At 41.4% G+C, this 72,089-nt stretch overlaps 1 protein-coding gene across 2 annotated transcripts; it reads left to right on the forward strand.

The window, feature by feature from the left end:
• The first annotated feature begins 11,618 nt into the window (after positions 1-11,618).
• LOC122233022 (spermatogenesis-associated protein 31D4-like) lies at positions 11,619-18,123 on the forward strand. 2 transcript variants are annotated; one of them, XM_042963963.1, is made up of 4 exons: positions 11,619-12,100; positions 12,898-12,943; positions 13,495-13,555; positions 13,839-18,123. In XM_042963963.1, exons 1-4 carry the CDS (start codon positions 11,963-11,965, stop codon positions 18,076-18,078), a joined length of 4,485 nt encoding a protein of 1,494 aa, XP_042819897.1. In that variant the 5' UTR covers positions 11,619-11,962; the 3' UTR covers positions 18,079-18,123. The 2 variants fall into 2 exon arrangements, with proteins under 2 accessions (XP_042819897.1, XP_042819898.1); XM_042963964.1 differs by having other exon boundaries at positions 12,086-12,100; positions 12,898-13,263.
• Positions 18,124-72,089: the final 53,966 nt, after the last annotated feature.

Here is a 72,089-nt window from a genome sequence, read left to right on the forward strand (position 1 = left end):
ATTTAATAATATATTATAATCTTCATCTACTAACAAGTCCACTGTAAGAAATGGTTTTCCATATAACAACTCAAAAGGGCTGAGTCCCAGAGGTTGCTCTGAAGTGGTTCTTGCTCTGAAAAGTCCTATTGGTAAAGGAGTAACCCAATTTTGCTGGGTCTCTAAGCTAAGTTTAGCATGGTGTCGTTTTAAAATATGATTAGCTTTGTCCGCCTTTCCAGAAGATTGTGGATGTCAAGCTGAATTTAGAAAATATTTGATTTTTAAAGCCTGTGCTATTTGTTGGGTTATTTGTGCAGTAAAAGAAGGACCATTGTCACTTTGCAGGGATTATGGAAGGCCAAATCTGGGAATAATTTCTCATAGTGAAACTTTGGTTACTACTTTGGCCTTTCCAGTTTTGCATGGAAAGGCCTCGATCCACCTGGTGAAAGTATCAACAAACACTGATAGGAATTTATAGCCTTTGCAAGGAGGCATTTGTGTGTAATCAAGCTGCCAGTCCTCTCCTGGATATGATCCACACCTTTGGTTTGGTTTAAAAGTGGGGGTGGGTGCAGACTGCACTCTCTGGGTTTACCTGTGCACAAACAACACAGGATTGGCAGACCTGTTTTATCGTAGCTGTTAAATTTTCTCCATCAAACACATTGCTGATTAAACATCTTAGAGCATCTTTGCCCAAATAGGTAGCTTGGTGTAAACCTTATATTACCTTCCATTGATTATTTTTGGGTATAAAGATTTTTCCCCCGCTGTTAACAAACCAGTTCTGTGTATCTTTAGTGTAACCTCATTTCTGGGCTATGAGGATCTCCTGGTCTGAATAGCTTGGAGTTATGGACTCCATTGAGGTTAATACTGGTATTAGATTTAGTGTCTGTTTATTTTGTCCTGCCAATTTGGCTGCACAGTCTGCTAAATTGTTTCCTTTAGATTCTAGGGTCATATCCTTTGATGACCTTTCAGGTGAATCACAGCTACCTCCTTATGTAGGTGTACAGCCTCAAGAAGAGCAAGAATTTCAGGCCCATATTTGATTGGGGAATTATGGCTTGATAACTGTCCCCTTTTCTTCCAAGTTGCTCCATGGTCATTTAACACCAGAAAGGCATATTTGGAGTCAGTAGAAATAGTAATTTTCATACCCTTTGCCAATTGAAGAGCATGAGTAAGTGCTATTTAGTTCAGCCTTTTGAGAAGAAGTGTTGGTTGGAAGGGCTTTTGCCTCAGTGGTCTTAATTAAACTATTGCATATCCAGCTTTTCTTTCTCCTTTATCCATGAAGCAACTACCATCAGTAAACCAACTGTCATCTGCATTTTTAATAGGGGAGTCCTTTAAATCTGGCCTGCTAGAGTAAACAAGACCAATAATTTGTGAGCAATCATGCTCTATCCTGGAAGTATAAATGTCAGGTCCAGGCATAAGGGTAGCTGGGTTTAGAATCTGGCATATCTAAAAGCATAGCTTGGTATTTAGTCAGTTGGCCTCCCATCATGCATTGGTAGCCCTTAGTCTCTAGGACACTCTGGACTCGATGTGGAGTCGTCACTGTCAGGGACTGTCCCATACTAAATTTTGAGGCCTCGTCTACCAGGAGGGCTGTTGCAGCCACTGCTGGAAGACAAGCAGCCACCCTGGGGCTACTTTTCAAGTGACTTTGAAACGGAGTCCACCGCTTCTGTCTCATTTCCTAATTTCCGAGTAAGAACTCCCAAGGCTTGTCCCTGTTTCTCTGGTACGTATAAAGTAAAAGTTTTTTCCAAAACCAGGGCTGATGAAAGCCTAGCCTTTAATGTTTGAAAAGCCAGCTGGTAAGCTTTTGTCCAGAGTAAAGTTTCCTCCATTAAGGGGAAATCCAGGAATCCATATACGGCAAAAACCTGCCATACCTAGGAAAGTACTTTTTTTTTTTTTTTTTTTGGAGTTGGGGGTCCAAGGTGTAATATAGCCTTTTTCCTGTCAAAGGACATGGTATAGTGGTGACCTGGCGTTCGCTCATATCCCAAATATTTTATCTTTTGTTTGGATATTTGCACCATTTTTGGAGAGACACGATACCCTGTCTGCCAAGAAATTAAGTAAAGTTATGGAATTGCTATCAGACATTTCTTTTGTGGGACCACAGATTGAGATATCATCCACATATTGGACTATAGTTCCTTGAGGCAGGGAGATATCATGAAGATCTTTGCTGAGTACAGCCCTGAATAAGTGAGGACTGTCTTGAAATCCCTGAGGCAGGACTGTCCAAGTTAATTGAGCAGCTTGTGGGCTAGAGGGTGAGGCCCACTCAAAGGCAAATAGTGGCTACATTTCCAGACTCAGGAATGCAAAAGAAGGCATCTTTTAAATCCAATATCGTAACCAGTTGGCATCACCGGGGATGTCAAGGTAAGGCTTTAGCTCTCCAAGTATTAAAGAGAATAAGCCACCCTCTTCTTTAGTAAGAGGAAATCTGCTTCCCAGTTTATACATTAAGTCTCATCCAAGTAATGGAGTGAGACAAGACAGAAGAACTAGGAAAACATGAGTAACCGAATGATTTTTATATTTACAGGTGAAAGGCATTGTCTGATGGCACGTTTTAGTTTCCCCTTCTATGCCAACAATTTAATGGTTAGAAAGACAAGTAGGACTGGAATGATGAATAAGAACAGAGTAAGTGGTTCTTGTATCAGTAAGGAAATTGATAAACTTACCTCCCACATCCAGGATAATCTGAGGCTCAGTCATCTTGATGTCAGAGGGAGCTGGACCAGCCTCAGGGACCCATCATGTCAGATTTTCCAGTCTCAGCTCTTGGGCAGGGAAGTGAGTGCCTGACCTCCTCTTTCTCTGGAGACGAGGACAGTCTCTCTTCCACTGTCCTTCCTCTTTACAAGCAGGACATGGTCCAGGAAGAGAGCTCTTGTTGAGAAATTCTTTGTTCCAGTATCCCACTTGGTCACATCTGAAACATGGGGTCTTACCTGATCTTTTATCTGGAGCCCACCCTTGACCTTGCCCGTGGTTAGTCCAGTGTTGTTGGGAGTTCACAATAGTGGCAGCCAATATTTGAGCCTATATCTTACCCTGTAATTTAGCCCTCTTCCTGTTCCTGTCTAACTGCTATATCTCTATTATTAAAAGCTCCTGTAGCCACCTCCAAGAGGTATTGAGTAGGAGTTTGAGGGCCTAAAGCCATTTTAGTTAATTTCTGACAGATATCAGGTGCAGCAGATTGGTTTATGAAATGCAGGTTTAAAATGGTCACTCCCTCAGGTGTAGTTAGGCCCAAATTTGTATAGTCATGGATAGTTTCTACTAATTGACACTGAAATACAATGGGATTTTCATCAACTCCTTGGGTGACCCATTGAATCCTGTCACAGTATACAGGTTTAGGGAACCCCTTTTCCTTTCCTTCTATCAGGTAGATAATCATACAATCTTGTCTTTCCCTTCCATGATTATCCTCCTGGTAGTTCCCGTGGGGTTCAGTGTTTGGAGCAGCAGAGCCCCCCACTGGATAGCGTTCACTATCTCTCATTGCTACTTCATTAGCGAACTCCTAGGCTCATGCCCAAATTTGTTCTTCTTCCTCAGGGGTACAACAATGAGCTAGTATGATATATATATCTTGCCAAGTGAAATCAAACATAATAGATACTTGTTGAAAGTCCTCAATAAGTTGAGAAGGGTTCTCAGAATACTGTCCTAGTTGTTGTTTTATCTGAGCTAGGTCTGTCATGGAGAAGAGCACATGGACTCTAATTGTGCCCATTTCTCCATTAGCGGCCTCCATAAGAGGATGCATTCCAAACTTGGGTGGAACTCCTGGAAGATAGGGGTTTCCTCTCCTAGTATGTCTAGCTGGCCTGGAGGCAGAGCGGTCTTGGGGTCTATAAGGAGAAGGGATAGTAACAGAACAAGCCTCCTCTTTGGACAGGCCAGTGATTGCCCCCGAAGCCAAGGCTTACTAGGAGGAATGGGCCTATTTAGACAATCATTATCCAATATGTCCCAAGTGGGTCTATTAACCTGCTAGGTCATTAGGCACATTCTGCAAGAGGCCCTCAGGTCCAATTCCTCATTTAGAGCCATAAAAGCCTGGACATAGGGGACTTCAGTCCACCTGCCTTGCTTCTTGCAGAAGAGATTCAAACAATAGATCGTATTGAAGCTTAATGTCCCATTAATGGCCACTTTCCTTGTCTCCTAAGGGGTACTGAAGCCATGTCTTTGTTACAGTAGGAGATTAGTTTTTCTTCTTTAGATCTTGTAATCCAAATTGTTTCCAGTGGGCCAAAAGGCATCCGAAGGGAGATTCCTTGGGGACAGAAGAAGAGGCTCCCATGCTTCTCCTTAGGAGAAAAGTAGAGAGAAAAGAGAGAGAAGGTCCATTATCCCTGAGAATGACCCCCAACTCCCAGGTGGCATCCCTTGTGCAGGATATGTCGAAGGTTCCTGGTGTCAAAGTGACGGGAGATGTTTTTTGAAGTTGCTATGACCACCAATCAGCCAACCAAGGACTCCTGAAGGGGGAATGCTACCATCCCCCTGCTTCCCCATTGCATTCTAGATTAGACGGGTGCCTGTTGTAGGGACCAAAATAATGTACCCTGAAAGCAGTGCCCTAAAAGGCCATGCCTTGAAGAATATGCCCTGATGGCCATGCCTTGATTACTTAGTCTTTGATGAGCATGCTGTGGAGGCCATGCTTTAGTTTCTCAAAAAACCTAAGATTTTTAGCCCATGAAAAACACAAGAAAATTTACAGGGTGGGGGAGAGCTACCCCATTTTGTATTTTAAGTAGTTAGTAGAGGATAATGACTGAAAACAGTAAAGATAGGAATCCATCATGATCTAAGTGACATTCCAACACATATAGCATTTACAGCCAACTTCCCTAGAAAACAGTCCCTGACTGGGTTTTAATTCCTGTGAGTAGGACCCCTTGGAAGTCACCCAGGTCACTCCTAGGAGGATACCCCAGGGATAAGTCCTGAGCTTTTCCACCCATTTCCCAAAGGGAGAGTCTTTTCCACCCAGTTCCCAAAGGGAGGAGAATTCCACCGATACCCAAACTGGAGGTCAGGGATCAGGTTCCGCCGACAGCCTTCAGGCATCCACTAAAGAGTAGCCTTGGCCAGGATTCATCAGTTCCTGTTCGGCCTCCGATTGAGGTTTTCCTCAAAAGGAAATTGGGATTGCACGATGCCAATGTTCCCAACTACATTGGGGGATCAGATGGGAGGAGACCAAGGATCCTGTCACCAGAGACTTGAGAAAGGCAGCCTCGCTGTTCGCTGTTAACTGGCTGAAGGGTGCCCGTTATGTGGTTTAAGAGTTTTGTTGAGGAGATAAAGAAAAGAGGGGGTGCTGCCTGCTCTTTCCTTACAGATAGAAGATGTTGATATCCCAGACGAGCCCCCATAGTAAGGTTGCAGGGTTTTTTACCACAGTACCCGGGATTCGTTGTCTTGCCACTTCAAAGAATGAAGAGGTGGACACAAAATGTGTAGCAGGCACAAGTTTATTAGAGTATAAGTTTAGAAAATAAGAATAGTAGGAAAACTCTCTTTATAGCGAGGGGACATTCAAAAGTGAATGCCCGCAGACTATAGGCAAAGATCTTTGTTTTATAAGGGTCTGGTTAGCACCCCTTCCCTTCTCCCTCATTCCTTCTCAGGTTCTACCATTATTGACTGGACAGCTGTAGGTGCTGGGTTGTCCATTCCTGACTGGCTCAACTCCATTGTGTGAGGAGTCAGGCTGGTTATACTGTCCCCTGTATGACGAGTTTTATGGTTTAGCTAGGTATTTTGATTGTCAAATTCCTGACGGGAACCTGAGGGGAAGTAGGTGCGTCTCTTCCATTCTTAACAGGGACCTTAGGCCCGAGGGGGTTTGTTGTAGTCAAACACTTGCAGCATTGTTCCCAAATATGTGTTTTTCCCCATCTAGGGACCTCAGGTCCTAACCCTTCCCTCTCTGCCATCTTATCCTGTTTCCCTATTATAGTGGTGCCCTTCCATTTTGGAATTAAATCCCCTTTTTCTTTTTTTCTTTTTCTTTCTTTCTTTCTTTCTTTCTTTCTTTCTTTCTTCCTCTTCTTTCTCTTTCTTTCTCTTTCTTTCTTTCTTTCTTTCTTTCTTTCTTTTCTCTTTCCTTTTCTCTTTCTTCCTTCCTTCCTCCCTCCCTACTTCCCTTCCTTCCTTCCTTCCTGTCTGTCAGCCTGTCTGTCTGTCTGTCTGCCTGCCTTTTAAATAAACCGGTCTTCTCAGTTCTAGTAACTGTCAGATCAGGTTTAGGGAGGACATGGTCGGCATACTCGTTTAGATATTTATGAATTACCCAGGCCTCAAATGAATAATTGAATAAAGCACTATAGTTTTATCTATTGATAGGTCTACAGTGAGAAAAGTCTTTTATGTACAATTGGTGCAGGAATCCATCCCATTTTCCAGTCACTTAAGTAATCATATGCCCATGGTGTCTTGTTATTATCTGCACAGAATAACAAGCACAAAGATTGGCATATCTGTGCTACTGTCACCATTGCTCTGAAGTTTGCTTCAAGTTGTCTAGTTTAGGCTACGATTTAAAGCAATCAGAACTAGAATTCACATCAATAAAGGTATGTCATTGAAACTTTTTTTTTCTCTCTCAACCCCTCATTTACAGAGATAGCCAAATGAAGACTATTTTGCTTGTAAAACAAGTCTAATTTTGATTTGGTCTTGGGGCTCCTGGGTGGTTCAGTCAGTTCAGCGTCCAACTTGGGCTGGGGTCATGATCTCATGGTTCGTGGGTTAGAGCCCCGCAGAACAGAACCTGGACCCTGCTTCAGGTTCTGTGTCTCCCTTTCTCTGCACCTCCCTCACTTGCACTCTGTCTCTCTACTCTCAAAAATAAATAAAAAAAAAAAAAAGGGATTCGAATGTGGAGGCTAGGTGAATGTGCATGTAATGGTTAGCCTATTAATATGGCTGTATCCAGAGGTTATGCAGTGTAAATTCTTACCAGAGACTCTGTATAAGGACAGGTCAACAAGGAAGAAGGCATGAGAAAATGAGTGAGAGCTGAGGTAAGTATCCATCCCTTTCCAAATTAAGTCCCATGATTAGAGTGGAAATTTTTATTTTTGCCCCCTCTCATGGCATGAGGGAAAGATCTCTCCAAAGTCTCCCTGTGTGCTTCCAGAATGCTGACTCACTACCAGGCTTCACAGTGGAGTATGTTCATTAGACCACAGTTTCTCAAACTTTCTGTGGTGGAGGACCAGTTTGCTTCCTCCCCTGCTCCTCCGTCTACTGTGGGCTGATACTTTCATAAAATACAATGTAAATGAATCACTGAAAAAATGAGACACAAAACAAGACAAACAAAATACAAACCTGAGATTTAAATTACTAGGTTCAAATATTCTGTCAAATTGCAACAGACAAAATACATCAGTGGTAACCTAGTGGGGCAGGAGGAATGAGAAGACTGAAGGATGCATGAAACCTACGGGGAAAAGCTTCTTTTTTGAATAATGAAAAAGTTCTAAAGTTGACTGTGGTGACTGAATGCACAACACTGTGAATACACTAAAAGCCACTGAATTGTACACTTTTAGTGGGTGAATTGTAGGGTATGTGAATTAAGTCTCAATAAAGTGGTCTAAAACAAAAGATTATAGGAGCTTTATTCATACTTGCCAAACCTGGGAAGCAGCCAAGGTGTCCTTCCATAGGTGAGTGGATAAATCAACTCTGGTTTCTCCAGACAGTGGATATTATCCAACCCTAAAAGGGCATGAGCCACTAAGTCATGAAAACACATGGAAGATCCTTAAATGCTTATTACTAAGTGGAAGAAGCCAATCTGAAAAGGCCACACACCTTATGTATAATCATACGATATGAAAGTCTGGAAAAAAAACAACTCTGAAGACAGTAAAAAAACAGTGGGTGCCAGGGATAAGGGGGCAAGATGGGATGAATAGGCAGAGCACAGAGGATTTTAGGGCAGTGCAACTACTCTGTGTGACACTACAGTGGAGGACACATGTCATCACACATGTTCAAGCCCATAGAACGTCCAACACCAAGAGTGAACGCGAATGTAAAGTATGACTTTGAGTGATAATGATGTGTCAGTGTAGGTCCACTGATTGTAATAACTGCCCCATGCTGTTTCTGGATGTTGATAGTGGGGGAAGGCTGTGTGTGTGTGGTAGGGAGGAAGAGGGGCATATGGGAACTCTGTACTTTCTGCCCAATTGTGCTGTGAACCTAAAACTGCTCTACAGAAAGAAAAAGAGAAGGAGGAAACAGAAGAAAGAAGAGGAAGAAGAAGTCCCGAATACCTCACAAGGCTCAGCTCAGTTGGCACCTGTTGTAAAAATTTCTCTGGCCTTCTCTCTTCTTCCTGGGAGAAGAACTGATTACTCTGATTTCTGCGTTTTCATTATGTTCTTATTCCTACTTCCTTTACTGTTTATATCACTTTTCGTAGCCATTTACAGGACTCACTAAACTATGACCTGCCCAAGCGTTGAGGCGATACCATATTTTGTTGATATTTCTACTAGAAATACTACACTGTAGAGTTCAATAAAAGTTTGGTGTGTGATGGAACGAGAGACATTTTATAGCCAGTTAGTATCTTAAATGCAGTTTAAACAGATTTTGCCCGAGACTCTGTTCTATAGGCTTTTTGGAATCCTGACAATAGCCGTTCCCCATGTGGCTCATCCCAGGGACAGTGATGAGGATGGGAAAGAGAGAGCACTGGGGACTGGTCCTAGGAAATGGAAAACATATGAGGATCATTTTTTAAATCTTTTTTAATGTGGGGCACCTGGGTGACTCAGTCGGTTGAGCGTCCGACTTCAGCTCAGGTCGTGATCTCAAGGTTCATGGGTTCGACCCCCACATCAGGCTCTGTGGTGGTAGCTCGGAGCCTGGAGCCTGAATCGGATTCTGTGTCCCTCTCTCTCTGCCGCTCCCCTGCTCACCATCTGTCTCTCTGTCTCACTCTCAAAAATAAATAAAAACATTTGAAATGTTTTTTAATGTTTGTTTTTTGAGAGAGAGAGAGAGAGAGAGGGCATGAGCAGGGGAGAGACAGAGAGAGAGGGAAACACAGAATCCTGGAGACACAGTCCCCAGGAAGATGTCCCAGCTGACATGTGAGAACACCTCACTCTACCAAAAGCCATCTCTGCTACCTCGGGATGGCTGCCTGAACTGCTCCTGTGAGAGCTTTATATTAAGGCTTAAGGGTTAGATGTATGTAAACTCTGTGAGATGTATGGCATGTTAAGATTTGTTACTCATTTATGACTTCCTGAGAGTCGTACATAATCTAGTTCTTGAAAGCAGGTTCTCAGAGGGCAATAGAAGAAACCTATAAAGACTTTGGTACCACGAATGAAAAGGAAAAAGTACCTAAGGGGATGATCGAATAACAACAACAAAAATTTTCTTATAGCATGTAATACACAAAGTAAATATTCGTAGCCACACAACTGCTTTAATTGTAGGACTAGGGTGACTCTTTATTTTAAGAAGTCACTTAATGTTTAAAAGAGGTGTTGAGAACATTGGGGATTTCATTGTCAGGGCTCTGCTATTTTCTAGCTAGGTGATCTTGAGAAGTCATTTACCCTCTCTTAGCTTCAGTTTTGTTCTTTGATAAAAGGGGCAGTAGATACCTGTCCTGCTTACATCACCGGGTGATTGTGAAAACTGCTTGCATCATAGGGTGATTTTGAGGTTGCTGCAAGTAAAATGCTTAAGTGTTGGCAAATGATTTATAATTGATGTTAGCATAGACATTGGCAAATTATTTGTATTTGATGTTAGCTGTGAACCTCCCCTACTAAATATCAGTGGAGGTAATTTCAGTGCTGTCAACAACAACAAAAAACCCCCCCAAAACAGGTGTACCATCAATCCCTCATTCCTTTAAATTTTGAAGGCTCTTTGGGGCGCCTGGGTGGCTCAGTTGGTTAAACGTCCCACTTCAGCTCAGGTCATGATATCACAGTTTCCAGAGGGCCAAAAGGCATCTGAAGGGAGATTCCTTGGGGACGGAAGAAGAAGCTCCTATGCTTCTCTTTAGAGGAAAGGAGAAAAGGGGGAGAAGATCCATTAACCCTGAGAATGACCCCCAACTCCCAGGTGGCATCCCTTGTGCAGGATATGTCAAAGGTTCCTGGTGTCAAAGTGACCGGAGGTGTTTCTTGAAGTTGCTATGACCACCAATCAGCCAACCAAGGACTCCTGAAGGGGGAATGCTACCATCCCCCTGCTTCCCCATTGCATTCTAGATTACAGACAGGTGCCTGTTGCAGGGACCAAAATAATGTATCTTGAAAGCAGTGCCCTAAAAGGCCATGCCTTGAAGAATATGCCCTGATGGCCATGCCTTGATTACCTAGTCTGTGATGAGCATGTTGTGGAGGCCATGCTTTAGTTTCTCGAAAAACCTAAGATTTTTAGCCCATGAAAAACACGAGAAAATTTACGGGGTGGGGGAGAGCTACCCCATTTTGTATTTTAAGTAGTTAGTAGAGGATATTGACTGAAAACAGTAAAGATAGGAATCCATCATGATCTAAGTGACATTCCAACACACATAGCCTTTATAGCCAACTCCATAGAAAACGGTCCCTGACTGGGTTTTAATTCAATCAGGTACTGATTTGGCTGGCTCCCAGTGGAGGTCTCCCAGCCTGAAGCAGCTAGACCAGAGATGTGGAGGGGATCACATTAGACCAATGAGGAGGAAACCTCACATGAGAGTCTTAAGATTGGCAGCTGTCCTGGTTATTTAGGTGGCTGTCCCATGCCCAAGACAGACAACTTTGTATAAAGGACAAGAATAAAGAGAGGGCATCAAGTTTCTGGGTCTTATTACCATTCTAGCCAGGGTACTAACTTCCAGCCAAAAGGCAGGCTTTCTTCTCCCTGTAGAGTAGCCATGGGTTAGAGAATTGCAGCCTGAGAAATTGATATGAAAGTGTTCCAATAAGACCATATTTCTTGAAAAGCCCCTGAAATAAGAGTAAAGGAAGAAAAGAGAGAGTATACTCACTGAATTTGCACTGGCTCAGAGTCCCAATGAAAAGACTCAACGTGCCATGCTGGGGACCAAATGATGAAGTTTTGAGGTGACGGTGGGGGGACGGTCTGGAGCTGATGGCCAAGAAAGAATTCTTGAAGATGTCTTTGGTACAAAAAGGTGGTTTTATTGAAGCACAGGGACAGGACCCATGGGCAGAAAGAGCTGGACTGTAAGTGTTGGGGGATACTTTTATGGAGTAGGGGGAGACAAAGTCAAGAGAGAGTTCCTAAAGGGATTTTCATAGTCTAAAGACTCAGAAAATTGGAGGCCTGGCTATAGTCAGGATAAGGTTGTTTTTCCCTCAGGCAAAGCATTAACATTAAGACAGTAGGGGGTTCCTGGACAATAGGCTGTTGACAGGATTGCCTTTTTCTGGTGAACTGGTGGAGACTCTTTATCAGTTCAGCCATTTGTTTTTTGTCCTTTCTTGGTTTTGAGTAGCCTGGAGTTATCTAAGGAATATCACACATTGTCCACAGTTGGCAGGTAGGGGATTGTGTGCTAGCTTGTGCTTGGCCCCTCAGCCAGCCTCATGCTCCCTCATCAATATGATGAAAAGATGAGGTAGGAAAACAGGATGGCAGGGCAGGGCAGAGGGACCTGCAGGAGGAGAGGTGGAGGGATCTTCTGGACTGGTAGGTGGGGAGGGGCTTGGGGCACACCCTCTCCAATTGTCCCCTCCACCAACCCTCAGAAACCTTTTGTGACTTTTCAGTGCTCTGTGATGTAAGCCTGGAGAGTTATATAGTCAGGCATCGGCACACTCGCAGCTCAGTTACCTATAGGCAGCCTTGCGATTCAGTTACCTATAGGCAGCTTTGTGATTCTCTCATTTCAGAATAGTGCTACTGAACCATGTTGTGCTTTGGCTCAACATGCTTCGAGACTGACCCCAACTTCACCTTCTTGTATGGGTTGGGGTTGCTTCTTCTGTTCCTGTGCTACCTGATGGGGATTCCATTTCCAACTGGGAACACCAAACCCATCCAAAAGGTAAGGAATCCTGGGGGAGTCCTGAACAGACATTCGTATTGTTTCTACTTCTAGTCCCAAATTTTAAAATGAGTTTGGTAGGATTAGACACAACTAAAATGGGAAGTCTAAAAGAAGAGACATTCACTCCTCTAGGAAGAGAGATCTGGCAGGGCTAAGGGTTAAGAAAGTACTAAGGTTTAGTACTTATCTGGCTGTGGTGGCGGGTCTTGGACAAAATCCCAAACATAAGGATTCTGTAGTCTTAGTTTGGGTTTAGAGAGTATGGGATGTGTGTAAGAGAACAAGGTTCCCCAGCACTTGATCATGGGTCACGTTCTCATGTAAGATTTCACTCGACCGAGCCTTCATGTTGGGCTGATCAGGAGAAGAGTGCTAAGCCTCTGAGACACACTGAGCAGAGACTAGGGTCCAAGCTCTGTCCCAGGATACAGGGTCCTACCTGATGGAGCACTGATGTGACTGTTGGTCCTCCGTTTCTGTTTTTTTTCCTTAAGTTAGAAAGTATACACATGCGCACGTGCGCATACACACACACACACACACACACACACAGGGTGGCCCCAGGAGGAGCAGAGAGAGGGAGAGAGAGAATCCCAAGCGGTCTCTGCTCTGACAGCACAGATGGGGACCTTGAATTCACTGGAGACCAGTGACCAGAGATCATGACCTGAGCCGAAATCAAGTGTCAAATGCTTAACTGTCTGAGCCACCCAGGCACCCCAAGAATGTCTCCATTTCTGAGAGCAGAGTGAGAGATGAGTCCCAGGGTCCTCATTCTTTCATTTTCATTCTAGCGTCAGGGCAGAGCCAAGAGGAGGAGGAAAGGCGGTACACCGAAAGGTAAGGTTCTGCTTGTTCCACATGAGCTCTCCAAGGGTGACCCTTCCTGTCCTTTCCATGAGGTTCCAGTTCCATGATTTCTGAGGATGTCAACTACTAGACACAGTGCCCCCCTGAAAATGGAGGCCTCAGAACACTCAGAACTGGAGGCCCTTAGATTCCTTGCTCTGCCCAGCCCTGAGTGTGGAGCCATGGTGGACCTGGGCAATCAATGGTTGTTGCCCAGTGGTGGCCGTGTGAGATGTCAGGAGTCAGAACTTCTGTCTCCTGATTTTGTGCAAGACCTGTGACGTCACGGATACTCAGGATTCCTCCCTGAGGTAAGCACTGACTTCTGTGCTTCACAGAGGTGGTTTGAGCATCACATGATGTAATGTAAATGAAATACTTTAATGCTATACCATGTGTCACATCATTGACCATTTGACCTCATCTACCGATTATTGGGGCATCCAGAATCTAATATCGCAAGGGTGTGTCACAAAGGGACTCCTGTATAATACCTGTGTTTCCACCTTCACTACATATAACCCACTCTCCTGGTTTCCCAGGTTGGAAATGCCTTCAGAGAGAAGAGGAAGAGATAAGGAAGCTGATGTGTAATATAAGGAGGTGACTACTCTTTCCCCTTCTATCCTGATCCCTCCTAGAGCATGATTTATGCAATTGTATGAATTCAGTGCAACCTGCCAGTCATGGGAGGGGGGTAGCCATAGGAATGGGTACGTGAATGAGGGCCCTGGGGTGAAGGTTACTGAGTGTATTATGAAGTCATAAATGTGGGGCATTGTGAAGGAGCAGCAGGCTTCAGGTGGCCCCTCCCTTGGCAGGTCAGCAGGGGCTCCTTCCCTTGTTCTGGCCCTGGCTGCAGCTTTGTACCTCCTGTCTCCTGCAGCCCCCTAGGCCGGCAACGTGATACAATCCACTTTCGTCAACTGTTATGTCCAGACCCCTTCTGTGAGGTGTGTAATAACACAACTGCTGAGATCAATCGGATGCTGTACCCAGAGGCCCTCGAAGATGCTACTCCCTTGGGGTCCACAGCTCCTGTGACTGACTCATTGTTCACTTCATCCCCTGCCTTCTCAGCAGACCCTCCAGGAGACCTAATATCAGCTTCTCTGCCTGAGCCTTCCCTGCCACTTGCCTCCACCTTCCCACCTAACCCAATGACCCCCTTGGCTGACTATGTTCCACTCTCACCACCGGATCACTCTTGGCCACCACAGCCTTGTCCTCCCTTGGAATCTGATTTCCCTGAGGACCATTTCCCACCCCAACCCCTTGCCGTTTCCCCTCTCCCACCGTGTGATGCTCAGACAGTGGACCCTGTTGTTCAACCAGAGGCCAAATTGTCTCTAAATACCATCTTCTCTCTTGACTCCCCCGTTTCCCAAGATGTCAACTCCTTATCGGAGTTGTCCCAGACAAAGAATCCCACTGAGACCTGTGCTTGTCATCATGCACCACCAACCCTGTCTGTTTCACCACCACCAGACAGCACTTTAACTGTGGCTCAATCTAAATCAGTTTCCATCACCTTGAAGCCTGTTCCGGAGAACTCATCTCCAGATGGCCCTGTTGGATTGTCCACTCATATCCCAACAACCACAGGCACTGACCATGCAAGCTCATGTGTCTCAGACTTCTCTTGGTGCAAAACTCATGCCAAAGAGTTCTTCCCTTCTACCTTGGCTCAATGTGATTTCAGCCAAGAGATTCTTGCCCTCCGTTCTGAGGCTTCTTCCAGGGGAGACCCTGTGCCCTACGTTGTAGAGCCTGGCAGCCTGTCTTTCCTCAGCCCTGAAGTCCTGGCACTTCTGGAGAAACAAGTCCAAAAGAGGAGTGATTTCTTGATATGGAAGGGAAAGAAGGGTTCTTTTCCAAAACAACTCAGGCCAGACTACACACTAAATTCTTTGGGAAAAATGTCAGAGTCAGTTGCTGCCCAGCCTGACTTGGCAGCCTCCCTTCCTTTCTGGAACAGCAAAGACAAATCAAAGGAGCTACATGTGCATCAGCAGCCCCCCTATCCTACAACCTTGGTAGAGGTCCATTTACAGCCAACACCTTTGCAGCTCTTCTGGGGTCTCCCAACTCTGGATACTGAGTCTTTGCCCCCTGTTGCCCATGTCTCAGAGGATTGTTCCTCAACCTTTATTTTCAATAGAATCTCTACCTCCACAGACCAGGAATCCCCAGGACTTCCCCCTCCACTTCCTCAGGCCCTGCCTGAGATCCAGCCTCAACCCCAGCCTCAACCCCAGCCCCTACCTCCCACTCAAGTCCAGCCTGAGACCTACCTTCAGTCCCCACTCCCAATCCTGCCATCTAGTCCTCTACCCCAGATTAAGAGCTGTGGAGTGTGTTTTCATAGACCCCAGAATGAGTTGGAGTCTCTCATCCCCTCTGAAATTCAAGACCTAGAATGGAATGTTTTGCAGAAGCAACAGGCAAGTTTGTGGGGTTTACCCGCTGTGGTTCAAAGATCCCATGAGGCCTTTTGTCCTTCGGCTCCTAACTTGTCTAACCGCCGGGCCTTCCAGGCCCATGGTGCAGTCTCTATCCTTCCTGGACAGTTTCCTCTCAGTGATGAGCTTCGTAAGAAACTAGAGCATCACCTCCGAAAGAGGCTCATCCAGCACCGGTGGGGCCTTCCCCGCAGGATCCATGAGTCTCTATCACTGATGAGGCCTCCGAAGAATTTTTCAAACATACCTGAGGTGGGGCACTATCGTAGACTCCAACAGACCTCTAAGAGTCAGAGTAGCAACACTCTAAATGTTGGGTTGAGCCAACCTGAAAGCTTCCATGAGGGGGACTCAGAAATGCTTCAGCTAGAGGACCCCTTTGGGAAGGATCTGGGAAACAACCCAGAGAATGGGCCAAAAGATCATCTGTTGAGTGACCCAGAGAGCTCTTCAGATAAGGATATGGGGTATGATGCTGAGGAAGAACTTATGAGCCCACCCGAGAATACATCAAGGGCATCTGTGGAGAGACTAGGCCAAAGGCAACTTGAAAATGTCCTCAGAATACATCTGAGCAAAAAGTTGGAGGAAATCAATGAGGGTCAGCTCCCCGGGACCGTGCATAGTTCATGGCATACTATGAATCAGACATTGCTTCATCCTGAGAAATCCCACACTGAAATACAACAGAGAGTTCTGCCACCATCAGTGGGTGGGGAATATTGCCTGAATACCTCCCGGGAGCTTTCCTTCATTGAATCCAATGCACAGCAGATGCCGGAGTCCCATATTAAACAATGCCATCATAGAATGGTAGAGGGCCTTCCCCCTAAGGACCTTGAATCCATAGCTATCTTTAAATTGAAAGAGGCCCCATCCCAGTCCTTATCCCATTCGAACCTGGCCTGCTCAACCAACCTGATTTCTGGGTCCAACTCAAAATCTGGGGACTTCAAGTCCCTTAGAGGAAGCTCTAAATCTCTCCATGGAGACAAAGTGGGAACAGCAAATTCAGCCCCCATCCTGGGTCATTCTTTCCCTGCCACCTCAACTGTGGGCAAGGAAGGACAGGGAATCCCAGCAAAATCACCGCATCCTATCAACCATGGGCTTGCAGAGGAAGTTCAGGAAATGAAGGATGGCAGACAGACTCTTCAACCTATCAGACAGAGCAGCATAGGCAAAGCAAGCCAGACACAGACTGTACCAGCCAACAGATGGCCCTCAAAGCAGCCCGCAAGGCAAGCTGGCACCAGGCATGAGACAAAGGATAAGACCGTAAATCCCAGCGATAGAGTCAAGATGCAACAGGACAAAATGGTGGTGAATCCAGAACCTGTTTCTGTGCCCAAAGTGTCCAGGGAGTCATTCAGGGTTGAGGAGCCAGATGGGCGTCAATCAAAACCTAGAGATATCTTGACAACCAGCCAGCCAGGAAGCCCCCAAATGATAAATGTGAATGCAAATGAGGACAAACGTACTGTGACCATTAAAAGCCACCCACCAAACATATCAATTCCCCAGGATCCTAATTTAACAGAACAGCTGTATAAGGAATTAAAGCTTAAATTGGAGCAAAGACAGCAGAGGTGGGCCCAGAGCAAAGACAACGACCTGCCCCCCTCGACTTCCAAGGCCTCTCTGACTCATGACCAGGAGGACTCCAGTGGGGACATGGGAGCTTCCCAGGTGCTTCACGTCCGTGTGCAGGACACAGGAATTAGCACGGAACAGCAGCAGGATACTTGGGTCCCTAAGCATGTCTTAAGGAAGCACCAGCACAAGAATCTCCCACCAGCTACAGAGACAGTGAGCCCTCCGTGTTCCAAAGCACAAGAGTTTGGTGGAGGGGATGCAGGGTTGGGGACATCCCAGCCTATAAGGAAGAGTTGCCCTCCCCGGGACGTGGCACTGGTGGAGAAGCCTGGGAGCCAATCCTCCCGCACCCTATCACAGAAAGGTCAGCCTCCCCGTGAAAGCCTTTTTAGAAAAAAAGTGAAGGCTATTTTACAATGGCTTAATCCTGGCAGAAAGTGCAAAAGACAAGAAAACTCCCAGGAAAAGGGCATCCTGCCATGTGTGCAAAGCAGAGGCATGGTTCAAGGTAGAGCTGCCTTTACTGGGAGGACCGAAGCTCAGAAACTCAGGAAAGATGGTGGGAAGTTCTTAGAAGAGAAGATGGGGCACCGGCATGCTACAGATAGCGCCTGTCCTCAACAGCCCCTTCTGTCCTCAGCCAAGTTTGGGAAAACTCGGAAGGAAGCACAAGTGCAGGCCCAGGCACAGCCTGCCCAGGGGCCTCCTCTCAGCTACAGGGCTCCCTCCTGTAAAGAGAGAAATACCAAGTCCTGTCACCAACAAGCTGTCTTTGTGGGCCACAGCCATTGTCCAAGTATTACACAGATCAGGGACAAGGGCAGACACCGGCAGGAAGCTGTGGCACTTAAGGGCCAGCTGCTGTGTCAGAACCATCGCCTGTCTGTGCCCCACAGGGAGCCTGTGCCCCACCCACACTGCACCTGCAGGCATCAAGCTGGCCAGGGGTTCCAGCCACTCTCACCACTGCTAAAGGCACGGTATTTGGAGATCTGTGTCTATCATTTAGACAGAAAACCCTTGTCCAGAATTTCAAGAGGGGGAAATTTCGCAGCCCGAATCCCATAAAATAATCCCTTTGATTCTCCCCAATAAACATTCCTCTAACAGTGATGTCTGTTCTGTGTACTGTGTTGGTTCAAGGTGACCAGTCCCCCTTTTGAGGGGGATCTCTTGGGGGACCATGTAGTCCAAGCCCATTTCCTCTCTGATGAAATTTGAGGAGATGGGCTCTGTTCTCCTGCCTCTTAGCAGCTCTCTCCTTTACCCTCTTTGAACGCTTTATACCTTTTAGAGTAAGTCTTCTCTATCTGAGGAGGATCAAAGACAGGTATAGTTTTCAGAACATAATGCTGCTAGTGTTACAGTGGCTACAGTGGCTACAGTGGCTTCCAGTTACCAGAGGATCCCACAGGTGGGTGAACTCTGAATGGGAGTGTCTGGGCTGGTTGGGGTAGGGTCGAGGAACCGCATACATGCTGCTTAAGCATCTGTCGTGTGGGTCATGTTAAACTTGACATGGGGGTTTCCTACTGGAAGCTGTCAAGCTTGGCACCCCCTTTTGGAGACGGGGACCTCAAGTGCCACACTTGATGGCAATATACAAGACCTTGCCTTTAGTGTGGACAGTTCTCCCATTACGATGGAGGTACCACCTTTGATATTCATGGCCTTAGTGGAGCCAAGGTAGATCTCCTCCAGAAGACCTGCAAGTTATGAACCAGAGGTGAGTTCTACACGGTGCACCAGCATACAGATAATTGGGGGCTTTTCCATGGAATGCTGTTTTTTGTTTTTTTGTTTTTTTTTTTGGCCAAGACAGCACACCTACCCACCCTTCCAATAGGACTCTCCCACGCTTACAATAGGATTCTGGAGGGAAGGCGATGCCACATGAGGCTGGAACTCAAAAATGGAGTGAGTGTCCTAGTGAATGTTCAGTGTTAAAAAACCATTGACGCCCTCTTTGAACAAGAAGATACAAATGTGGTATCCTTCTGGTCAAGGGTCATGCCACTGACCCTACAGTATCTGAACATTAAGGTCACAGAAGGAATGCAGAGTCTGATTCTGTGGAGGTCCCAAGAGAGACAATAGGTGAGATGGGGCCCAGGGCAGGCAACATGAAGAGAAAGTACTGGAGGTTGTAACATCTATGTGGATAGATCAGCCAATAACCCAGTGTCCCAGTTTCTACATAATCTCAGAGTCCTTTACTGCCCATCCGGTGCAGTTACTGACACCCTGTAGATCTTAATACTGGGAATACTTCTGCCATCAGGAATATTATAGTCTGACATTCTGTCCTTTTACCTCCTCCTCCTATCCTTCCACCTTATATGCCCCCTGGTACCAACTCCACATCATTCATTTTTCTACTTGTTGTCTATATTCCAAGGCCTTGTCTTCCTGATCATCTATCAGGTAACCAACATTTAAAAAGCTCCAGGGGCACCTGGGTGGCTCAGTCGGTTAAGCGTCCAGCTTCGGCTCAGGTCATGATCTCGTGGTCCGTGAGTTTGAGCCCCACGTGGGGCTCGGTGCTAACAGCCCAGAGCCTGGAGCCTGCTTGGCATTCTGTGTCTCCGTCTCTCTCTCTCTGCGCCTTCGTCAGCTCACACTCTGTGTCTCTCCCTCTCTTCCTGAAAAATAACCATTAAAAAAAATTAAAAAAACAGGGTTGACTGGGTGGCTCAGTCATTTTAGCGGCTGACTCTTGCTCTTCGCTCAGGTCATGATCTCGCACAGGCTCTGCACAGAACCTGCTTGGGATTCTGTCTCTCCTTCTCTGCCTCTCCCCCACTTGTGTTCTCCCCGTGTCTCTCTCGAAATAAATAAACATTAAAAATTTTTAAATAAAAACCTCCAGTACAAATGGGCCCCATCCAATCCCCTTCAGTCCTTCTTGTCTGGCAAATTCTCGTCTCTCTGCTTTTTCTAGAAATACCTTTCTTCAAGTTACTGATCGCTATTGGAAATATCACAATTGAGTCTATTGATGGCACAAGAAATTCAGTCCCAGCACTACTTGCAAATCATTCATTCATCTCACAAATACTTATCCCAGGCTTACATGTAAACAAAAGAATTGGAGCGAGGTCACTATTTCCTTCATCTGTTCTCTTGCCAATTCTACTCAGATCTTTTTTAAATTTCCTTCACTTTCCTCAACTTAGGCCCTCTTCATCTTCCCTGCAGATGTGCTGGACCACAGTTCACAGAGGAGCTAGAAAGCCATGAGATGGGAGCTCTTCATCAGAACACAACACAGTGAAACCTTCCAACAATATTTCCCCATTCTTCTTTCCTTCCCAGTGTCAAAGGAAATACTCTTTATTGAGAGATCCCTGTATTCTAGTCTTGATGGGACTGAGCCTCCCTTGCCAGGTCTCCTCCTGCTCCTTTCCCTCTTTTACTTTTTTCAGCTTTTTTACTACAGAAATGTTTAAACATGCACAAGAGCAGCTAGAACAATAGAACTTCCCACACGCCCCTCACCCAAGTTGCACCATTATCATCTGGCAGGTGTGATTACGATTAAAGTGCAAAAGCCCCTTGTAAGATCTTCCCATCTAGGGGCTCCTCAGTCGGTTAAGCATCTGACTCTTGGTTTAGGATCAGGTAATAATCTCAGGTTCACGAGTTCCAGCCTCACATCAGCCTCACACACTGTGTTGCTGGTGTGGAGCCTGCTTGGGATTCTCTCTGCTCCTCCTCCTCCCTCCCTCTCTGCTCTCCCCCCTCGTGCTCTCTCTCTCTCTCTGTCTCTCAAAATAAACAAACATAAACAAATAAACATCTCGCCATCCATCTCTAAGACATATGCTATGTGCCCATGCCAAAGCTCTCACATTTCTTTGATATTTATCACCTGTGGAACATACTTATTCACAATAGATGTACGCAGCATTGGTGACAAAAAAGCACTGGGCTTATAGGCACTTTGGCAATCACTTCTGCTCTGCCTTGCAGTCAACCCTGAGGAGCCCTTTGAGTGAATTCCTCACCTCCACATGAGAAGTAATCTTACAGAGCAAATTCAGGGCACGATCTCACTGTCCCTTCATCACACAGTAAGTATAACATGCAAAAAGTATAGAAGAACACTATACATGTTGATAAAGACTCAACACTGCTCTATGTGTTTTCAAATATTTAGAAGAAAAACTTTTCCCGCCACTTTTAAAACGAACTATTGTGTTTCAAGTTAAACACAGTAGATCAAACACTCCTCTCTTTCCCCAAAGGCCATTAAAAGTAAAAGATTAGATGAAAAACTGCTCGATGCCATTAGCCATCAGGGAAATGCAAATCAAAACCAGTATTTCACAGCACTTCACACCCACAAGGATGGCTAGAATCAAAAAGATAATCCAAGTGTTGGTGGGACTGTGGAGAATTTAGAACCCCATATGATGCTGGTGGGAATGGAAACTATTGCAGCTGTTTTGGAAAACAGTCTGGCAGTTGCTCAAAATGTTAAACATCCAGTTATCATATAACCCAGCAGATGACTCCTAGGTGTCTACTCGAGAGCACTGAAAACAGAGGTCTAGACAAAAACATGTATACAAATGTTCACAGCTATATTATTCATAACGTCACCAGATGGAAACAACACAAACATGCATCAACTGATAAATGGGTAAATAAAACAGGACATACCCACACGATGTATTTTTTGGCAATAAAAAGACCAATACATGCCACAACATGGATGAACCTTGAAAACATGTTCAGTGAAAGAAGCCAGTCAGAAATGACCACACATGATTCCATTCACATGAAATGTCCAGAATAGGGAAATCGGGAGACAGAAAGTAGATTCAGCCTAGAGCTGGGGCCTGGAGGTGGGGTGGAGGGGGGCTGAGGGGACAGGGGAATGATAGGCAAAAGGTTGCAGGTGGTTTTCTCTGAAGTCATGGAAATGTTTTAGAATTGTGATGCACATGTCTGTGCATATACTGAAAATCATGGACTTATCCACGTCAAATGGGTGAATTATATGGTATGTGAAATATATTTCAATAAAGCTATGGAAAAGAAGTACTTACGGATGACAAAAAAGGGGAGCGGGTAAGGAAAAAGATGTCAACACATTTTTGGAAGATGGGAATCTGGTGGAGGAGCAGTAACTGACTAGCAGAGCAAATGAGCTGCTAGCAAACCAATTCACACCGCAGAACCCAGAAGACAATAACCTGGAAGCACTAGATAAAAAAGACGTTAGGGGTTCCATGTAGTATACATGATGACGTTTTGTTCTTTTTGTTTGTTTTATATTGTGTATAATTTCTAAAATATTGTTTCTTTTTTTGGTTTTGAATGGGGTTGTTCTTTGCCAGTATTTTGTTAAAACCTTGGTGAAATGTTAGCATGCTTCATATTGGCAGACCATCCCAGGGTTCTCGTCTGGGACAGAGCTCGAGACAACTGTTTTAAAGTTGGCATTGCGCACTTCTGGGGTCTGGGTATGGTGGCGGCAGCAGCTTCTGGAATCAAAGCCAGAAATCTCAAAGGTTGGGTTAAATTCATTTTTAAAGTATATATATTTGAAAATAAATTGTGGAGAAGTCGCATAGATGGTACAGCCATATACCCTTTACCCAGATTTACCTACTAACAGTTTGAACTATTTACAATTTCTGTCTGCTTTCCTCCTTTCCCTTCTCTCTCCACACGAACACACAGATACACGTATGAAAAACATACATATGTTCTTGAACGTTTGAGAATATATTTCATGCATCATGTACTTTCGCCCTGAATATTTCATTGTGTAATTCTTTTTTTTTTTTTTTAATTTTAACATTTATTTAGTCCTGAGAGAGAAAGAGTGTGCAAGTAGGGGAAGAGCAGGGAGAGAGGGAGACACAGAATACAAAGCAGGTTCCAGGCTCTGAGCTGTCAGCACAGAGCCCGACATGGGACTCGAATTCACTGCCCGCGAGTTCACTACCTGAGATGAAGTTGGACGATTAGACAACTGAGCCACCCAGGCGCCCCTTCATTGTGTATTTCTTAAGAGGAGTTTCTCTTACAGCACAGTTATCGCAGTGATAACAGTTTAACATTGACATAAAGTTTTTAATTTCGCATTCATATTCCATTTTTGTCACTTCATGTTTTTAAGTTTATTTTGAAGAGAGAGTGCATGTGCATGTGGCAGGGGAGGGGCATAGAGAGCAGGAGAGAGAGGATCCGAAGTAGGACCTGAGACATCCGCGCAGAGCCCCAGGGGGTACTTGATCCCAGAAACTGTGAGATGATGACCTGAGCCTAAATCAAGACTCAGATGCTTAACCCACTGAGCCATTCTGGTGCCCCCAATTTTGTGGATTTAAATCAAGTAACGTCCTTTGTGTAGTTTTTCTTAAACTTCCTTTACAGGATTTACCGTCTAGAATCACATACTACACATAGTTGCTGTGTCTCTCTAGTCCTTTAATCTGGGTCAGTTTCTTAGGCTTTTTTATAATAAGGGCCCATTTTTGAATACTATATCCGATGTGCCATATTTATAACCCCTCCTCACCTAGAAACTTTTTTTTTGGTGGAACTGATCTTGCCGGATGTTAAAGGATATTGTTATAGTTGTGAGTGACTCCTGGGAGCCTTAGGGACCGTCAGGACCACACTTTCTATTAAAAAGCAATACTAGTGATGCAAAGATATGTGCAGGGATTTTCCTTAACAGAGAAACCTCCTGCAGTCAAGGGAAGGTATGTGCCCCAGGCGGGCTGAGCTTGAAGTGCACCTTCCTTCTGGGTAGAGACAATGGTGAAGCTGTGGGTGCAGGAGAAGAGAGGTAAAGGAAGGAGTTACCATTACTGATAAACCCTCCTCATATCAGAGGGAAAGAATTGGGTGTCTGTGGCCAAGACTGATTCATCAGAGACGGAATGCAGGCAAGTCAAATCAGGAGATGATACAGGGCTTAATTTCAACAGTCTGTAATATAAACAATGAAGCTAGTTGTAAGGGGTACAACTATTAAATGACTAGCTAGCAGGTGGAGACGAATACATATACACGATCAACAAGAATGACATTATTGTTAAAAAATGGACGGAGATGTCAATAGGTATTTTGGTGAAACGTTAACAATTATGCTGGGAAAAACTAATGAAACTTTTCATGGAAGAAGTAACCACAGGTGTGATTCAAAATACTCCAAATGGTATTGTTACATATAATTACAATTGTGCTCATGAGACGTTATGCTAAAGAGAAGCCCGCTTCCTAGATTAAGATGAGTTTGGTCCTGTGGGCTGTGATTCAACATTACTGCTCTGTAACAAAGGAATAATTAAAATTGTGGGGAGGGGCGCCTGGGTGGCTCAGGCCAACCAGTTGGTCCGACTCTTGATTTCAGCACAGGTCATGCTCTTGTGGCTCATGAGATCGAGGCCCCCATCAGGCTGGAGCCTGCTTGGGATTCTCTCTCTTCTTCTCTACCCTTCCCCTGCTCATGCTCACAAGCCCTCTGTCACTCAAAATAAAGTTTAAAAAATAAAAAAAAATACAAATGTTGAGGGGAGAGGTGGCATTAGGCAGAGAGAAGAGGGAGCCTCAGGGTGAGACACCGTATGGGTAGAAGAGACCCTCTAGGGCATGAATAGCCTAAGAGGGGTATGGGGAAATAAAAGAATTACTAAAGGATTTTAAGTTGTTTGCCACAGGTCCATGGGGCGCCATGCCCCCGTGTCCCTCTTTGCCATGCTTTCTGTTCTTTGGTAGAGGCTACTCTGCTCTCTTATGCTCTTTGGTGAGTGTGGATTCTTTTGAGGAAATATGGGGGGTAGGGCTGCCTCTCAGTGTATTTCTCAGTTCATAAAAGTAAAAATGCACTACTGGAGAAAACTGCAGCTGAAGGCAGAGTAGATGTTGGGAATGTAGATCTCTGGGCATAGCAAACCTTCGGCGACAATGTGGGGTCCCAAAGGAGATCACCAAGCAGTAAAAAGGGTCTCAGGTAATATCAGGGAAACAGGTGGAATATGATGATGTCACTGAGGTAAATATATGAAATGGTGAATAGGTGGAGTTGGAAGGTAAGTTAAGGCATCTAAGAGATCATGGAAGGATGGACAGATTTGCTGGGTGTCAGGGGCTAAGACGCTTCTCAGTTTTCCTTGTTCTGCCCATCCCTGACCACAAAGCAGTGATGGACCTGGTCAATGGGTGCTGCCCAAGGTGGCCGTGTGACTGTCAAGAGTCAGAACTTCTGTCTCCTGACTTTGTGAAAGACTGGAGACATCATTCCTATTCAGATTCCTCTTGAAAGTAATCATTGACCTATGTCCCTCATAGAGTTTTTTTCAAGATCACGTGGGATAGTATATATGAAAGTCCTTTGTGAACGCTATAACAACACACCTATGTGAGTCTTGTTATTATCATTGACTATGTGATCTTATATCCTCATTCTTGGGGCTCTCCAAATCCAATCTACCAAGGGTATCTCTTAAAGGACACTGTACTCGGCCTCTCATAATATCTCTTGCTTCGACCTTCACCAATCTCCTGGTTTCCCAGGTTGGAGAACTTGCCAGAACGAAGTTGAGGAGATAAGAAAGGTGATTTCTCTTCTGTAAAGGTGACTAAACATTACCTTCTTTCCTGACACCCCCGCCCCACCTTTTTTAGCAGAGTCTATGAATTTCTAGGGCTTCAGGGAAGCCTGGGGCTGACATGGGATAGAAAATCCTCAGAGTCAGAATGGGAAAGCCTTCGGGATGGGGGGTGGCACTACTTTTGCCAGAACTGCCAGAGCCACATATGTTTGTTTTGGCCGTGGCTGCAGCTTTGTACCTCCTGTCTCCTGCAGCCCCCTGTGCCGGCATCATGATACCATGCACTTTCGTCAACTGTTATGTCCAGACCCCTTCTGTGAGGTGTGTAATAGTACAACTGCTGAGGTCAATCAGCTGCTGTTCCTGGAGGTCCTGGAAGACGCTACTCTCTCTGTGATCCCCTTGGCTGCCACAGCCCCTGTGACAGACTCATCATTCTGTCCATCCCCTGTCTTCACAGCAGTCCCTCCAGGAGACCTAAAACCAGCCCTTTTGCCTGAGCCGTCCCCACCACCCCCTCCCTTTTCTCACCGAAGGTTTTCTTATCCTCATGACCAGGTCACTCTCTGCCACCAGAGTCTTTTCCTCCTTTGAGTTCCAGATTCCCATGGGCCATTCTACACCCCAACCCACTGCCTTTACCCCTCTCCTACTACAGGACATTCAGAAAGGGGGTCCTATTGCCCAAGCCGAGTCCACTTTACCTCTGAATACCATCTTTTTTCTTGACCCCACCTTTTTCCAAGACATCAACCTCTTACCACGTCTGTCCCAGACAAAGAATCCCACTGATTCATTTCTTCGTCATCATGCACACCAGCCCTGTCTGTTTCACCACCACCAGACTGCACTTTAACTGCGACTCAATCTAAATTGATTTCAATCTCCTTGAAGCCTGTTTCAGAGAACTCATCTCCAGACAGCCCTGGTGGATGGTCCACTTGTACCCCAACAATCAGAGGTAGTGGTCATTTAAGCTCGTCAATTTCCGGATTCTCCTGTTGGCAGGCTCATGCACAGAACATTTCCCCCCCCCCGCATTATCACACTCTAATTTTCAGCAAGAGCGAGATTACTTCCATCTACCAGATACCCATCTCTGGGGAGACCCTGCTAACAGGCACAAGGAGGCCAGTGGAGTTTCTTTCCTTGACCTTAACATACAGGCAGTCTTAGAGAGACAAATGAAAAAGAGAATGCCTTTCCAGATTTTGGAGAAGAAAGAAAAAGAAGAGGGACCATTTTCAAAACACACGTGGCCAGAATACCAAAGGACATCTTCAGTGAAATCACTGCAGCCCTTCGATGTACAGGTCACCACAGCCCCCAAAACTGGCTGGAATGTTGAAGGCAAACCAGAGCACCTGCGCATTTGTCAGCAGCTCCTCGATCTCAAGTGTTTGGGGGAAAACTTGTATCAGAAATATAGCCAGCTCGTCTGGGGTCTTCCCTCCTTGCATAGTGAGTCCTTAGTAGTCACTCTCCTGGTTTCTACTAGTACTTCCCCACTAGGGTCTCACTTTGTCTTATTCAACGGATGCCGTAATGCTTCCGCAGTCAAAATGCAGGATCAAGAAGTTCTACTCCACCCTCATTCCCATCGCCTTCCTCTCCCCGGTTTATATTCCCGACCCTGGCCTCAAAACTTGTCCCAATCCCAGCCGCTACCTTTCACTCAGGTGAACCCCCAGGCCCACCTTCAACCTCGCCTACCAATCACACCATAGTCTTCTTCACCCCAGAATAGGGACTGTGGAGTGTTTTTCCAAGGATCCAAGAATGAGTCAGACTCTCCTATCTTGACTGAAAACCAGCATGTGCCATGGCACATGTTGAAGAAGCACCAGGAAAGTTTGTGGGGTTTAGTCCCTGGGTTCCCAAGATCTCCTGAAGCCATTTGTCCTCAAGCCCCCAACTTTCCATTGGTTAGCCGGTCATCCCATGCCGGTATACCAGGCTCCATCATTCCTGGCCATTTCCATATTACCTGTGAACCCCAGGAGAGATTGGAGTTTCACGGTCCAAGGAAGGTAATCCCATGCTGGTGCCTGCATGCCTGTAGAAATCTAGAGTCTCTAGCACTGATGGAGTCTCAGTGTACATGAACAGAAATGTCTCAGCAAAAAAGCAGACATGTTTGCTCAAAATTCTCTGAGCTCCAGGGCCACAGTAGCAAGGATCTAGCAAAGACTGAATCGAGTTTCCCAGGAAGTTTCCATGAGAGGGTCCCAACAGAGTTCCAGCTAAGGATGAACATGATGAGGATCTTGGGTAAATCTAGAGAAGAGCCCAGAAGGCAGCCCACAAAGGGTCTCAGAATGTTACCTAGCGAAGGGTCTTAGGGCTTCTTTGGAGGCAAAAGTAACTGTGTGTGTCATTCAAGGAGTCACTCAGGGAATGAATTGCTAAATGTCTCAAGGAGGGACACAGACCAGAACCAAATGAAATCTGACCTTACACTACATTTGAACAAGAAATTTTGGTAGATTACTGCGGGTAGGATTCCTACAGGTGTGTGTTGTTCATGGCTGGCTGATGACAATGCACTGCCTTTGTGTGGGAGTTCCCAGACTAAAATGGAAACCACAAATCAAAAAAGACAATGGTGGGTAGGGTTTGCTGCCAGATTACCATTCTGGAGCCTTCCTTTCTCGATCCCGATACCCGACGGCTGCTAGAGGCCCATATTGTAAGATTTCGGATGAGTCAGAGGTGGGGTCTACTGCTCAGGGTCCTTGAATCCATAAAATTCTGTATGTTGAGAGAAGCCACAACATGGCCTCTTCCCCAATTAGACATTCCCTCCTCAGCCATGCATATTTCTCTGGTGGATTCCAAAGCTGAGTTTTCTAACCCCTGTGAGAGAAGCTCTAAAACTTTTCATGGCAACAGGATGAGAACACCAAATTCAGTCCCCACCCTGGATCATTCTCTCCCTGCCATGTCACCTATGGGCAATGAAGGACAGAGGGCCCTGAAAGCATCACTCTCTGACACCAACCATGAGCTTGCACAGGGTATCCAGACAGCTGCATATGGAAGTCAGACTTTCCAGTCCCTTACACACAGCATCATAGCTCAAGTGAGACCGAGGGCGGCTGTACTAGACAGCAGATGTGGCCCAGAGGTACCCCCAAAGCAAGCTGAAGCTGGATATGAGCCAAAGGATGAGAATGTGAGTCCTGGCGATGGAACTGAAATGGCTCAGGGCAGAGTGATGGTGCAGAAGAATTTAGACCATGTTGCAAAGCACAACTTGTCCAGGGGCGTATTCAACACCGAGGAGCTGTGTACTCTTCAATCCCAATCTTGTGAAGTCTTGACAACCAGTGAGTTGGAAAGCTCCAAAATGACAAATGTCAATTTGAGTAAGGTAGAAGCTGTGCCGACCACTGAACAGCCCTCACCAAAAACACTGGCTCCCCAAGATTCTAAACGATCAGACCTTAAAAGACAGCTCCTTAGTGAGTTAAAGTTGAAACTGTAGAGGGAGGACCACAATCAAGCTCAAGCATGGATGCCACTGGCATGCCCCTTACTTCCGACAGCTTGACGTCCAAGGCCTCACTGACTCAGTCCCAGAGTGACTGTAGTGGGGATATGGGAGCGTCCCAGGTGCCGCATGTCCACTTGGAGGACAACACAGCACGGAGCAGCAGCAGGAGTCCTGGCCCTCTAAGCTGGTCTTAGGTAAGTGCCAGCCTAAGAATTTTCCACAAAGAAAAAGTGCAGAGAAAGTGAGACCTCAGGGTTCCAAAGCAGGAAAATGTAGAAGGGAGGATTCAGGGGTAGGGACATCGGTAGCCAGAAAGAAGAGCCACCGTGTTGAGGACAGAAAATTAGAGAGTGCTTCCTCACCTCTGTCACAGAATGAACAGTTTCTTCCCGAGAGGTACTTCAGAAAAAAGATGAGGCGATGTATCAAGTGGATCAAGGCCATGAAAAAAATCACAAAGCAGGAAAGTTGCCAGCACCGAGACCCAGTTGAAAGTGTGACTGACTGCTCTTGTGAGTGCTGGGCCTCCTGAAGCTCATGAGCTCATGATTGCCACTGGGAAGATCCTAGGCGTGAAGGTGGCAGGTAGGTATGAATCTGAGGCCTCAGAGTTAAGCCAGCAGAAGGAGGAACTCCAGGCCCAGGCAGGGCCCAACAAGAGGTATCCCTCCAACTATCAGGCTTTCTCTGACACACCACATGGCAAACGGGCCAGGATCGAGTTCTGTAGCCAAGAAGCCGTCTCTGCGAACAGAAGTGTCTTACAAGCGTCAGGCAGAACAGACACAGGACCGGAATTCCCCAGAAAGTTGGGGCCTTCAAGAAGCAGCTATTAACTCCAAGCCAACTCGCTTCTTCTCTGTCCTCCAGGGAGCCCGTGCATCACCTAGGCCCCACCTGTGTGCATCAAGTATGCCAGGTCCTTGCAGCCCCCCTCACCGCTGATGAAAGTACTCTGTTCAGACATTTGACTCTTCTATTCAAGCAGAAAATGCTTCTCCAGCACTTTGAGGGAGAAGAAATTTCCCTAAAGAAATCGTTTAGTCCTTGTTGAGAAAGCTCACAGTTTTCACAATAACATATCCTCTGATCAGAACAATCTTTCTTCAGCACAACCAAGAATATTAATCCTCCTCAATAAACGTTTGTTCTAATAGAGAGTGGGGGTGTTTCTGTGTAGTGCACTGGGATTGTGGGGTGGTGGCGTACAGGAGGGGGGACTTATGCTTTGGGAAAGGAAGAAGTGAGTTCAGCTCTTACCGATTTCCTCTTTGGGCTTCTACATCCATACTGGTCCCTTGTAAGAAGCTTGACAGTGGACTTCTCAGTTTTATCCTGGGGCCCTTTATTTGATCCTGCTCAGGTGTCCTGTATTTAAAACAGAATTATTTTCATAAAAAGTACAAAAGGCTTACTCTGAAAACGTTCAGGCCTTCACCAAGTGAGAAAACCCCTTAAAGTCTACACCTTGGCTCCACCTGTTTGTTCATCTGCTCCCAAACTATCCTGACATATATACAGATGTAGGGTGCGATGAGGTACTATGGCATGTAGGCGTCACCTCCCGGAGCCTACTCAGGGCTTATGAGAGCACAGGGATACCATTTTGGCCTAAGAGAACACAAGATCGTCTTTGAGCGTGAAGACAGCACCTCCAGGATGTTGTCAGGGAAGCTGTGCTCCTATATGGCGCCTGCTTTCCCAGACATGCTACATTTTACACCAAAGTGACAGTAATTTAGAGGTGCATTAGTTATGAATTGCTGTGTAATGGATATCCCAAAATTTAGTGGCTTAAAAACACATATTTATCATCTGACAATTTTTGTGGGTCAGAATCTCAGGCTAGGCCTATCTGGATTTTCTGCTTCAGGGTCTCTCAGAAGGCTGTCATTAAGGTGTTAGCTGAGGCTAGGTTCTCATGTGAAGGCGTGACTGGGGAAGGACCCACTTCTGTATTCACTTACAGTTGTTGGCAAGATGCATGCCTCAAAGCCTGTTTGCCTGAGGTCCTCAATACCCTGTTGGCCCTGGGTGGGAGTTCGCTGGTTCCTGGTCATGTGGGTTTCTCTGACACAGCAATTTCCTTCATCAAAACTAGGAGAGAGTGTGCAAATAAGACAGAAGTTATAATCTTTTATAAACTAATAATGGAAGTGGCATCCCATTACCTTTCCTTTATTTTGTTGGAGACAAATCACTAAGGTCAACCAGTGCTCAAGGGGAGGGGTAATTACCCACAATTGTAAACTTCAGGAGGTGGGGATCATTGGAATCTTAGGAGTCTTCCTAAGGCAAGGGTTCCTTCTTGGACACCCTACTCAGTCCACTGAAGCAAAAGGGGCCAAAGGTGCCAACTGGATCCTTCTCCTCATCCATATCCATGTCCTCAAGGTCAAAGCTGTTTAATGGCTACGTGGAATGGCAGCTGGTAACAAAACATCCAAGAGATTGGAGCATCCAAAGAAGGAAGAACAGGTGATACAGAGGTAAAGTTGGTGTGGGGTCATCCTGAAAGTAAAGTAAAATGAACACTTGCAAGCACCTGACTCCCCAGCATTCAGACTTAAGAGGGGAAGAAAGCTTAGGTGCAGTATGGCTCATCCTATCTCTACCACTTTCTCCACTTTGCCCTAGCTCCCAGGCCTTAGGGCTAAGGAAGTAACCTTCAGCTTCTGTAGATATAGACAAACCGAGAGAGGAAGCAAACCCTACAGGCTGCAAGACTCAATTCCTATTATTAATATATTTAGTATAGCACATCTCTGATTTCAAATTTGATTCTTCAACCTAGCACATCAGAGAGAATGAGTCTCCCAATTGATGGGAAAGCTAGCACTGGGATCTAAGAACATCTTGGGATGTAACTCCCATCTTGGGATATCTTCCATGTACCTATGACTTGAGGACTTCTAACCAAAGGAGATGTCTTGGTTTAAAGGGGTTGAGTTAATGGCCTGGGGTCACATGACAAGTCACACCTAGTGTCCATTGCCTCCATTCTGAGAAAATATTGAATGAGTTAACGAGACAGAATTTGCATACTCAGAACATCCAGGACGTCATCTGTCTAAATGATATGGTAGTACCATCCATGAATGATCTTATACTTTTCTTCGGCTTCTAGGATTACTACTGCCCCTTCTTCAGATTCTTGTTCCTATAGGAAAGCAGTACTGTCATAAAAAGCAAGAAATTGTATTTGCTGAAAAATGACTGGACAGATGATCAATTTTTCCAGAAAAAGATGTGCTTTGTGCCTACTCTCAAGTATCGCTGTGTTATGAGAAGCCGGGGGAGTATCATTTACATGATATAGTGTTGCGCCTCAAGAATTTTCACTGACTTATAATGCAGTGGGAATGGGCTACCTGAATTTTTACAACCTTAAATCTAACTCCAAACCTAATGTCAGGGTTGCCAAAATGCATGAATTGATTGGTACGTTGATACGGATTGGCCATGGGGACCCCAGATCCCAGCTTCAGGCACTGGGAACTTTTCTGCTGTCAGGTGCCGCCTAAGGCAATCAAGTTCATAGAGGCAGCCTTCAGAGGGATTAACATTGAGAACTGTGTCCCAATCAGCAGTCGCAGTGAAGGAGCTCAGGCCTCGAGAAGGGGCTCTTCTCTTGAGGCTTTTCCCCTAGGACTTCCATTGGCCCTGCATCAGAAACTAAATCAGGGTATTTTCCTGTGTCCCAAGGGCACATACGGTCTTCATTAGGCAGGCGAAGTGGCAGGTTCAGAGACTTGTGGAGGCTGCCTCCTTCTCTCCCAGGCGACTCAAGGTCTATTCCTTCCTTCATAGGTGGGGTCGGGGAGCAGGGAAAGAACCGATTATTAAAGAAGTGTATCAGTGGGGGCACCTGGGCTGTTGAATTGCTTGAGCATCTGACTTCAGCTCAGGTCATGATCTTATGGTTCGTGAGTTTGAGCCCCGCGTCGGGTCTGTGTGGACAGCTCAGAGCCTGGAGCCTGCCTAGGATTCTGTGTCTCCTTTTCTCTCTGCCCTTCCCTGCTTGGGCTCAGTCTCTCTTTCTCTCACAAATAAATGAACATGAAATAAAAATTAAGTGTAGCAGTGCTTCCCCCTGGGGTGGAGGCTGGGCTGGCAATGACAAGAGTGAGTCATTTTCCTCTGTAGGGATTCTTTCCAAGTTTGGGTAACCTTCATTTGAGGCAGGATAATTGACCAAACTATTGAATGCTTCCTCTCTATTCCCTGTCAGAGGTGACTCCAAAAGGAATAAAAAGTTAACATCCCCTTTAGTCTTACAGGAAGCTCTGGGCTTCTCCTCTCAGGGGTCACAAACAGACTTTATGTTTTCTGACCCCAAAGAGAAGTTGCGAGGCACGTATCGCACAGTCCTCTCAAGACTCTTATAAGTGAGATGAAAATCTGGCCAAGTGTCCTCAGGAGAGAGGAGAGACGGGATGACAGAAGTGCTAGGGTGAAAGGAGAGTTGCTTAAGGTACCAGTGGTCCAGCGACTTGATCATAATGATGTAAAGATGTGTTCCTTACGTAGAGGGTTCTGTGTGGCAGTTCTCTAGCAGACGAGACAATTCTTTCAAAGGATGAAATGATGTTTGCTGAGACGGTGAATCATCAAGCCCCATTATTTGGGAGCTGCCACAAAACACCACATTGCCCGCGCTCGGAATAGAGGCTCTACAACCAGCTGCCTTTCAATGGGCCAAATGAGCTTGGACAATGACCATCCCAGTAGCAACCATGGTGGGCTTAATCACAGAGGCTCTTTGGTATATACTTACTTGCCTGATAGCGAATATTTGCTTGATAGCAAAATCCTCCCCCACCAACCCCACTGACAGTCATGACTAATATAGGATGCCTTCCTTTGACATGGGGGCTTTGAACAAGATTTAATTGAATCCCGAAAAATTAGGCAATGCTTATTGCACTTCAATTTTGCAAAACATGCTTTTATGTGTATTTTCCCATTTAATATTTACGATCCTTCACAGTGGGTTTCTTAATCCCCTCTTGTAGAAGGGCAATCTGGAGGACAGAGAAGGTAATATATATTTAGTGTGCTAGCATGGGAAGAGGGAGCTAGGATGGAGAGTGCCCTTGCACTGTGAGGAATTATTTGGCTGTCAAGGACAGCAAAAACAATGGGACTGACTTCAGAAAGAGAATCTGTTGACTCGGGTACCTGAGAAAATCTAGCAGTAAGGCTGGCGTCAGGCAGGACGGTTCAAGTTGGGGCTCAGTTGATGCCATCAAGGTTCAGTTTGTATCCGTTTCTTGGCACTATATTCTGGACTGACTTTCTGTCTGTCATTTTGTACCTTCACGTGTACTTTTCAAGCACTAAGTAGAGCTGAAAATGGGTTGTCTCTCTCATAGTCCCTGCAAAAGTCCCATTGTGCCTTACTGTCTCCAGCTGGGTCACATGCCGTCCCCGACCAGTCACTGCTGCCCAAAAGCATAAAACCATCTTTTGGCCAAGCCTTGAGTTATACACCCATCTTAAAATAAGACCGTCTGGGAAAGACAACTCCATCTTTACATGGACTGAGACTGAGAATGGGGTTAATTCCCTGGGGGTCAACAGAGGAACTATTTCCAGAAGGTGAGTGAATGCTGGGTGTCAAAACAAAACCAGGTCGGCTACATCCCTCTCTCTCACTGCCCCAGTTCTGCCTTCTTGTCTGGAGTTATGCCACTGACTAATGCTTGGGAGTTGTAGGAAATGCTGATTCTGCACAGATCCTGGGACAGGCCAGAAGTGGGATGGGGCCCAAGACAGGAACTTGAGGTGGTAGCAATCAGTCAGAGGCCCCAACGTCCATGTGGACAGACCATCCCATAATCCGCCCTCTCACTGTCTACCCCTTCTCATCCTAGAGCCCTTTACCTGCATTCCAGTCTAGTTGTGGCCGTAGCCCAGAACTTATCACCGGGAACACTTCTGCCTCCTGAAAAAGCAGTCTGACATTCCACCCGGTTTTCTTCTTTCAGTTTATGCCCTCAGTATGCCAATTCTTCAACCTATTCAGCAGGAACCACACGCCACTTTATACGTCTCCCTGGGCCTCTGACAGCGTTTTTCTTCATTTCTTCCCTCTCCAAGGAAAACTTCGTTAATCCCAAACCTAAAGAGCTCTACTCTCAACAGCTTTCCCCACTTGCCTTTCATCTGTCACCCTTGCCAAAGTCAGTTCTGTCCTTTTTAGACCCGTCTTCCGATAAGGGGCTGACCCCTCTTGGATAAAACCATACAAGAAAGTAACTGATGCCACCATAAATGTTCCATACCAGTGGTCAGCTCCAACACTGCCTGAAGACATTCCATTCCTTCCCTCGCTGTTTACTGTGTACTGGGCTTTCTTCTAAGCATTGGGGGCGCACGGGGAAGGAAACAAAGCTCCCTGTCTTCGTGGAGCTTCTAGGACGGTTCCTCAGTCAATTCTCTTGCCTAAGCGCTCAAAACGGTTTCACTCGCCTACAATTTCGCTACAATCCCCACTCGTCCAGCATGGGTGCTGGATCACCACAGGGAAATGAGAAGTCACCGGATCTTTTCATCGCTAGCAGATATCAAAGAGTAACCAAACCAAAACGTGAATCCCCATCCCTTCTTTCCTCTTTCCTTCCTATTATACTGTGAAGGGTTCCCTGGGGATCTGTCCCCGCTTCCCAATTTAGAACACTTTTCCCACTGTGCTGGAATGTTTGGCTTAGTCATCTGCTTTTCTAGAGGACCGAACCATGCGTACCTCACCACAGTCTGGCTGGCAGACGCAACGGAGCTCGAAAACCTCTGGCGGGAAGTAGGAGCAAAGGGAGGCTTTTCCCAGGGGAGGTCGGTCTGGCCTTGGGCCACGTGCAGAGGCCAGTCACACCCCGGGGCGGCTCCGCCCCCAAAGCGAGCTGCACCCAGAGCGGGGCCGCGTCCCATTAAGGACAGGCGCAGAGGCGTGGCGACGTCCCGGAGAGCCACGCAGCGGGGCGAGTAGGGCCCAGGGAGTCACGCGCAGGGGCGGCTCCGCGCCCTAAGGGAGCGGCACCAAGGGCGGGGCCACGTCCTGCTGGGGACACGCACAGAGGCGTGGCGACGTTCAGGGCTAGCCATATCAGGGGCGAACGGTCCGGGAGCCACCCCCAGGGGCGGCCCCGAGAGGTTGTGGTGTTTGCCCTGGCGATGGCGGCCATGTTGGGCAGTCTAACGGTTGGCCCTCTCACCTCAGACTTCTGGAATCTGTGTCCATCACTTCTGGAAGAGGAGAGTTTTGTTTGCCTCCAAGATAGATTTCGACGAAGGTTTCTGGATGCTGGTCGACCTCGTCTCCTGCGCTGACAGAGGGATCCTTCCCAAAGTCTGCCATTTCCATCCCGGCGGTTGCTCCTTCAGGCCGCGCAACCCCTGACTCCCTCCCACAGGAGGCTGCTGCCTGGGAAAACGTGCTGACGCCCGGGGGTGGGGCTGCGCCTGGGCCGCGAGGCCCCCTTTGCCCAGGTCACTGGATGGGGCTTGCGCGGGTGAACCTAGTGTGGACTGTAGCGGCGATATTGGCTGATGTTAAGACGTCACTTTACACCAGCTGCCTGGTCTTGCCCAAGAAGCCTTTCTCAGACGTCATCTCTAGGTGCAGAGATAAAATATCTCATAGGGGTGGTCCTGAGGCCTGGAATGATCAAATGAAGTTTTGAGTAGTGTTAAGCGCCGATGTTACTGCACGGGTTGGGGGTGCAGATGGTGACCACGTGGGCCTTGCAGCCCCTAGACGCCAGTGCCTTGGAAATGCCTGCACCAGTCAGGAGAGTGAGGCTTCAAGATGCAAGTTCGTACCCTAAATTAGGAATCCTCATTTCTGATTCCCTGCGAAACCGGTAACTGGTAGGATGCTCACAGTCTGCCAGTTGTTTTCAAAGGAGCCACAAGAGCTTTAATTGCTCTTTGGATCTAGCTGTGAGTCTAGTAGGAATGGTTCAGGGGGGAACCCCAGGTATAAGCCAATGGAGGCCTTCTGGACGGAGAGGAAGAGGCAGAACCATTTGTCCCACCTTTCAGGATCCCGGATAGCAGGACGTGAGTCTCTCCAGCAGGCGGATTACATGTTTTTTATTAGGCAGAAACTCTCACGTAATTGCCTTAAATTGCAGGTATTGATATATTTATGCCCCTCTGTGTCCGGTTCTGTGTTAAGAAGCATCACCATGTTTATCGTAGTAGGAGGTGGAAGAGAATTGTATTTGTGACTATTTCCACTACTAGAAAGTGCACTATTAGTGTATTTGAAAGATGTGGAAAATTAGAGGAGAATCCTCATAGAGTCCCACCTTCAAGACAATTACCATTAGCTTTTTCATGCATCTTCTTAGAGGATGCATGCTATGCCTACTTTCAACATTTCTTAGGTAATGTGAACTTAAAGGAAAAACAGTATCATAGACATTTTTGTGCTATTATATGCTTTCATAACATTTTTATGATAATCTAATATATAGTAGAGTAGTATATTCACTTTTTGTTGACATTGGGTGGAGTCTGAATTTTTTGAATTTTAATATTTTGTTAAGTACGTTTGGTCATAATTGTACTTGATTATAAACCGTCCTGTTCCAAATAGAAGAAAGCTTTTCCTAAATGTCTGATTAACCCAGGATTCTGTTCCCAGGAACAAATGCTTTTCCTCTTTCTCCATGCTCCTAGATGAATTATCCACTCAGGTGTTTACGTGTTTCAGCGCTGGATTCTCCTCTGAGATTCTTTTTCTTTTTTAATATGAAATTTATTGTCAGATTGGTTTCCATACAACACCCAGTGCTCATCCCAACAGGTGCCCTCCTCAATACCTCTGAGTTTCAAGGCAACGAAACCACCTGCTTGCTAATACGTCCTCAGTGTAAGATCTTCCAAACTTAACCTGTAGTCTTCCTTTATCGCTAACCTTCCCTTCCCAAGTCTCAGTCTCAGTAGCACCTGAACACCAATCAAGAAACCCAATCAAGAAACACAAGAGCCATTTTACATTCCTCCCTCTCCTTTTTTCCTGTAGCTAGTCAGCTAGTACATGGAGGAACTGAAAAATATGTTGTGCAGAGAAATCCTAGAGCTCTCACAATATACTGTATTCCCCACAAATAGAAGGTAAGACCCTTCAGGTCCTGAGCTATGTTTTATAATTAAATTTTTAATTATATTAGTAATGTATGTTTACATCCCCCGAGTCAAAATTAAACCATTCTTATTAAAGTTAAATACCGCATTCCAAAACAAAATCCAGCATCTCATTCCATATCAATTAATTAATTAATTAATTAATTTTCTTGGTATTTATATCAATATAGATGATCGGTTTCCTACTTGATTTAATTCAGTATGCTACTGTCAATATTTTGGTGCCCAAATTGTCACATTTACTCATTACTTCAGTCTGACATCTGTGTTATTTTGATATCCCAATCAGTTTCTATTTTCTGACACAAAGAGGTCTTTTAGACTCATTGTATGCTTTCCCCTGCATGATCCTGGGTTCAGCCGTTTTTCCAGGTAGCCCTGTTCTCTTATTGGAGAATGGTACTGGGAAGCCGAGGTAATTATGGTAGAAGTATTCATTATTATTAGGATGTTGCTGCTTGCAGGTTCTTTCAGTAAATAGGGCTAGGAAATATGTATATGTAAAATCACACACGCACACACACTCACACATTTAAATATTAGTTTATTTCTCTCTATATCTATATATGTTGAGATTCACGAGTTCACACCAATACCTCCATTTCCTATGTACTACCAGAGGGTTCTTTCTAGTTTTCTACCTTTCCAAGTTTTTATCTTCTTTGTCTAACAATGAGAAATCTGGTTGCATTAATTTTTTAACATATGTACTTGTTCAATCTGTCATCCTGTATGGAAGCAATTTCTCATCACCACCACTGTCTCCTCCAAGTATGGTTATTCTCTTTTACTGCTTAGATATTAACGTGTGTGGCAGCTGTGTCATGTAGACACCAATACGCACCAGGCAACTCTTCTATGCGAAGCCCCTCTGCATACTGCTTGGGTTCTGACTCAGCTCTGGGACACTGCTGACACCTCTCTAACTGCCCTCTTCTAGCCCTTTTGGTATGGATGCCGATTTTGCTTGGTTCACCTATTGGCTCTAAGAGGGGGGAATACTAAGAGCAATACTGTATCTTGCCCCCACCCACCTTTCTTGAGACATAATTGATATGCAAAAAAGTGCATGTACTTAAAAGTGTACACCTTGGTGAGTTTTGAAACTGTCTTTATTTTTTAATGTTTATTTAATTTTTTTTGAGAGAGAGAGAGAGAGAGCCAGCAAGGGGAGGAGAAGGGAGCCAGGGAGATAGAGAATCTGAAGTAGGCTCCAGGCTTTGAGCTGTTAGCACAGAGCCTTTATGTGGGGCTCAAACTCACGAACTGCGAGATCATGACCTGAACCCAAGTGGGATGCTTAACCAACTGAGCCACCCAAGAGCCCTACAACTTGATGAGTTTTGATAGTGAAATCATAAGCAAGCTAACAAACATAGTCCTATCTTCCCATTCATTTTGAGCTTTTAAAATTAAAGTTTTTATTGTGAGACAAAAGCAGATTCACATGCAGTTGTAAGAAATAGAGCTTGCTTCAGATTCTGTCTCACTCTCGCTCTGCCCCTTCCCTCCTTATGCTCTTTCTCTCTCTCTCAAAAATAAATAAACGCTAACAAAAATTAAAATAAAAAAGATATAGAGCTTATGTATACTTTTTCCAGCTGTCTCAATCATAATATCTCATAAAACTATAGCATAATATGACAACTGAGATATTGACATTGATACAGTCAAGGTATAGAATACTCCTATCACTGCAGGTATTCTGCCTGTTGTCATTGTATAGCCATGCTTCCCTCCTGCCCCTACTCTCCTGCATGTGTTTTTCCATTTTTATAGTTAAGCAATTTCAGTAGTATTTTATATATATGGAATCATATTCTATGTAACTTGCTGGAATTTGCCGTTTTTACTCAGCTTAGTTCTCTGGAGATTCATCTAGGCTGTTGTGTGTTTCAGTTCACTTTTTGTTTTTAATTGCTGAGTAGTATTCCATAGCTTGGATGTTCTACAGTCTTTTTAACCATTGGCTGAACAACAGGTGGGGTTTTCCAATTGTGAATAAAAATACTGTGAACATTTGTGTACAGGTTTTTGTGTGAACATAAGTTTTCATTTTTCTGTGATAAATGTACCATAGGATCACCAAATTGCATGTTTAGTTTTTTAAAATACGGAAACTGTGGTTGTTTCTTTTATATTTTCCATCAACAGCATGATGATCTAGTTTGTCCTCATCCTTGCCAGCATTGGTGTTGTCAGTATTTAAAAAAAATTTCTTTAGCCGTTCCAATAAGTGTGTAGCGATATATCATTGTGGTTAGAATTGTACTTCCTGAATGACAAATGATATTAAACATTTTTCTTTGACTTCTTTGCCATCTGTCTTTTGGTGAAAAATGCCTCTTCATGTCTTTCATCCATGTTATAATTGGATTATTTGCTTTTTTTTTTAATTTTTACCAGTGAGTTGCCAGAGTTCTTTACATATTGTTGATACTAACCTTATGTTGGACATGTAGTTTGCAAGTAGTATTTCCTCCCAATCCATGGCTTGTCTTTTCATCCTATTACCAGTGTTTTGCAGAGCAATAGTTTTAACGTTTGATGAAGATCAGTTGATAAACTTTTCCTTTTATGGGTCATTTTTTTGGTGTCACATCTAAAAACTCTGTGCCTTGTTTTAGATCTTGAAGAATTTTTCTTATTTTTTTAAAAGTTTTATGGTATTATGTTTTACATTCAAGTCTATGATCCATTTTGAGTTAATTTTTTAAAAGGCTTCTTTATTTTGAGTGAGAGACTGGGAGCACCTGAGCCAGGGAGGGGCAGAGAGAGAGAGAGAGAGAGAGAGAGAGAGAGAGAGACAGGGAGAGGGAGGGGGAGAGAGAGAGAGAGAGAGAGAGAGAGAGAGAGAGAATCTCAAGCAGTCAGCTGTGCTGTCAGCGCAGAGCCAGAGGCAGAGCTCTATCTCACAAACAGGAAGATCATGACTGAGCTGAAATTAAGAGTTGGATGCTTAGCCAACTGAGTCACCCAGGCACCCTGAATTAATTTTTACATGAGGTATGAGACCTAGGCTGAAGTTTATTTGTTTGGTGTATGGATGTCCACTTGCTCCAGCATTATTTATTGAAAAGCTAGCTTTACTTCGTTGAATTGTTTTTGTACTTTGTCAAAAATTCATTGAACACATTTGTATGGTTGTATTTCTTGGTTCTCTATTCAGTTTCAGTGATGTATGTATCTATCTGTGATAATTATACACATAGTCTTGATTATTGTAGCTGTAATAGGCTAAGTTTTAAAATTGGATAGACTGATTCTTTCTGCTTTATTCATCTTTTTCAAAATTGTGTTAGTTATTCCAGTTCCATTGCCTTTCATTATAAATTGTAGAAAATTGTGTCTATAAAAAAATCTGCTGGGATTTTGATAGCAATTGTGTTGAGTGTATATGTCAATTGAGGGAGAATTCACATCTTTAGTATGTTGAATCTTCCAACCTATGAACATAGTATAGCTATTCATTTATGTTTTCTTGAATTTCTTTCATAAATATTGTGTAGCTCTCAACATCTAAGTTTTGAACATGTTTTGTACACATAAATATTTTTTTAGTGATTATAAATGATAGTGCATTTTAAGCTTTTGTGACTGTGTTCTCATTGATAACATATACAAATAGAATAGATTTTGTATGTTTATTTTATATTCTTTTACCTTGCTGACCTCACATATAAATTCATAGAGATGTTTTTGTAGATTCCTTTAGATTTTTTATGTAGAGAATTATATCATCTACAAATAGAGGCAGTTTTATTTCCATCTTTCTGATCTCTGTGCTTTATTTGCACTGGCCAGAGCTTTGAACACTGAGTTTATTAATAAGAATGGTGAGAGCAGACAGACTTGCCTTGTTTCCGATCTTAGGGTGGTAACATTCAGTTTTTCACCATAAAAGTCATGTTAACTGTAGGTTTTTTGTAGTTGCTCTTTGTCAAGTTGAAGAACTTCCCTCTTTTGCTATTTGCCTGAGAGTTTTTAATCATGAATGGGTGTTGAATTTCATCAAGTGTTTTCTGTATTAATAGATGTGATCCTGTGATTAGTCTTCTTTAGTCTGTTAAATAAGGTGGATTATTCTGATTGATTTTCTAATACTGAACCAGTTTTGAATTCCTGGAATAAATGCTACTTAGTTATGTGTATAATTCCCTTTATGTAGATGTTGAATTCTCTTTGCTAATATTTTGTGAGGGATATTTACATGTGTATTCATGAATGATATTGGTCTGTAGTTTCCTTATTTTTGTACTGACTTTTTCTCATTTCTGTATTGGGGTTGTATTTCATAAAATGAATTGGAACATGTTCCGTCCTCCTCTATTTTCTGGAAGTGATTTTGTGGAAGAAATTTTGTAGAATTGGTGGTATTTCTTCTTTAAACACTTGGTTGAATTTTCCAGTGCAACCATAGGACTCTGGAGATTTTCTTTTTTGGGAGTTTTTAAATTATAAATTTATTTCCTTTACAGTTACAGAGCTATTCAAATTATCTATTTCATATTCGTGTGTTCAGATAGTTTGTGTTTCTTAAGAAACATCCATACTGGTTTTTTTTTTTTTTTGTCTGTTTGGTCACTTACTGAGAGAGGGCTATTGAAATATTTGACTGTAATTGTGGATTTGTCTGTTTCTCCACTAAATGCTATTTTTCCTTCTTGTATTTTGAAACTCTGTTATTAGGGATATCAATGTTTAGGATTCTTGGTTGATTGATTTGACCACTTTTTTATTATAAAATGACCCTCATTCTCTCATGTAATATTATTTTCTCTGTAATTTAGTTTGTCTGATATAATGTAAGTACGTCAGTTTTCTTTTTTCTTTCAATTAACATATCTTCATGTTTGCTGATTCTTTCTTCAGCCTGCAGAAATCTGATGTTAAATTCCTGTAGTGAATTTTCCATTTTTTAAAAATGTATTCCAGCTTCAATATTTATATTTGGTGCCTTTTTATAAGTTCTGTCTGTTTTTTGATATTCTCTTTTGGTTGAAATGTCAATTTCCTGATTTCCTTTAGTTCTTTGTCCATGTTTCCTTTAGCTCTTTGAGTATTTTTAAGATAGTTTTTGTCTAGCAAGTCTAATGACTATACTTCTTAGGATGAGTTTCTGATAAGTTATTTTTTCTCTTTTGAGTGGAGCATACTTTTTTATTTCTTTGCATTCCTCGTAGTTTATTGTTGAAAACTGGGCATTTTGAGTTTTAGGATGTTGTAACTCTGGAGATCATATTCCTACCCACCCCCAGGATTAGTTGTTGCTGACTGTAGGTTGTTGTTTGTTTAGTGACTTTTTGAAACTAGTTTAAAAAGAGTTTATTTAGATATAATTCATGTACCACATAGTTCACCAATTTAAAGTCTATAATTCAATGATTTTTTAATATATTCATAGATATGTGCAGTCATTACACAGTCAATTTTGGTCGACACTATTTTGTTTTGTGTTTTTTAAATTTTTATTTAAATTCCAGTTAGTTAACATACAGTATGATAGTATTTTTAGGTGTTCAGTATAGGGATTCAACACTCCATTTTGGTCTATACCATTTTTATAAAGACTATTTTTTGTTGTGTGTGGTTTTGAAGCCCCTGTTTCTTCAGCTTAGTGCTCAATTAGTTGCTTGTTAGAGACTTTCTTACATGATTGGAGAAAAGAAAAAGAAAAGAAAGAAAAGACTCCAGGTCTTTGCAGATTGGCTCCGTGCTGGAGCACTCACTTCTTGTTTTTGTTGAGCCTAAAGATTAGCTACAGGTGAAACCCTATTGTCTTCCCAGGTATTTTCAGTACATATGGTCTGCTGTGTACAGGTGTGTGGATTTCTCTGGTGTATGGGAGAGCTTTTCAAAGCTTCCTGGAGTCCTGTCATCTACCATTTTGCATCACTTTCCTCATGGTTTATCTTTTTCTTTCTTTTTGAAAATTTAGACAGTTTGTTTCTTTATATTTAAAGTGGGTTTCTTATAGGTAGTGTATAGTTGGGTCTTGCTTTTTAATCCATTTTGACAGTTTGTATCTTTTAATGAATGTTTAAACTATGTGGTAGGTAGAATAATGGCCCCTTATAGATGTTCATGTCCTCATCCTTGGAACCTGTGAATATGGTACCTTACATAGTATAAGGTAATTCAGTTTTCAGATGGAATTTAGGTTGTTTACCGGCTGTCCTTAAAATGGGGAGATCTTGTAATAACATGTGGACTAGTGTAATCATGTGAGCCCTTAATATCTGAGAACTTTTCCCAGCAGAAATCAGAGATTTGAAGACAGAAGGAGAGGCGGGAGAAATTCAAAATGTGAGAGAATCTTTGATCTTCTGTTGGTGGTTTTGAAGATGGAGGAAGGCAACAATGAGCTCAGACAGTTACTAGGAGTTATAACAGCCCTCAGCTGATAGAAAGTGAAAGACTTCATGTCTACAAATTGGAAGGGTCTTAATTCTGCCAACAACTTGAATGAGTAAGGAAATAGATTGAGAGTCTCTACGAAGGGATACATCTAGTAGACATCTTGGCTGTAGCTAGATGAGGCCTGTACCAGAGTTCCATTGTTGAGAACTGTAAGATAATTAATTTGTGTTGTTTCAAGACAGTAAGTTTGTGGTAACTTGTTATGGTAGCAGTGGAAAACTAATACAGCCTGTTTACACTTAATGTGATTATTGATTTACTTGGGTTTAAATATACTTTCTTGGTATTCATTGGCTGTTTGTCCAATGGCTCTTTGTCCCTTGTATTATTTGGAATTCTTTTGCACTTTTCACTCCTCATTTGGCTTGAATGCTTTTTATATCATTTTCTTCCTATTTTGGGGCATATTAGCTCTGTGTTTTTTAGTGGTTAGATTTAGTCTGGAAAAGTTCCTCAGTTGATACTTTCTTTATTTTTGTGAGTCTGAGTTCTGTGGAAATACTCAGGCTAAGAACAGGGTGAGGAAAACAAATAATTTGTTAAGTGATGACCATATGGCTAACATTATACTAAATGATATCAAATACAAAAAAAAAAGTTAACATTTCTATGAACAGGTACCTACGGACAGGGCACACGTAGGAGGCAATTAATAAACAAGACATGTTTTGTATACGTTTGGCATCATGCAAAAATTGTGGTTATGGACCCCTTGAAAATCTATTAAAAAAGTAATACATGGTCACACAAAATTTGTATGCAATTTTGGGGGGTGCAACCAAAAACCCTAAAATAGAGAACAGGATAAAAATTTTGGGTCATCATTTCTTCATTATTTATTCAGAGAAGTCTTAGCTAAGGACATTTGTTACTTTCCTGTTCTTTCATAGCACCATTTATCTCACCTTAGATGTTCATGGTTATAAAAAAAAATTGTTTTTTAATGTTTATTTCTGAGACAGAGAGAGACAGAGCATGAGTGGGGGAGGGGCAGAGAGAGAGGGAGACACAATCAGAAGCAGGCTCCAGGCTCTGAGGTGTCAGCACAGAGCCCAACGCGGGGCTTGAACCCACAAACCGTGAGATTATGACCTGAGCTGAAGTCGGTCGCTCAACCGACTGAGCCAACCAGGCACCCCTAGATGTTCATGGTTATAAATCAGCATTTATTTGTGTGATTATTTGCTGAACATCTGTATCCTTAACTTGAATGTAAGCTCCATGGAGTCCGAAATATCCTTACTCATTTTTTCATTCTTCATGATGAGCACAGTCCCTAGGGCCTAATAATCACATAAACATCTATTGAATAAGTCAACAAATGAACGAGGATATGACATTAAATATAGAAGTTGGAGAATACACCTAGAGTTTTGTGTGCTAGAATTGTCAAAGCAGCACCAGTTCAAACCACATTTGTTGAACACTTATCATAGGTAGGGCCTTGGGCTATGCATGGGGTGGGAGTGCTATCTAGAGCTTGTTTGTGAAAGGTAGGAAGTTTTGATACTCACAGAGGTCACTTGGGAAATAGCAGGCTTAAAGAGTTCTGTGGGTGAGTACAGTGGATGAGAAAACTAGCACCACAGGTAGATAATGAATGGTTGCAGAAAACTTGGTGGGACCAAGTTCTGAACTGTTTTGACCAAGATTTCAGACAGGTTGGATTCTTCATAAGCAGACCTTGTGATGAGGTTTTGTGTGCAAGTGATTTCTTTCTTTTTCTTTTTTCTTTTTAATGTTTATTTTTGGGAGAGAAACAGAGACAGAGAGACAGAGGGTGAGTGGGGGAGGGACGGAGAGAGGGAAACATAGAATCCAAAGGAGGCTCCAGGCTCCAAGCCAGATGAGGGGCTCAAATCAAGGGAACACAAGATCATGACATGAGTTGAAATCAGATGCTTAATGAACTGAGCCACCCAGGCACCCCGCAAGTGATTTCTTAAGGAAGTGCTCCCAGATGAAATGAGTAAGGGAATGAAAGGAAGGAGAAGAAGCCAAGCAAAGGTATGTGTGTTTTTAGGTAAAGTCCCTGTCTCAGTCTGGTCCTGCAAGGGAGGTCCAAAGTGTAAATTATACCCAGAATATGCCTGGATCCATAGACATTTATACTCCCACATTACGTAGGCATTGATTAAGGGCTACCCCCAAGGGATATAAACCCCCAGACCCTTTCTGTTTTCTCTGCAGGAGCAAGGAGGCAGTAGCTCTAGTACACAAGGGGAGTCATCAGAGAGTAGCATATGCTGATGGCAATTAGAAACAAATCACTCTGGGGTACCTGGGTGACTTGGGCAGTGAAGCATCCAGTTCTTGATTTTGGCTCAGGTCATGATATCACCAGTTCTTGAGTCTGAACCCTGCTTCTGGCTCCTCCCGCTGACAGTGCAGAGCCTGCTTGGGATTCTCTCCACCCCTCCGGCACATGCTCTCTCTCTCTCAAAATAAATAAATTAACGTAAAGAAAAAGAAACAAATGACACTGAAGCCATGGGATGGGCACAGCGAAAGGGCAAAGGAACAGGAAGGAATCTGAGCACATTACCTGCAGTGTCTGCCACAGGAGTTTTAGTTTGACTTAATAGGCGGTAGAGAGTCATTGCAGTGGTTCCCAGACGTGGATGTCCATTAGAAACAACTGAGAAACCTTTAAAGAAAATTTAATGACTGGGCTCCGTCTCAGATGAATTAAATCAGAAACTTTTTAGGTAGAACTTGGGCATCAATGCTATTAAAAGCTCCTCCTCTGAGATTGAAGGATTGACTGGAGTATAGGCTCATGGGCAAGGGTGTGGCAGGATATAAGTACTATGTTAGGGAGATAATTGGGCAGCGTTTTAAAGGTGAGATGGAAGGGAGAGAAAAAAAACCCTGGAGACTAGAGTATTGGCAAAAGTTGATGATGTGGACTGCAATGGTGGCAGGAAAAATGGAGACAGGAACAAATTTGAGACATGTCTTAAGGAAAAAACCAGGAAATTTACTAACTGATTGAATGTGAGGGCTTGAAGGGATAGAGGAGTTAAAGGTGGGTTGAATGGAAGTCTGGCTTTGAAGCAGTGTTCATTGAAATATGGTGATGCTCAGACAGTATGGAAAATTGTATCAGTAAAGCCCTTTGACCTTTTCAGATAGAAAAGGGATGATGGTTATTATTAATGAGGAAGCTTGTGTTGGGGCCTAGGTTATTCTTTGGTCACAACTTAGAAATTCCTCTCTTTCAGACTAAAAGTGATTGTTTAAATTGTTTGATCCGTAATATAATAAAACTAAAATATATCTTATGTGGCCTGGGAAATTTGTTCCCATGGAACTTGGAGCTTGGGTATTTGAAAGATGTTCATAATCCTCTATCATGCTGTGTTAGTATCAGTATTCTGGTTGATGGGATTGCCATTCGTTAGTTCTGTTATTATTATTATTATTATTGCTAAATGTATGTTATAGCCATCTATGTTATCTTCTTAGTCATAAATGATAAGCCTGGACGGAACATGTATTACTAGATATATCGGTAACATAATTTTATGTGTTTTTTTTTTTAATGTGGCAAGGTGTGTCTTGTTTGTGGAATAATGGGAACAACTTTTCTCTTTTAACACAGTAATTATCCAAGCAATTGAAGTTTATGTATCTTGCCCTAATTGGGTACTATTTCTTTATATGTACAAGGCAAAAAAATAGTTTGACCAACTTTGCGTAAGGTAAGTAGAAAATTCCATAGGATTGATATACTGATGGACAGTGAGATTCTGTTTCTGAAAATGTTAACTTGGGGATGGTAAGCTGAAAAGGTATGATTGGTTTTTTGGTGGCTAAATGACTACCATGTGAAGATAGCTGCATGCAGAATGTAGGTAGGTAGAGTAATAGAATCATGAAGTGGAGAGAGAAAGATAGCCCTGATAATACTGTTTGAGCCCGTTGACTTTCCTGTGTCAGACGTCATATGTATTCTTGGCTTCCTGATTCAGTAAATCATTAAATTTCCTTTTTGCTAAAACTAGTTTGAACTGGCCTTCACTATTTCAGTCAAAGAGTTTGTCAACAGCTGTTGTTTGGAACCAGTGTTTCTCCTGGAGAATCACAATGCTCCACATGTATTCATGAAATTTTGATCAAGACTGTTTATTTTTGTGTAGCCCTGATAATCAGTCAGAACTTCATTTCACATATATTTTAAATTTGTATTTATTAAAGAAGAAGCCTTATGAAAACATTTCATTAATGAGGCCCAAGTTTATCTCCTTGAATTATATTCTTTATCTAACTATATTTTTTTTGGTGCAAAAATAGAGAATAAGGGGGAAAACATAACGTCAAAAAGATTCTGGAAATATACTTCCTAAATATTCTTTTTTTTTGAGCAAAGGAAATAACTAAATAAAAAAATTCAATGTTTGGGTATATAGACATGAGATTAGAAGCAACATTTTTTTGGATTAGAATTATGTGATACATAAATTTCCATATACAGAAAGTTGCCCATTTACAAATTAGTAAATAGGATTTAATTCAAATAGAGATTCTAAAGACATATATACATTAAAAAATAACAATTGAAAATGCCATAAGAGAAAGTAATAAATACTTATTTTAGAGAATGGAGGAAGCATTCTATCTAGATATATTTCTTTACCACTTAGTATTTTATGAAGCATTCTAAAATATAGCAGTGAACAAGACAGATATACTTTTGCTCTCATGGAGGTTATATTTTAGTGGTATACAGAGAAAACAAAAATTAGCCGTAATCTTACTCTCTGAAAGAAAATGGTTGATATTTTAGTTTATTTTCAACATACATGCTTAAATGGTGTGTGTATAGCACAATTGGAATTATGTTCTATACAGTCTTGGATTCTGCTTTTTTCCCCCTTAGTATTCTATCTTTAATCTTACCTTAAGCTATTTAACATACTTTAAAAACATTATTTTATAATGACTACTATAAGTAAGTCATGTTTATTTACCTTTCTAGAAATCTTTTTTAAAATTCTAACACTGTGATGAGTAGTGTGGTTTGTATATATTTGTCTAGGCCCTGAGTATTTCATTATGATACCTTCTTAGAAATGAACTGAATGGTTAAAAAGACAGGAGTATTTTAGGGGTGCCTGGGTGGCTCAGGCAGTTAGGTGCCTGGCTCTTCGTTTCGGCTCAGGTCATGATCTCGTAGTTTGTGGCTTTGAACCCTGCATGGCTTAGGGCTGACAGTGTGAAGCCTGCTTGGCATTCTCTCTGCCTCTTCCCATTTCTGCTATCTCTCACAAAAATAAATAAACAACAACAACAAAAATGACAGAAGTATTTTAAAGTTTCATTTTAATGTATATCAATTTTTTTCCCCTAGAAAGAGTGTATTCTATTAGATTCCTGCCAAAGAAAAGTTAGAAAATCCTTATCTCATTTCACCTTTGCCATCATTAAATATTGGAGTACATTTTCTTCTAGCATTATTGTATACTTTTGTTTTTGTTTAAGGATGCTATTCTGCAGTATACCTTCTAACTAGTTATTTCAGGCATATAAGAAATGAACTGATTTTTTCTCATGCAATGCCTGTTCTGTATGATTGGTCTGGTTTTGGAGCAGCAACCGAAATCACAAGACACGATGGGTTTCATGCAGCTTTAAGTCAATTTAACATTAGGAAAAATACAGATAGACATGAAAACAGCATGCACAACAACAACATAGAAGAGGTTTTATGATTTTCAGGCACAGCTTCCAATATCCCAGCTACTTCACACTTGATATATTCACAGACATTAGGAGATAAGGCTGTGTGGGCAGTCCATCTCAACTTAGGGAAGCCATCAATTCCAGGGGCCCTTCGAGTTTGTTTTTTTTTTAAGGTTATATATTTATTTTGAGAGAGAGAGCATGCGTGCATGCAGGGTAGGGGCAGAGAGAGAGGGATAGGGAGAATCCCAAGCAGGCTCCATACTGTCAGTGCAGAGCCCAGTGTGGGGCTCGATCCCACCAACTGTGAGATCATGACCTGAGCTGAAATCAAGAGTCAAATGCTTAACTAACTGATCCACCCAGGCACCACCAGGGGCCCTTCAGCTTTTATACAGCTTATTGTGTAGCCTCTTTAGGGATACAGGAGTAGAGCCCATACTCCAGTGAGCTGTGTCTAATCAATATAAATTCTCTACTATTTGATAAATAATTTCAACAGTGAGGTGCAGGTTCTTGGTCCAGTACAAATCCTTAGTGAAGATTTTTATCTTGGAACCACTGTAAATATACTCCTAACAATTTTTTGATTTAGTTATAGCCATCCTGGCGGTTAGGAGGAAGAAACCAGTTGTAAACTCTTTTAATCTTGTATCTAGAATATTATTTGTAATTCTGGCTTTTAGGGTTTATTATCTTGTGTTTGTGAGTGTTATTGGTAAATAGTTATTTCATGTGCAAATTATGAAAGAGGTGTGTATATTGAAGCTATGATCTCTGACACCAGTGTGCCTGCGAGCAAATCCCAACTCTTGCCGTTATTACTTTAATTCTCCATCCTTTACCTGTGAAATGAAGATAACAATGGCATCCATGTAATAGAATTGCTTTATGAATTCAATGAGTTAATGTATGTAAGGCAATTAATTCTGGCACCTAATATTGTATTAGGTGCTATTTTATATTCTGCTTAGTAGTTGTACTTCTTATTTCTCCTTAATGTCTTATTGCAAGGTTAGTTTCCAAAGACTTTAACACTTTGATAATAAGTATATTGCTTGGGTTCTTGTGGAGAACTCTTTAGCGCTCACTGGTAAATAGGTTTATTGTTAAGTTAAAGACATTGTTATCACTACTTATTTTAGCCACGTATTTCTTATATTTGTATATTTGTTAGGTTGGTTTTGGCCACAAGTAACAGATATCAACATATTGACTAAACTGTGTCACCATAAACAAACAAACAAAAAAACACTGCTTTCTATCCATATTATTCACTCCATACTTAGATTGTTTTCCCTCATGGTCTGATGGTGGATTCCACTAATAGCACTGTACACATTAACACTGAGCAAATGAGAAAAGTCAATTTCTTATAAATCTCTTAAGAGTAAGAAATATACTTTCCTAATAAATTTATATTTACCTATCCCTGAATTAATCATTGACTGTAGGAAGAGATTGGCCTAAATTAACCAGGACCTAAATTAGTCAAGAAATAAGATGGAATCAGTGTTGGAAGTCAACCATAATAGTCACTGCCAGGAGACTCCCCAATATGTCTAGTTTTAAAAAAAAAATAGGGCACCTGGGTGGCTCAGTTGGTTAAGTGTCCAACTCTTGACTTTGGCTCAGGTCATGATCTCGTGGTTTCATGGATTCGAGCCCCGCGTGGTGGTCTGTGAGCTGATCTCATGGAGCCTGCTTGGGATTCTCTGTCTCCCTCTCTCTCTGCCCCCCTCCCCCCAACCCCTGTTCATGTTCTTTCTGTCTCCATCAAAAATAAAAATATATATATAACAAAATAAAACAACTGTATATGTATTGACTTTAATCAACTATGCTTCTGCTAAAAGGAACTTAATTTAAAAAAAAACTCAGGATGTCTGGGTGGCTCAGTCGGTTGGGCGGCTGACTTTGGGTCAGGTCATGATCTCACAGCTAGTGAGTTCAAGACCCCCCCATCGGGCTCTGTGCTGACAGCTCAGAGCCTGGATCCTTCTTCGGATTCTGTGTCTCCCTCTCTTTCTGCCCCATCCCTGCGCTCTCTCTCTCTCTCTCTCTCTCCCTCTCTCTCTCTCAAAAATAAACATTAAAAAATTTAAAAAAAAACTCAGTGAGAATTTTGGCACATGTTAATATATTTATTTCCTAATATTAAACCATCCTTAAAGTCTTGGAATGAATCCTACTTGGTCATAGTGGATGGTTCATAAATAATTCAGTTACACTTGTTTTAGTATTTTTTTTTTGTAGGATATATAGTAATAAATGAAATCTGTCAACTTATATGTATGATTGCTATTTATATTATATATTATTATGTTACATTATATTATGTTACATTACGTTATATTTTTAGTAGCCTAATTCACATCCCATATAATCCAACCATTTAAAATGTACATTCTGTAGCTTTTATTAAATTCACAGTTATGCATCCCTTGCCACAATCAATTTTAGTACATTTTCTCATTCTAAAAAGAAACCTCATCTTTAGCTGTCACCCGCCTCCCATTACACTGTGTCTCTTTTCTCCCATTAGTCCCAGGCAACCATCGATATCTTTAACATCTATGTTTAGATTTGCCTGTTCTAGACATTTCATATACATGGAATCATACAGTATGTGGTCCTTTGTGACTGTTTTTTTTTCCCTTAGTATGTTTTGCTATTATTTAAAATTAGTATTTCGTATAATTTTAATGTTAATTTCATAAGATTATTTGGGTCATTTTGCACCTTTAAAAATATTTGCATGTAATTTCTATAACATGGGTGTCATTTGTTCATTAGAAGTTACAAATAATCAATAGTAAAATTATCTGGCCTTCAAGTGATTTTATGTTAGCTTTTCTTTTCTCTCTCTCTCTCTGCAGAGTTCAGGAAGTCCCCAAGGCACCTTCACTTCTGACACCAGCTGCAAGTTTGGTGTCTCCAAGACTGCCTTTTAAAAGTTCATTAGAAGTATTTATGGAATGCCACAAAGCTGTTATACTCACTGTTACAGTTTATTATAGTGAAAAGAAACATTAAAATCAACCAAGGCAAGAGATGCATAAGGCAGGATACAGGAGACCCCATCTACAGAGCTTTTACTGGGGCTTGGTCATGTTGATATGGTTGACTACCTATGTGACTGATCTTAGTCTGTAGCCCTTCCAGAGGTTAAGGTGCTGCCACGTGGCTCAAAGGTGCCCTCACCTCCAACCAAGGTCCCTTCACCTCTAACCATAAATCATATTATTAGCATAGACTATTTGTCATGGCTCATGGTCCTGCTGCTCTCTCTCTCTTTGTTTTTGTATGGATAATGCCCTTGGTGTCAAGTCTATGAGTTCTTTGCCTGCTTTAGATTCCAAAGGTTTTCTTCTATGTTTTTTTCTAAAAGATTTAGAGTTTTACATTTAAGTCTTTGATCCATTTTGAACAAATTTTTATATAAGGTATGAGGATTAGGTTGAGGTTCTTCTTCTTTTTAAATTTATGGATGTCCATTTGCTCTAGCACCATTATGGAAGGACTTCTTTAGCATATTGTTTTTTATACTTTGTCAAAATTGGTTGGACATATTTGTGTGGGTCTGTTTCTGGGTTCTTTATTCTGTTCCATTGATCTATATGTTTGTTTCTCCATTAATGCCACACAATCTTGACTATTATATATATTATTATAGAATTATATTTATGTACCTATACATGCACACATATGCACGTGCATATATAAGTACACAAAAATGAAAACATACATATAAAAATATACTGTATAATAAATTTTGAAATCATGTAGACTTATTCCTACCACTTTATTCTTTTTTTTCAAAATCATTTTAGCTATGCTAATTATTTTATCTTTGTATATTCATTTTAGAATAATATTGTCTACAAGAAATCTTGCTGGGATTTTGATAGGAATTATGTTATGCCAGTGTATCAAGTTGGGGAGAAATTATATCTTTACTGTGATGAGCTTCAAATCTATGAACATGTTATATCTTTTCTTTTATTTAGATATTCTTTGAATTCATCAGTGCTGTGTAGTCCTTAGCATACAAGTCCTATATACTTTTTTAAGCAATTGTAAATAGAATCCTTTTTTTTAATTTTGAGATTCACATGTTCATTGCTAATATGTAAAAATACAAAAAATATTTACTTTGTATCATATGACCTTGTTGAAGTCACTTAATTCTTAGAGGGTTTTTAGGTTCCTTGGGATTTTCTAAGTACACAATTCTGTCATCTGCAAATCAGACAATTTCTTTCTTTTTTAAAAAAAATATTTTTGTAATGTTTATTCATTTTTGAGAGAGAGAGAGAGAGAGAGCACAAGCAGGAGAGGGGCAGAGAAAGAGTGAGACACAGAAACTGAAGCAGGCGCTCAGAGTGATCAGCACAGAGCCTGAAGCAGGGCTCAAACTCACAAACCATGAGATCATGACCTGAGCAGAAGTCAGATGCTTAACCGACTGAGCCACCCAGGTGCCCTGACACTTTCTTTCTTTCTGATCTTCATTCATTAGGTTTGCTTACTGTACTAATTGGACTTTATTTTTATTTTTATTTATTTTATTTTATTTTAATTTTTTAAGATGATATTTATTGTCAAATTGGTTTCCATAAAACACCCAGTGCTCATCCCAACAGGTGCCCTCCTCAATGCCCATTGGAATTTATTTTTAATATTTGAGAGAGTGATGATTGTGGACCCCCTTTGTTCCCAGTCTTAGTTTTTCACCATAGTATCGCATTAGCGCTGGGTTTCTTTGTAGATCCTCTCTCTCAAGTTGAGGAAGTTCCCTTCTTTGTCACTTTTTTTAGACTTAATTCTTTAGACTTTTTAGGCTTTTTTTTTTAAACTTGAAGGATGTTGAATTTTATCAGATGTTTTTTCTGCATTGATATTCTGTGAGTTTCTTTAGCCTCTTAGATTACATTGACAGATCGTCTGTTGATACTTTGTATGTTAAACCACTGATAGTTTTTCTTATTTATTATTGAGCCAGCCTTTCATCCCTTTAATAATTTCAAGTTAGTCATGCTATATAATTCTTTTTATATATTGATGAATTCTATTTGTTAATATTTTGTTAAGGATTTTTACACCTATACTCATGTGAATATTGGTCTGTAGTTTGTATGTGTGTGTGACTTGTCTGTCTGGTTTTCGTATCATGGTAACACTAACTTCAGAAAATGAAGTGTCTCATGACCATGAGATCATGACCTGAGGTGAAATTAAGAGTCAGATACTTAATTGAATGAGGCTTTAAAGATAATTCAAGTTTCTTATTAGTTATGGGGCTATTCATCTAATACTCATATGATGTGAGTTGCAATAATTTGTGATTTTTGAGGAATTGGTCCCTTTCATCTAAATGTGTTGTTTATAGTGTTTTATTATTATCTTTTAAATACCTATAGGGTCTGTACTTATATCATTTGTTTCATTACTGATAACAGAAATTTGTGTCATTTTCCTTTCTTTTTTCTTTATATTTCCTGCTAGAGCATTGCCAATGTTACTGATTTTTCTAAAAAACCAGCTCTTTGTTTCACAGATATTTTCCTTTTTTTTTTCCTTTTTTATTTTATTAATTTCTGCTCATATTTTTATTGTTTTATACCTTATGGTTGCTTTGGGTTTATTTTGTTCTTCTAGGTTCTTGAGTTGGGAACATAAATTATTGGTTGAGGGGCGCCTGGGTGGCGCAGTCGTTTGAGCGTCCGACTTCAGCCAGGTCACGATCTCGCAGTCCGTGAGTTCGAGCCCCGCGTCAGGCTCTGGGCTGATGGCTCGGAGCCTGGAGCCTGTTTCCGATTCTGTGTCTCCCTCTCTCTCTGCCCCTCCCCCGTTCATGCTCTGTCTCTCTCTGTCCCAAAAATAAATAAAAAACGTTGAAAAAAAAAATTAAAAAAAAAAAACTATTGGTTGAGACTTCTTTGTGATGTATGCATTTTGTATACAGAATGCATACAGAATTTGTATAAATTTCCACCTTAGCACTTCTTTTACTATGTCTCACAAATTTTGATATGTTAAGTTTTTATTTTCATCCATTCAACTAATATTTTGTTATTCCCCTGGAGACCTTTTTTTTAACCCACAGTTTATTTCAGAATTGTTTTATTTAGATTAGTTTATTTCAGAATTGTTTTATTTAGATTCCAAGTGTTCGGAGGTTTTCCTATTATCTTTCTTTTATTGATTTCAAGTTTGATTTCATCATTGTCAAAGAAAACACCTATGATTTCTATTATTTTAAATTTGTTATAGTTTATTTTGTTGTCCTGGATATAGTTTATCTTGGTACATGTTCTATGGGCATTTGAAAAGAATGTATATTCTGCTCTGGTTGGGTATAATGTTCTATGAATATTAATCAAGTCCTCTTGGTTGATGGTGTGGTTGAATTCTTCTGTATCCTTGCTCTTTTTCAGTCTAGTTCTATGAATTGTTGAGAGAGGATTTTTGATGTCTTCAACTATAATTGTACATATTTCTACTTCTTTTCAGTTCTAATAGTTTTTACTTTGCATATTTGCAGCTGTATTGTTTGGTATATATATATTTAAGATTGTTAATCTTCTTAGTGGATTGATGCTTATATTATTATATAATGTCCCTCATTCTTTCTGGTAAATTTCTTTGCTCTGTAGTTTATTTTATCTGATTTAATGCAGCCACTTCTGCTTTTTTTGATTAATTGTTGCTTTATATCTTTTTTCAACCCTTTATTTTTAACCTATCTATATTGTTATATTTGAAATGAATTTCTTGCAGATAGCATACAGTTGGGTCACACTTCTTAATCCACTGTCCTATTCTCTGTGTTTTAATAGTGTATTTAGACTATGTATATTAATACAATTTTGATATGCTAGGGCTTAAGTCTGCTATCTTACTTGTTTTCCCTTGTTCCCTCTGTTTTTTCCCCTTTCTTGTCATTTTCTTGCCTTCCTGTGAATCACTGAAAATTTTTTGAGTTATCATAAAATCTCATTTTGATTTATTTATAGTGGTTTTGAGTATATCTCTTATATAGTTTTTTTTCTTTTTTAGGGACTAAATTTAGAAATTTATTATTTTCTTTTTTTTAAATTTTCTTTTGAATTTTTTAAAATTTACATCCAAATTAGCATATAGTGCAACAGTGATTTCAGGAGTAAATTCCTTAGTGCCCCTTATCCATTTAGCCCATCCCCCCTCCCACATCCCCTCCAATAACCCTTAATTTGTTCTCCATATTTACGAGACTCTTCTGTTTTGTCCCCTTTCCTGTTTTTATATTATTTTTGTTTCCCTTCCCTTATGTTAATCTGTTTTGTCTCTTAAAGTCATCATATGAGGGAAATCATATGATTTTTTTTCTTTCTCTGACGGACTAATTTCACATAGCATAATACTCTCCAGTTCCATCCACATAGTTGCAAATGGCAAGATATCATTCTTTTTGATTGCCGAGTAATACTACATTGTGTGTATGTGTATATACACACACACACACACACACACACATAAATATATATATATATATATATATATATATATATATATATATATATATATATACATACACACACACCCACCACATCTTCTTTATCCATTCATCCATCGATGGACATTTGGGCTCTTTCCATATTTTGGCTATTGTTGATAGTGCTGCTATAAACATGGGGGTGTATGTGTCCCTTCGAAACAGCACACCTGTATCCCTTGGATAAATGCCTAGTAGTGCAATTGGTAGGTCGTAGGGTAGTTCTATTTTTAGTTTTTTGAGGAACCTCCATACTGTTTTCCAGAGTGGCTGCACCATCTTGCATTCCCACCAACAATGCAAAAGAGATCCTCTTACTCTGCATCGTCACCAACATCTGTTGTTGCCTGAGTTGTTAATGTTAGCCATTCTGACAGGTGTAAGGTGGTATCTCATTGTGGTTTTGATTTGTATTTCTCTGATGATGAGTGATGTTGAGCATTTTTTCATGTGCTGTTTGGCCATCTGGATGTCTTTTCTTTGGAGAAGTGTCTATTCATGTCTTTTGCCCATTTCTTCACTGGATTATTTGTTTTTTGGGTGTTGAGTTTGATAAGTTCTTTATAGATTTTAGATACTAACCCTTTATCTGATATGTCATTTGCAAATATCTTCTCCCATTCTGTTGGTTGCCTTTTAGTTTTGCTGATTGTTTCCTTCCCTGTGCAGAAGATTTTATTTTGATGAGGCCCCAGTAGTTCATTTTTGCTTTTGTTTCCCTTGCCTCTGGAGACGTGTTGAGTAAGAAGTTGCTGCGGCCAAGATCAAAGAGGTTTTTGCCTGCTTTCTCCTTGAGAATTTTGATGGCTTCCTGTTTTACATTGAGGTCTTTCATCCATTTTGAGTTTATTTTTCTGTATGGTGTAAGAAAGTGGTCCAGGTTCATTCTTCTGCATGTTGCTGTCCAGTTTTCCCAGCACCACTTACTGAAGAGACTGTCTTTATCCCATTGGATATTCTTTCCTGCTTTGTCAAAGATTAGTTGGCCATACGTTTGTAGATCCATTTCTGGGTTCTCTATTGTGTTCCATTGATCTGAATGTCTGTTCTTGTGCCAGTACCATACTGTCTTGATGATTACAGCTTTGTAGTATAGCTTTGGTTTTCTTTTTCAAGATTGCTTTGGCTATTTTGGGTCTTTTCTGGTTCCATAAAAATTTTAGGATTGTTTGTTCTAGCTCTGTGAAGAATGCTGGTGTTATTTTGATAGGGATTGCATTGAATATGTAGATTGCTTTGGGTAGTATCGACATTTTAGCAATATTTTTTCTTCCTATCCAGGAGCATGGAATCTTTTTCCATTTTTTTGTGTCTTCTTCAATTTCTTTCATAAGCTTTCTATAGTTTTCAGTGTATAGATTTTTCACGGTTTGGTTATTTTTATTCCTAGGTATTTTATGGTTTTTGGTGCAATTGTAAATGGGATCGATTCCTTGATTTCTCTTTCTGTTGCTTCATTCTTGGTGTATAGGAATGCAACCGATTTCTGTGTACTGATTTTATATCCTGCAACTTTGCTGAATTCATGAATCAATTCTAGCAGATTTTTGGTGGAGTCTTTAGGGTTTTCCATATAGAATATCATGTCATCTGTGAAGGGTGAAAGTTTGACCTCCTCCTGGTCGATTTGGATGCCTTTTATTTCTTTGTGTTGTCTGACTGCAGAGGCTAAGACTTCCAATACTATGTTGAATAACAGTGGTGAGAGTGGACATCCCTGTCTTGTTCCTGACTTCAGGGGGAAAGCTCTCAGGTTTTCCCCATTGAGGATCATATTAGTGTTGGGTCATTCATATAAGGCTTTTATGATCTCTAGGTGTACTCCTTCTATCCCTACATTCTTGAGGGTTTTTATCAAGCAAGGATGCTGTATTTTGTCGAATGCTTTCTCTGCGTCTGTTGAGAGGATCATATGGTTCTTGTCCTTTCTTTTATTGATGTGATGAATCATGTTAATTGTTTTGCAGATATTGAACCAGCCCTGCATCCCAGGTATAAATCCCACTTGAATAATTTTTTTAAGGTATTGTTGATGCCGGTTGGCTAATATCTTGTTGAGTATTTTTGCATCCATGTTCATCAGGGAAATTGGTCTGTAGTTCTTTTTTAGTGGAGTCTTTGTCTGGTTTTGGAATCAAGGTAATGCTGGCTTCATAGAAAGAGTTTGCAAGTTTTCCTTCCATTTCTATTTTTTGGAACAGTTTCAAGACAATAGGTGTTAACTCTTCCTTAAATGTTTGGTAGAATTCCCCTGGAAAGCCATCTGGCCCTGGACTCTTGGTTTTTGGGAGATTTTTGATTACTACTTTGATTTCTTTACTGGTTATGGGTCTGTTAAAATTTTCTGTTTCTTCCTGTTTCAGGTTTGGTAGTTTATATTTTTTAAGGAATTTGTCCATTTCTTCCAGATTGCCCATTCTATTGGCATATATTACTTGTAATATTCTCTTATTATTGTTTGTTTTTCTGCTGTGTTGATTGTGGTATCTCCTCTTTCATTCTTAATTTTATTCATTTGGGTACTTTACTTTTTCTTTTTGATCAAATTGGCTGGGGGTTTATCAATTTTTTAAATTCTTTCAAAGAACCAGATCCTGGTTTCATTGATCTGTTCTACTGGTTTTTTGGTTTTTTTTGGTTTTGATAGCATTCATTTCTGCTCTTATCTTTATTATTCCCCATCTTCTTCTGGTTTGGGGTTTTATTTGCTGTTCTTTTTCCAGCTCTTTAAGGTGTGAGCTTAGGTTGTGTGTCTGAGACATTTTTTCTTTCTTTAGGAAGGCCTGGATTGCTATATACTTTCCTCTTATGACCACCTTTGCTGTGTCCCAGAGGTTTTGAGCTGTGGTGTTATCATTTTCATTGGCTTCCATTACTTTTTAATTTCCTCCTTAATTTCTTGGTTAGCCCATTCATTCTTTAGTAGGATTTCTTTAGTCTCCAAGTATTTGTTACCTTTCCAAATTTTTTCTGGTGGTTGATTTCCAGTTTCATAGCACTGTGGTCTGAAAGCATGCATGGTAAAATCTCAATCTTTTTGTACTTGAGCTTTTGTACTTGGTGAGGGCTGTGTCCCAGTATGTGGTCTATTCTGGAGAATGTTCCATGTGAACTGGAGAAGAATGTATCTTCCACTGCTTTAGTATGAAATGTTCTGAATATATCTGTTAAGTCCATCTGGTCCAGTGTGTCATTCAAAGCCATAGTTTCCTTGTTGATTTTCTGATTAGATGATCTGTCCATTGTTGTAAGTGGGGTGTTGAAGTCCCTTACTATTATGGTATTATTATCCATGAGTTTCTTTATGTTTGTGGTTAATTGATTTATATATTTGGGTTCCTTCACATTTAGAGCATAAATGTTTATAATTGTTAGGTCTTCTTGGTGGATAGACCCCTTAATTATGACATAATGCCCTTCTTCGTATCTTCTTACAGTCTTTACTTGAATGTCTAGATTTTCTGATATAAGTGTTGGTACTGTGGCTCTCTTTTATTGACCATTAGCATGATAGATGGTTCTCCATCCCCTTAATTTCAATCTGAAGGTGTCTTTAGGTCTAAAGTTGGTCTCTTGTAAACAGCATATGGATGGATCTTGTTTTGTTATCCATTCTGTTACCTTATGTCTTTTGATTGGAGCATTTAATCCATTGACATTTAAAATAGTACTGAAAGATAAGAATGTATTGCCATTATGTTGCTTGTAGAGTTGATGTTTCTGGTGGTGTTCTCTGGTCCTTTCTAGTCTTTGTTGCCTTTTTTTCCCCATCTTTTCTCCCCTCAGAGAATCCTCCTTAAAATTTCTTGCTGGGTGGTTTAGTAGTCACGAACTCCTTTAATTTTTGTTTGTATGGGAAACTCTCTCTCTCTCCTTCTATTTTGAATTACAGCCTTGCTGGATAAAGAATTCTTGGCTGCATATTTTTTCTGATTCAGCTCATTGAATATATCCTGCCACTCCTTTCTGGCCTGCCAAATTTCTGTGGATAGGTCTGCTGGGATCCTGATCTGTCTTCACTTGTAGGTTAAGGACTTTTTTCTCTTACTGCTTTCATGATTCTTTCCTTGCCTTAGTATTTTGAGAATCTATTAAAGCCTTGTCGATGATCAGTTTTCTGTTGATCAGGAATCTAATGGGATTCCTCTGTGCTTCCTGGATTTTGCTATCTGTGTCTTTCCCCAGGTTAGGAAAATTTAGCTATGATTTGCTCACATAACCTTCTACCATTTTCTCTGTCTTCATCTTTTGGGACCCCTATGATTCTGATGTTGTTCCTTTTTAATGAGTCACTGATTTCTATAATTCTTAATCATGCTCTTTTGCGTTAGTCTCCCTCTTTTTTTCCTGCTTCATTATTCTCCATAAGTTTGCCCTCTACATCGCTGATTCACTGCTCTGCCTCATCCATCTTTGCTGCTGTGGCAACCATTCGAGACTGCATCTCAGTTATAGCATTTTTTTATTTCATCCTAACTAGCTTTTACTTCTTTTATCTCTGCAGAAAAGGACTCTAATCTATTTTCAGCCCCAGCTAGTATTCTTATTATCGTGATTCTAAATTCTGGTTCAGACATCTTGCTTGTATCTGTGTTAAGTCCCTGGCTGTCATTACTTCCTGTCTTTCTTTTGGGGTGAATTGCTTTGTTTCATCATTTTGAAGGAAGAGAATGAATCATAAAGTAAAAAAAATAAAATTAAAAATTAAAAACGACAAACACACACACACACACACACACACACACAAATCAAATAAATGATGTTGGATCCTAGGTGTGTTTTGGTCTGGGTGCTGAAAGGGGCTTGATAGATTAGAGACAAAAGGGACAAAGACAAAATAAGGAAAACATTTAAAAATTTGAAATAATGAATGCATGGTATAGAATAAAATGAAATGATGAAAGTAAAATAGAATTTGAAAAATTTATAAAAAAGTAAAAAAATCGTGGAATAAAATTAAAAATATTTTTAATAAAAATTGAAAATAAAAATAAATGTTTCTCTTTCTGTATTCAAGAAAAAGAAAAGAAATGACAAAGAAAAAAAGAAAATTGAATAGTTGGACCAGCAAACTGACTGAAATATGATTAAAAATTACTTCTTTTTCCCCTACAGGTCAAACTATGAAGCACTTTATAGTCTGTAAAATAAGCAGGCGGAGAGACCTGTGGTGTTCCTGAAGAGGGAGATTGGCCCAGTTAGGTGGGGCTTAGCATAATGGTTCTGTTCTCTACAAGATGGCGCTGCTTGCTGCTTAATTACTGGGGTGGATTGTTGTGGCACTTGTAGGTATGTATGCGCATTCATGGGAGGGTTGAAAATGGCGTCACCCAGCTACCCAGTCTCTAGTATTGGAACTCTGTCCTCCCAGATCAGTAATCGCCCACCTGTCCTTTGTGTCCGGCTTCTGTCCGCTCCCTGCTTTTACACTGTCCGTGCTCAAGCTGTCAGGTTGCCAGGCGGCACCTCCCTCTTGAGGTTTATCTCAGATGCGGCTGTGTTTCCCGACCCCTGCCTTCTGAAGGACTGCGGCTTTGACCTGCTCAGACCTCCTTGGGGAGGATCTCACTGAGCAATGGCCAGGTGCTGGCCGCACCCAGGAATGTTTGCAGGACAGTGCTTCTGCTGATGCACAGAGACTGCTGCTGGGTGCCAGCCTGCCCCAGAAAAAGTTCACGTGATCGTGTAGCAGCAGCATTTCAGGGATTATGGAAAATCACAACACACATCTGCCACCATCCTTCACCCTTAACCACCTTGTTCCAGCACCAGCAAATATGGTTGTTCTCTGGGGTCTGCTGGAATCTCTGGGGTCTGATGGAGTGGACACAGAGACTACCAAATGTCCTCCCAGCAGGGGAACCACCTCTCCCCATGTGGCCTGAGGACGAACCCTCCAACCCAGACTTCACTCTGCTCCTTGGGATTTGCCTTTCCCACCAGAGCACCTCCAGGTATCAGGCTGCAGAGATTCAGTCTTTGCTCTCTCCCATTTATAGGGTCTTAATGGAATTTAAACCCTTTCCTTTCACCTTTCTCCCTTTTTTGTTCAATCCCTGTGGCTGTTTCCACTTTTCCATTTTCTTTCCAGGTGCTTTTGTGGGGGTGGGTGTGTGTGCTTTTGCTGTACTCTGCCTCATCTCTGTCCTCTCTCCACAAGCAAAAACAGCTCCCTGACCTCCATGGCTTCTCTCTCCCCAGTTCACCTCTCCGCGTCACATACCTGTTGAGTTCTGTGGTTCAGGTTGTGCAGACTGTTGTGTTAATCTTCAAATCACTTTACTAGGTGTGCAGGATGGTTTAGTGTTCATGTGGCTGTATTTCATGGATGTGAGAGGCAGAGAAGACTTCCATGAAGTTCTTCCATATTGGCCTCTCTGGTAGATAGTCAGTTTTAAATGTTACTATATTTAATCTCTTTTTTTGGTTCCTTATAGGTATTTTAGGAGAAGGGAGTGGCAGCGGCTGAATGCCACTTAGAACTAAAATCTCCCAGACTAAGCTAGTCTTAGAGGAAATTTAAAAGTAAGTTTAAGTGAAAACAAGGTTTTAAAAATGAAGTGAATGATTTAAGTTGCTAAAATAATCTCTTCATTTAAAAATCAGGGACATACAAAAATAATTTTATTGTCTGATTTTTTAAACCTTTTCAAATCTGTGAATCAAGCTCCTCTTGGTATTTGAATAGGTGCCATCTGCTGATCTGTAACAGAGCCAGTTTTTGCATTTGGGCCTAAGTTTAATACTTAATTCCAATAGATGAAACATGCAGGTCATTATAAGCAATGAAACATTTGTAGGTTTTTAATTTAATACTTTCGTAACACTTAATTTATTAGTAGTAATTTATATAGAGTTCTTAAATGTACTTGCTATTAATTTTCTATACTATTATGTCAGTTAAATAAGGAAGTCACTTAAATAAGCTAGAGATAGGTATCAGTTAGTTATACCTGCATTAAAAATTAAAAAAAAATCCCATATTTAGAAGTTCCAAATACCAAACAGAAGCTTAGAACAGCTAAGTATGTAACTCAGCTGAAGGTTTTTACTGATTTGGATTGAGCTTGGTGAAGCTCGTTCATGTGTCTTTGGTCAGCTGTGAACTGGTATGTGACTTTGCTAACCTTGACCTGTTCTCTCATGTCTGGGTCATTAGACTTACCTCTGTTCCATGTGTGCCATTCTCCAGTAGGCTAGCCCAGGCATGTTCTTGTGGTGAAAGGGGTGTGGAAAGCAAGCGCAGAAAATGTACTATATCTTTGGAGACTTAGGTTTGGAACTGTCAAAATATCACTTCCTTTCATAAGTCACAAAGGTTGAGAGAATAGACTCTAGTTATTGATGAACTGCAAAGTAACAACTGAAAGGTTATAGATACAGGGAGGGGTGAATAATCATGGCCACGGGATTCAATCCACTATTTTCGAAACGGATGGAATTGGGATTAGGACCCTGTTTCGTGCCTCCAGACTGGGTTTCTTTTTATGTTACAAACTGTTCTTCCTATTTACCTATATGATAAATTTGAATGTTCATTGGGAAAAAAACATTTGTGACTTAGTGTATGTCTTGGTCCTCAAGTACTGATCTAGAAAGCTGTGATACAGTCGTATTCTTTTTATCTATTGAGTACTAAGACCACAAAATCAGTGTTAGAGGATCTGAAGAAAATAGATTTTATATACTTGGAAATGTCTGGTGTTTTCCAAATGTTATCAGTACAGTGAAACTTTGGAAGGTTAAGAAGAATTTTTCACATTGCTTTACCCATTTATTTCATTTGACTATAAATCTCAAGGAACTAGAGTGATAATATCAGGATTTTATTGCTCTAGTTATGGATGGTCTTAACTTCACGTTGCATCCTATATCCTAAAAAAAAGTTATTACTATTTAGAAGTGATTTTTTTGGAAATCAAGTTACAGGGTCAGATAAAAAACTTCAAGGTGTGTTTTACCTCATGTTGAAATTTATATTACAGCCCACTTACCCTTCATTGTTGCCCTTGCCTTTGTGGACCTGGAGATAGATGAAAAAAATAAAATTGTTATGAAGTTGTGGCAGCTTCAAGCTGTCCTGTTTGTTTGTCCCCAAATCTTTCTATGCCAGTTCCAAATGCCCTCCTGCCAAAATTAAGCTTGGAAAAAAACATATTTCATATATGACATATGTTTGAAATTAGCAGGAAATGCAGCCAAGATTTGGAAATTAACAAGGAAAAAGTTATTTCAGAAAACATTTGGGAATCAAGGAAGAGTGTTTGGCTTAAAACATTAAGACATTTAATTGTTTAGTAAATTAAATATTTTTTCAAAATCTCAGAAGGAAGAACATTAAGATTTTTTTTTTCAGTTATGTATCCACAATTTTTATTTAAAAATTCATTGTCGGGGCACCTGGTTAACTGAATTGGTTAAGTGTCCAACTCTTGGTTTCAGCTCAGGTCCTGATCTCATGGCTTTGTAGGTTTGAGCCCTGCATCAGGCTCTGTGCTGGCAGCAGGGAGCCTGCTTGGGATTCTCTCTGTCTCCCTTCCTCTCCCTCCCCTACTTGCACTGTCTCTGACTCTCTCAAAATAAATTTAAAAAAACTTGAAAAAATTCATTTTCACAAATTAAATGAGTAGTCCTAATGTACAAAGTGTAGCATAACTGATATTCTGATAAAATGTTAAATCTTATGTATGAAATTTTTTGAAATTAAATTTTGTGTTTCATTTTTTCCATATGTGAGAGAGAATTCTATTGATCTGCCACCTGTGAAATAGACAGGGATAGCTGAAGGGATCCAGAACATGAATCAAACTTTCCCTTTTTAATATAGACCACTGTTTAGAACTAACTTCTTGATAAGTACATTGTCATGTCTATGCTAGATAGGGAATTATCTTGTCAGTTTATCTGTGTGGATTAATCTAATTCAAGGCAAGCACTTTCACTAGGCATTATCTATACAAGACAATGAGATGCTGAGGAAGAATAGAGAAGATTTGCAAACTGTGGTCCCTGACCAGAGGAAACTTAAAATCTAGTTGAGAACAGGATTTTTTAAATGGGAGCTATAGGCATACCTCAAAGATATTGTGGGCTCGTTCTAGACCACTGCGAAAAATTGAATATTGCAGTAAAGTGAGTCAAATTATGTTTTTCATTTCCTAGTGCATATAAAAGTTATATTTGCACTATTGTATACTCTATTAACTGTGCAATAACATTATGTCTAAAAGAGCAATGTATGTACCATAATTAAAAAGTATTTGATTGCTAAAAAATGCTAACTATCATCTGAGTTTCAGCAGTTTGTAATCTTTTTGCTGGTGAAAGATCTTGCCTGATATTGATGGCTGTTGACTCATCAGGATAGTGGCGGTTAAAGGTTGGGGTGTCTGTGGCAATTTCTTAAAATAAGGTAATAATGAAGTTTGCTGTATCAATTGTCTTTCAAGAATGACTTCTCTGTAGCATATGATACCGTTTGATAGCTTTTTATCTACAGTAGAACTTGTGTCATAATTGGAATCAATTTTCTTAAACTCTGCCACTGCTTTATCAACTAAATTTATATAATATTCTAAATGTTTTGTTGTCATTTCAACAATATTCATAGCATCTTCAGCAGGAGTAGATTCTAACTCAAAAAAAAACTTTCTTTGCTCATCCATAAGAGGCAACTACTCATCTGTTATAGTTTTATCATGAGGTTCCAGCAATTCAGTCACATCTTCAGTCTGCACTTCTAATTCTAGTTCCCTTGCTCTTTCTACCACACCCACAGTTACTTTTTCCACTTAAGTCATGAACCCCTCAAAGTCATGAGGATTGGAATAAACTTCTTCAAAACTCCTGTCCCTGTTGATATTTTTATTTCTTCCCATGGATCATGAATGATCTCAAGGACATCTAGAATGGTGAATCCTTTCCAGAAGATTTTCAGTTTACTTTGCCCAGATCCGTTGGAGGAATCAGAATCTGTGGCGGCTGTAGCCTAATGAAATGTATTTCTTAAATAATAAGACTTGAAAGTTGAAATTGCTCCTTGATCCACGGGCTACAGAATGATGTGTTAGCACACATGGAAACATTAAGCTTGTTGTATGTATCCATTAGAGTGATGGATGACCAGGTACATTGGTCTTGGGTGACCAGGAACATTGTCAATGAACAGTAATATGAAAGGAATCTTTTTTTTTCTGAGTGGTTCTCGACAATGACCTCAAAATAATGAGTAAACCATGTTGTAAACAGATATCCTGTCATCCAGGCTTTGTTTTTGCATTTATAAAGCATAGGCAGAGTAGACTTAACATAACTCTTAAGGGCCCTGGGATTTTCAGAATGGTAAATGAATGGTGGCTTTAACTGAAAGTCTCCAGCTGCATTAGCTTCGAAAAGGAGAGCCAGTCTGTTCTTTGAGGCTTTGAAGCCGGGCATTGATTTCTCCTCTGTAGCTATGAAAGTCCTACATGGCATCTTCTTCCATTAGAATGCTGTTTCATCTATGTTGTAAATCTGTTGTTTAGTGTAGCCACCTTCATTAATTATCTTAGCTAGATCTTGTGGAAAACTTGTTGCAGCTTCTACATCAGTACTTGCTGCTTTACCTTGCGCTTTTACTTTATGCAGATGGTTTGTCTCTTTAAATCTCATGAATCAACCCCTGCTAGCTTCAGACTTTTCTTCGGCAGCTTCCTCACCCCTATCAGCCTTCATAGAATTGAAGACAATTAGAGCCTTGCTCTGGATTAGACTTTGGCTTAAAGGAATGTTGTGGCTGGTTTGATTTTCTATCCAGGCCACTTAAACTTTCTTCATATCAGCAATAAGGCTGGTGGGGTTTTGTGTGTGTGTGTGTGTGTGTGTGTGTGTGTGTGTTTACCATTTGTGTACTCACTGGAGTAGCACTTCTCATTTCTTCAGGAACTTTTCTTTTGCATTCACAACTTGGCTAACTGGCACAAGAGGCTGAGTCTTTCTAGGCTTTCAACATCTCTTTCTCACTAGGCTTAGTCATTTCTAACTTTTGATGTAAGGTGGATAACATATGGCTCTTCCCTTCGCTTAACACTGATAGGGTTATTGTTCACTTGAACACTTGAACATTGTAGGGTTATGAACTAGTGCAATTTCAATATTGTTGTGTCTTGGGGAATAGGGAGGCCTGAAGAGAGGGAGAGAGATAGAGGAATGACCAGTTGGTGAAGTCAAAACACATACAATTTTGCCATCTCATGGGTACAGTTCATGGTGTCTCAAAATAATTTTAATAGTAACACTAAAGGTAACGGATCACCATAATAAATACAATAATATTGAAAAATTTTGAAGTATTACGAAAATTACCAAAATGTGCCACAGAGACATGAAATGAGCAAATGCTGTTGGCAAACTGGCATTGATAGGCTTGCTCAATGCAGGGTTGCCGCAAACTTTCAATTTGTAAAAAACACAGTATCAGGAAAGTATAATAAAACAAAGTTTGCCTATGTTGTTCTTGACAGGGCCCCATTCATAGGAACTTGGATTTCTTTGGAGTCTTAGAGCAATTTATAAGAAGACAAAGGCTTATCTGGGTTAAGAATCTCACAGTTGATTTTTAATTTCATGATTCTTGACTGGACCCTTGGACATGAAGCCATATGTGTTTTCAGCCTAACTCAAAATTATACATTCTGAATAGGCTTTTATAAATTAGAGGGAAAATCTGTTCTGTCATGGTGTTTTACGGTGTCTTCCTAGTTGTCTCTTCCCATCATTGTAAGGTGGAGTTATCAAGGATCTGTTAGTCTTGTAGTATGATCTTTGCCCTTGAAATAACGATGTTGTTTTTAGAGGTTGCCTATCTCTTCTTTGTGAGTCTTCAGCATCCTGTGACTTTCAGATGGGATTCAACATCAATAGACAAGATAAATCACTAGAATTATGTAGATATTAAATGTTAACAAGAGTATGGGGGGGGGCGGTGCTCCTGGGTAGTTTAGTCAGCTGAGCATCTGACTTCAGCTTAGGTCATGGTCTCATGGTTTGTGGGTTCGAGCCCCACATCGGGCTGTGTGCTGACAACTTGCTCAGAGCCTGGAGCCTGCTTCAGATTCTGTGTCTCCTTCTCTCTCTGCCCCTCCCCAGCTCACGCTCTGTCTCACTCTGTCTCTCAAAAATAAAATAAATGTAAAAAAAATATTTATAAATGTTAACTGGAGGAAAGGTGAACAACGTTCAACCACCAAGAGTTCAAGATATGACTGGGTGGATGGTGTGTTAATAGGTAAGGAAATTCAAGGTACTGAAGTGTATACTATTGCCTAATTTTATAGAAACACAGAATATGTGGCTTTGCCTATCACTTTAGTAATTAGTCCTGTAGAATACCCCCAGTTTTTATTGATGATACCATCAGCAGAAAGCAGTGGGTGGGATTTACAAACTGGAACTATTGTATAACATTCATCAGGTCCCTACTCTCTAAGTTCCTTCATCTGTAAAATAGAGCTAATAAAAATACTTATCTCTCAGCATTCTTTTGAGGACTAAATGCATTGAAAATTATCTTTAAATATAAAGCACTATAGATACATCAGTTGTTTTTTAGTACAAGAAATACCTAGAGAAATATGCAAAAGTAGAAGAGCTCAAAGACCAAACTCAGCAATTTTTCCCTCTAGAATAACTATGGACAATGTATCTTTTTCTTGTAAATACCCTGAATTTCAAACAGCATTCTGTCTTTTAGGAAAATTAATTGAATAATATCAGTAGCTGGAGCCTCTGATGGAAAGTGACAAATGACATGAGAAAACTATAAGCAAAGATTTGAAGAGTTCAGAGAAGCAAGGGATCACTTTTTTCTGAGGCCATTGGGGCAGGTTTCTTTGTGAGGCAGTACCAAGCAATTTAAAGTGGGTTTCTATGTACTGGGTGGATTTTAACAGGTAAAGATGCCAAGAGGAGGTGGGAAGGCATTCCATACAAAAGGAGGAAGCTGAATAGATGATGGTGGTGAGCACAGACTCTTGTAAAAGTCAAAAGAAAGAGAACAATGGTTTGTGATGATAGCAATCCTGAGATTCCTTATTTGGGAATTTTATGGGTGTATTTAGGAGTAGGAAGGAAGGAAAGAATGAAAGTACAAGAGAGGCACATGTGGTAAGAAGTGAGAGGAAAGGGGGGATCATAGGTAAGGGGTGCCAAATAACAAAGCAGAAATTAAAGGAACTTTAAAAAACAAAGTTAAATCTATTTGTCAGGCAGAGAAGAAATTCACTGAGTGGACACAGAGGGGGAAATGTGTTCTAAAGGAAGTTTCAGGTAGTTGTGTTAAAGATTGAAACTAACACTCTTGGGGCACCTAGGTGTCATAGTCGGTTAAGCGTCCAACTTCAACTCAGGTCATGATCTCACTGTTTGTGAGTTCAAGCCCCACATCAGGTTCTGTGCTGACAGCTGGGAACCTGGACCTGCTTCAGATTCTGTGTCTTCCTCCCTCTCTGCCCCTCTCCCACTCGTGCTCACTCTCTTTCTCTTTCCCTCAAAAATAAACACTTAAGAATTTCTTTTAAAGGAAACTAGCACTCTGGATAGGGTAGAATATTCTTTGGTCTGTGTGTGTTTGGTTAAAATAGTCCTTTTGTCCACTGGTCAGGAAAAAGTCTTTAAATAAGTCTAGAAGAAAGTCCGAAATTCTGGGGTAATTTAGAGTTTATGGTCATTTGTCAACTTCAGTTTGTTAGAGCCAATTGTGATAATGCCCAACATTCAATTTCGGTATCTTCTAAGCAAATGTTGCTGAAGGCAGAAAATTTGCTTTTGTATGGGTTAGCCAGAGGAAGGATGAGTGAGATAGCTTGGTGTGGAGAGGAACATAATTTTGGCTTGCCTTTGTTCTCTCTTGCCTCATGGTATGTCTACTTTGATTCTAGGCCAGTATCTCAGAATGACCACTGTTAAATTCTATGCTCCATGCATTCTTTTTTAAAAATAGCTTTATTGAGATATAACTCACATACAGTACAATTCACCCATTTAAAGTATACAGTTCAGTGGTTGTTAGTATATCTGAAAGGGTCACCAATTTTAGAACATTTCCATCACCTTGTAAAGAAATCTCATACCCTTTAGCTATCACCTTCTTATCTCACCATCCCACCTTCCTAGCCCCCTACTCAGGCATAAGCAACCACTAATCTACTTTCTATGTCCATAAATCTCACTGTTT

The sequence above is a fragment of the Panthera tigris genome, chromosome D4, assembly GCF_018350195.1.
Source record: "Panthera tigris isolate Pti1 chromosome D4, P.tigris_Pti1_mat1.1, whole genome shotgun sequence".
Classification (NCBI taxonomy): domain Eukaryota; kingdom Metazoa; phylum Chordata; class Mammalia; order Carnivora; family Felidae; genus Panthera; species Panthera tigris.

Coding starts and splice junctions, on each gene's coding strand:
- LOC122233022 (XM_042963963.1), top strand. CDS start 11,963: ATGTTGTGCTTTGGCTCAACATGCTTCGAGACTGACCCCAACTTCACC. Junction 12,101..12,897: donor ACACCAAACCCATCCAAAAG/GTAAGGAATCCT, acceptor TTTTCATTCTAG/CGTCAGGGCAGAGCCAAGAG. Junction 12,944..13,494: donor GAAAGGCGGTACACCGAAAG/GTAAGGTTCTGC, acceptor CTGGTTTCCCAG/GTTGGAAATGCCTTCAGAGA.